Genomic DNA, 72089 nt, shown 5'->3' with positions numbered 1-72089 from the left:
CCGGGCTCGGACCAACCAACCGGAGATCTACACCGCTTCCCATACAAAGCCTCATATGGAGCCATCTGAATAATCAACTGGTAGTTGTTGTTGTAAGCAAACTCTACAAGTGGTAGAAACTTATCCCATGAACCTCCAAAGTCAATAACACAAGCACGCAACATGTCCTCCAATATTTGAATAGTATGCTCGGACTGTCCGTCCGTCTGAGGATGAAACACTGTGCTCAACTCTACCTGAGTACCCAACTCTCTCTGCACGGCTCTCCAGAACAGCGAAGTAACTGAGTACCTCTATCTGAGATGATGGAAATAGGAACACCATGCAACCGAACAATCTCCCGAATATAAATCCCTGCCAACCGCTCTGAAGAATAGGTAGTACACACAGGAATGAAGTGCGCAGACTTGGTCAGCCGATCCACAATCACCCAAATAGCATCGAACTTCTTCAAAGTCCGAGGAAGTCTAACCACAAAGTCCATCGTGATTCTCTCCCACTTCCACTCGGGAATAACCATCTGCTGAAATAAGCCACCCGGTTTCTGATGCTCATACTTCACCTGCTGATAGTTGAGACACCGAGCTACACATCCCACAATATCTTTCTTCATTCTTCTCCACCAATAGTGCTGCCTCAAATCCTAATACATCCTCGCGGCACCCGGATGAATGGAATACCGCGAGTTATGGGCCTCCTCCAGAATCAGATCTTTAAGCCCATCCACATTGGGCACACAGATCCAGCCCTACATCCTCAACACACCATCATCACCAACGGTCACATCTCTGGCATCATCATGCTGAACTCTGTCCCTAAGGACAAGCAAATGCGGATCATCATAATGGCGCTCTCTGATGCGATCATATAAAGAAGCCCGAGAAACCACACAAGCCAACACCCGACTAGGCTCTGAAATATCCAACCTCACGAACCGATTGGCCAAGGCCTGAACATCAACCGCAAGAGGTCTCTCCCCAACTGGAATATATGCCAAACTCCCCATACTCACTGCCTTTCGGCTCAAAGCATCGGCCACCACATTGGCCTTTCCCAGATGGTACAATATAGTGATATCATAATCCTTAAGCAACTCCAACCATCTCCGCTGCCTCAAACTAAGATCCTTTTGCTTGAACAAATGTTGAAAACTGCGATGATTAGTGAACACCTCACAAGATATGCCATACAAGTAATGCCTCCGAATCTTCAATGTGTGAACTATGGCAGCCAAGTCCAAATCATGAATGGGGTATTTCTTCTCATAGGTCTTCAACTGCCGAGAAGCATAAGCAATAACTCTACCCTCCTGCATCAACACATAACCAATCCCAACTCTTGAAGCATCACAATACACAGTATATGAACCTGAAGCTGATGGTAAAACCAGCACTGGAGCTGTGGTCAAGGCTGTCTTGAGCTTCTGAAAGCTCTCCTCACACTCGTCTGACCATACGAATGGAGCACCCTTCTGAGTCAACTTGGTCAAGGGCGATGCAATGGAGGAAAATCCCTGAAGAAACCGGCGATAATAGTCTGCTAACCCAAGAAAGCTACGAATCTCTGTGGCTGAGGACGGTCTGGGCCACCTGTAAACTGACTCTATCTTCTTCGGATCAACCTGTATACCATCGCTAGACACCACGTGCCCCAAGAAAGCCACTGAACTGAGCCAAAACTCACACTTGGAGAATTTTGCATAAAGCTTATCCTCCCTCAGTCTCTGTAACACAACTCTCAAATGCTCTGCGTGCTCCTCCTGACTACGCAAGTACACTAGGATATCATCAATGAATACAATAATGAATGAATCCAGATAAGACCGAAATACACTGTTCATCAAATGCATGAATGTTGTTGGGCATTGGTTAGCCTGAAGGACATAACAAGAAACTCATAATGACCATATCTGGTCCTGAAAGCAGTCTTAAGAATATCTGAATCCCTGATCTTCAACTGGTGATAACTCGAACAGAGATCAATCTTGGAGAACACCCTCGCTCCCTGAAACTGATCAAATAAATCATCAATGCAAGGTAAAGAATACTTGTTCTTAATTGTTACTTTGTTCAATTGTCTATAATCAATGCACATTCTCATCATGCCATCCTTCTTCTTCACAAACAAAACCGGTGCACCCCAAGGGGACACACTAGGCCGAATGAACCCCTTATCTAGGAGTTCCTGCAGTTGTTCTTTCAATTCCTTCAACTCTGTGGGTGCCATACGATATGGCGGAATAGAAATGGGCTGAGTGCCCAACACCAGGTCAATACCAAAATCAATATCCCTGTCCGGTGGTATGCCCGGCAAGTCTATAGGAAAAATATCGGGAAAATCCCTCACAACTGGGACAGAATCAATACTAGGAGACTCAGCTCCAACATCCCTCACAAATGCTGGATATGAAAGACAACCCTTCCCAACCATACGCTGGGCCTTCAAGAATGAGACCACTCTACTAGGGATATAATCAGTCACACCACGCCACTCGATCCGTGGTACACCCGGCATAGCCAAAGTGACTGTCTTAGCATGACAGTCTAGAATAGCACGACACAGAGATAGCCAATCCATGCCCAAAATGACATCAAAATCCACCATGTTCAATAGCAATAGATCCATTCGGGTCTCCAGACCCCCAATAGTCACCACACATGACTGGTACACATGGTCTACCATAATAGTATCGCCCACTGGGGTAGATACATGAACAAGTAAAGCAAGAAACTCACGGGGCGTACCCAAATAACGAGCAAAGTATGATGACACATAAGAAAAGGTGGAATCGGGATCAAATAATACCGAGGCATCTCTGTGGCAGACTTGAACAATATAGCTCTTAACCGTGCAATCAACTTAATTAATAGCAAACTCCCCAACTTGGATCAAAGCCATATAACAAAATACACTCAATAAATCGTAACGCACATACTCTATTGTTGTTGTAATACCATAGTGAGTTTGAACTCACTCCTTCATAAGCTTGTGGAAACACAAATCATCTGGAATTTTTAACTTTTCTGCAATTCTTGTATTCACTCACATAACAGTTAAGCCCACTCTCTAGGCAGCACAATTTAGATTTCAACGCATATTCTTCACTTGTAAATGAGATCTTCTAATAGACAACATAAGGATCACACCATCTTAGAACACTCTGCAAGAGGTAACCCACCTGTTTTGCCTCCAATTAACATTTTGTATACCTTCCACTGCCATACACATTACACAGTCACTTAATCTTCCTAAGTCCAAACTCATACCGTAACATGAAATTTACTTCACTCCAGATAGAAGACATGAAAAGATTATTCACGCGCCCATAACTCGGGGCTATACATCCAATTACAATGGAAATCAAACACTTAATGGTTCATCTATCATCCAGCAGACCTTCCTCGCTACTTCAGAGTCATATAGATACATCTCGCAGTACTGACATACTCATCACGTAGCTATCCAGCTATCATTCAAACCAATAGGGGCAATACCGAACATATAAGTTCAAAACACTTGCTCACCAATCAATACCTCGGTGCTCAAGCCATAGGCAAAGATCCGACCTCAAGTCTCCTAGACCGGCCCAATATCAACTCATAGAGATCACATCTCGCCCCTCGATCGGGGAATCACAAGCCATTGATGCACATCTGATACTGAGCGCTCATACGCGCATACGAACACGTGGAAGGAATTTCAAGAGTTACTTTTCAAGCAGAATCAAGGACGCACGATAAGAATTCAAGAATGTGAAGTTTTTCCTAAAGGTTCTGCAGCCTCTCGAGGATAAATACAGACGTCTCCGTACCGATCCGCGAGACTCTACTAAACCTGCTCATGACTCATGAGACCTAAGTAACCTAGGCTCTGATACCAACTTATCACGACCCAATCCCCGAACTCGGTCGTGATGGAGCCTCTCGTGAAGACAAGGCCAGCCAGACCAAAACGGAACACCTTTTTTGAACAGATAATCATCATAAACACTAGTAACGTATAATATAATATTCATAAATTGCGGAATTTAACGATAATAACAGCAGGAACCATCCCGACACAGCCCAAACCGGGGTGTCACAAGTCATGAGCTACTACAGAATGTACTATAGGTCTACAAAGTACGGAATCCGATACAACAGTTTGAAGAAAACATAAATGTTAGAGGATAAGAGAGTCAAGGGGATGCGAACGTCAACAGCTACCTCGTAACTCCAAATCACTGCCTAGCCTGGAAGGAATCAGCGCTCAGGTGCGGACTCTGCTATACCTGAATCTGCACACATGGTGCAGGGAGTAATGTGAGTACTCCGACTCAGTGAGTAATAATTACAAATAATGGCTGAAAATATGAAAACATGTAAAGGCATAAAGCAATTCCATATCAAGCAGTAAAATCACTTAAAACAGTAAATCAATGAAGAAATCAAATGATGTTTTTTTTTAAAACAAGTAAAACAGGTAATTTAACAAGTAATTAACAAGTAGAAATCCGCCCCTCGGGCACAGTATCAATCGCTTAGCATAGTATCAGCCCCTCGGGCTCACTCTCAGTACAATATCAGCCCCGCGGGCTACCTCACAATCACTCAGCATAATGGTCAGCCATTGTTACCTGACCAACTTTCATCAAACAGTGTCATTGTTACCAATGTTTCAAATCACATGGGTACCCGCGCTCACTGTGGGTATGCAGACTCTGGAAGGGCCCCTTACGGCCCAAGCGCTATATCAAGCTACCTCGTGGCATCATCACTCAACATATTCTCACATCACTCAAGCCACCGCATGGCATAAATAGTATCTCAGGCCCTCGGCCTCATATCACTCAACATATCCTCACATATGGCCCTCGGCCTCACTTAGTTCAGAAATCATCATAAGCCCCTTGGGCATTAGTAAAACAGTAGTTCTCAGCTCAATACATGATGTAGAAATATCATTTAAGTTTCAAATCTGAGTAAAAGTGGTTGAGTTTGTAAAATAGTAGATATCAACAGGACTGAGTTCAAATAATAAGTCAAGCAGTACGGAAACAGTGATAAAAATCCCCGAAGGGTCCCAATAGTTGGCACGAAGCCTAATTATGGCAATCAGCCCAAATCATGATGGTAACAAATGAATTTCAGTCAAATATTCGGTAAAATCATCAATCAGGATGGACCAAGTCACAATCCCTAGTAGTGAAAACCCCACGCTCATCATCTAGCGCGTATCTTGCCTCAATATAGCACTACGACGTGCAATCCGGGGTTTCAAACCCTCAGAACATCATTTACAACCATTACTCACCTCGAACTGGCTAATTCTCTAGCTCACGACGCCTTTGCCCTTGAATTGGCCTCCACGCGCGTCGAATCTATCCAAAATCAGAACGAATACGTCACAATATGCTAAGGGAACAAAGCCCAAGCGAAAACATTCGAAAAATATCAAAAATCTCGAAATTAGCAAAACCCGAGCCCTGGTCCCACGTCTCGGAATCAGGTAAAAATTATATTTTCAGAATCCTCATACCCTCACGAGTCTAACCATACCAAAATTATCCAATTCTGATACCATTTGGTCCTTCAAATCATCATTTTACATTTTTGAAAGGTTCCACAATTTTCTTCCCAAATTCCATCTCAAATCACGAATTAAATGATGAATTCAGTGATAGATTCATGTACTCTAACCAAATCTGAGTTAGAATCACTTGCCCCAACCAATTTCTTGAAAAACCTTCAAACAATTGCCAAAATCCGAGCTCTCTAGGTCAAAATATCAAATAAAACCCAAAACCTCGTATTTATAGAGTACCCTTCGGATTCCGACACCGCTGACCGCACAAAAATGACTGCGGTAAGCGCAAAACAAGCAAGGTCCGTGCAAAAATGACCGCGGTCGTGCAGGTCTTGCTCTGCAGGGACATGCTTTAGTATTTTGGCCATAACCTTTGCTACAGATGTCCAAATTACGATATCTTACCTTTCTGAAAAGTAGACACGAAGGGCTACAACTTTCGTTTTTGAATCACCTCAAATTTCCTTGTGGATCAAAAGATATGAGCTTCCGAAGTAGGACCAGAACTTGCAGTCTTCACGACCACAGCCGTAGCCACTTTGACGCGGCCAGCACTTGGCCAGCGCGGCCAGCGCAAAAAGGAGCGCGGTCCGCGCCAAAACTGCTGCTCCCTCTATTTTTCTAAGTTCCGGGGTGTCCGTACTCGCTCAAAACTCACCCGAAACACACCAGAGGCCCCCGGGACCTCAACCAAAAGCACCAACGCATCCTAAACATTATTCAACCTCGTTCAAATCATCAAAACACCTCGACTAACACCAAAATCATCAAATCACATCGAATTCAAGCCTATGAATCTCAAGAACTTCAAATTCCATTTTTGATCAAAAACCCAACCAAACCATGTCCGCATGACCTCAAATTTTACAGACAAGTCCAAAATGACATAACGAAGCTACAGAAACTCTCAGAATTCCATTTCGACCCTCGTATCAAAATCTCACCTATCAACCGGAATTCGCCAAAATACTAACTTCGCCAATTCAAGCCTAATTCTACATCGTACCTCCAAAACCACTTCTGATCACTCTCCTAAGTCACAAATCACCTCTCGAAGCTAACCAAACCATCGGAACTCACATCTGAACCCTCTAACACATAAGTCAACATCCGGTTGACTTTTCCAACTTAAGCCTTCTTAAAAGAGACTAAGTGTCTCACTTCTTACCAAATCCTCTCTGAACTCGAACTAATCATCTCGATCCCATAAAACATGGATAACGAAGCATAAAGAAGCTGAAATAGGGGAGCGGTAACTCATGAGACGACCGGCCGGGTCATCACAGATGAGAGTCACACTAAGGTAATATTTATCTCTTCCAGGCTTTCAATGCCTATCTTCTAAATTTTTTTGATCATGCTATTATTCATATCTAATTGTACTATTCTAGAGTGCACTATCTGGGTGTCTCACAAGGAGATCTATTAGCACATTTGCAATATCCTTCGGCAATGTCAACTAACGCAAACAATTCATCCACCATTTTGGATCACTCTAACCCTAACCGGATCATGATATTATGTTCTTGTCTTAAACAATATTTGTTAGAACCCATAGAGCATAACTTAGATCGGTGTGGCCAATTATACATACCTCTGTTACTATTGAAGGTAACTCAAAATGCTTATATCTCTCTTCCTGAATGGTAAATAAGGATATTCTTCCCTGGCTGGGTACCTCGTACCCTCTTTCACCTTGCTTCCTTTACTTGTTGAAACTTATTTTTATCTTCTGAATCTTTCATTGTCTTCACCATAAAGGTAGATAGATATTCTTGCCTTAAGGCTCTTTTTCCAGAAGCTCACCGGGTTCTTCTGACTCAACTCTTTCACAACCGCATTCAATCTCTTACCAACCATCTTTCTAAATGTAGGAATCGGCGTATTATGAATAAGGTTGAATTCAGGAAATTGTGTTCTTACAATTGAGCTCTACCACACGATCTAGAGTAAAAAGAAAGATTGACAGTCCTAAATGCTTTGTATCCTCTTGCTTATAAGTGTGGTGCACAACACACCCATAAACAAGAGTCTACTAGACACGGCTTGTAAACTCCCTAGGACAGAACTGTTGTGATACCACTTTTGTCACGATCCAAATTGATGGGCCGCGACGGGCACCCGGTACCTTACTCAATCGAGAACATACATAACGCATCTTTTCATGTCATACTATCATAGATAATTGAGACTGTAGACATGTGATTTTTGACCCTCCCCATGATTTAACATATTTTAACACTTAAATACTTAGTTTAGGCCTAATATAGTTATTTCAACTAATTTTGACTCTTTTACATTATTTTTATCACAAAATTGAAAAATACAAAAAAAAATAGTTCCATATTTCTCTATTTAATTCACGTATTATGTATTTTTAGAAGGATGTGTTACTTTGAACCTATTTTATTTTAATATAATCTTTGAAAATACCAAAAATAGTTTCAACTTTAATTTTAATTTTATTCGAATGTTAATAGTTTATTAAAATCAATTAGTAAGAGTAATTTTATATCTTTTATAAGTATACATATTATTTCTTAAAAAACAAATTGAATTTTCAGCTTTTTTAACTCAATGTTTGTAGGAAACTCGAGCCCAATTTTGAAGCCCAAATCTTGTTAGCCTATACCCTATTTCCCTTAATGAGATAAAAACCTAAAAATCCCTACCAAAAAGGAGGAAGGAGCGGTTATTTTTGGACAATCATCAGACCTTCATCTTCTTCAATAGAGAACACAAACCCTAGAACCCTAGATATATACAAGAAAAGAGAGGGTAGTAGCCATCTTAAAGGGGACAACTTCAAGACACCCATCAGACTTTTTCTTCAAGAACAAAAGCTGAACCCCAATTCCCTCCTCTTGAAGATCAAGCCATCGCTGATACCAAGACCTTAGACCCCTTCTAGCCATAACCCGCCACCCCCTCAACCAAAAACTCGCCGGAAAAAGAATCAACAGCCACCTCTTTCAAAAACTCCATCGTCATTGCCTCTCCCATCGCCTGAGACAGCAGTGAAAGCACACACACACATACAAGAACAGAAAAAACGATCAGAGAGAAAATGAAAAAATAGAGCATTAGCTCTGGAACGCAGCGAATGATACAGTAGAGGAGGAAAACGGACAAGAATTTTCATTCGATTGAATCAGAATCGATTTAATTCTACTTGTATGGAGTTTGCGAGAGGTCCCGAGTTCGCCATTCGAGGTTAGGCCCGTAGTTCCGATCCTGGTTCTGTTTGGATTTTATCAGATTTCGAGATCCTTTCATAGCTACGATGAACTTTATCCGTATAGTTGCTGGAGTTTTCGTTAGTTAAGAGACTATTTCAGGTTCATCTTTCCTCTCCTCTCTGTTATTTGCAATGTTGCTATCATATATTTTGTAGTTGAAAAGGGGAGATAGCTTATGTTCTGATTGTTTTGATTCAAGTTTGTTTGAATACTGTGTTGGTTTGATTTTTCTCTCTTAGCTTTCCTAGTTCAAGACATTAGGGCTTCTTCCATTTAAAATCCTAAGTAGTCAATAATAAGATAATTTTCTTAAGTCTATTTTAAGGATTAATTTTCATAGTTAATCAAATTGAATTCTAAAACCTGTCATGCAAATCTAGCTTTAGAAATTGGTAAATTGTTAACTTGGTACTTAAAAATTACACAGGGATAGATAATTAATTTGTATTGGGTTGCAGTAATTTGGGGCTTATCCGATCAAAATATTGTTAGTATATTAGAGTAAACCTATGCATTATCTTGGTGCATGTTCTTTGTCTTAATGGAATTTGTTTAGTTTACTTTATTTATTTATTTATTAATGAATCGTTAGGAGCATGCTTAGGCCGACAACATTTGGGTAGGCAAGCCTTAGGGTTTTGTTTAGTTTCGAGGCGAGAGGTTGTTCCCTTAGTTAAATTTAACCGGAAAATGCCCCGAGGGATTTGTATATATTTTATCCGGGGTATGCCCCGAAGTATTTTGTATTTGAAGACCAGCGATGGAACGCTTTGAGGAAGCATAGAATAGTATTTTTATTTTAACTTTTGTTTTTATTTTATTAGGAGGGGGACGACCTCGAGCCTCGTGTGTGTTTACTTGCTTTTCCGTGTTTATTTTTACCTCAGTTTGAATATTCTAAGAGCCAACTAGATCAAGTACGCAACCGTACTAGTTACGGGACTTGGGGAGTACCTACCACCTTCTCCCCGAGTCAAATGAACCCCCTTACCTGATTCTCTGGTGCGGACTTGGTTTTAGAGTCTAAAATGTTTCAAAGGGAAAAATCATTTTTTTTTAAAAACGGTGACCTGACACGCCAAAATCAAATGTCAGGTGGCGACTCTGAGTTATTTTCCTTTTGAATACAATTTTTGTCACGTTCTAATTGGAAAACCCTTTTCAAGCTTTACTAAATCTTTTTATATTTTTAAGAGGGTTAGTGAGGTTTGTAAAAAAGGGGTGTGACATCTCCGGCGACTCTGCTGGGGAGTTGCAGGTTCGAGCTGATACTTGATCTTGTTGGATTTTTAGAATATTCGGTTGAGGTTTTTTATGTTTTATTTATTTGCTTTATTTGATTTATTTTTGTTTATGTCGCTTTATTTGCTAGTTGTTTTATGTGTTTACGGTTTTTCCTTTATGTGTTACTGCTTTATAACTGTCATCATATGCATTACCCGGTAAATTCTTTCTACAACAAGTCTCGGAGTACGCATCGCGTACACGAACTCTTTGTTGAGTCACCCTTGTTTTAGGAGGGGGGCCGTCGGACGTATGGAGTGGGTAGAAAGCGTGAGTAGCCACCATCGACCATACGCTCCCCCGAATTGCCTTGTTAGTGAACCCCAAACTTAGGTCAGCCTTTAGGTCATTCTTATTTGTATCATGTCATTTAAACCTAGCAGGGCTCGGTCCCAGGTACCGTGTCCCGTCGTAGTGGGCCTATCCAAATAATGTCAAAAATGGGTCCGTGGCCCAAAATGACATTTAATCATCCTATGTGCTAAATGTTGCATATGTGAGGGTAGGAAGGTCATTTGGCGAATCGATGTTTTCGAAAGAAGGGTGAAAAATGAAGCAAGTAGGGCCCGGGTATATTTTTCTTTCACAACTTTTTCAAGAAAAAACAAAAAAAATGAAAATGAAAAAATTCAAAAAGATTTTGCACTTTTCCATCATTCCCAAAAAATCAAAAAAAAAAAGAGAAAAAGAAAATCCAAAAAGATTTTACATTAGTTTTTTTCAAATTAGTTGCATCTTCCCCAACTACGCATACCTGATTCTCGTCTCCCGGGGTGGGATACGTAGGCAGCCCATATAGGGTCCGGTATTCCTAGTAAGCCTTAGGTTCTTGGATTTGCGGGGTCTTAGCCAAATTTTGCATGTTTAGCCACTTTTGGCCATATCGGTCATTGTTGCAAAATGGGGTCATTTTCGCAAATGTGGTTCAACTACCCATGTCTTAGGATTTTGAGTCCACAACTAGGTGTCATATTACTTTATGGTCTTTCCTTTTTGAGTTTTCATCTTTAGCCACTTCTGGCCATATCGGCCGTTTTTTGCGAAATGAGTCATTTCTGCAAAATAATTTTTGCGCTATGATTATTGGGAGTTGAATCCATATAAGCATTAGTAAGGTATTTTCATATCTGAGTAGTCATCCATGTTGAGTTTGCACTTCTAGCCACTCTTTGCGACGTAGTTTAATTTTCAAAAAATAGCTCAATCAGGTCTTGCATGTGTCCAATAGGAGGTGTTGTGGTCTCACATAGTGTCTCGAGTCACTAATATATTTGGTCTTATTTTTTCTCATTCAGGTATGAATTCATTTACCACAGCTCGAGCATAACGGATATCCCAGAACCACTGCATTCAGGAGCTACTTGAGGAGTCTTTTTATATTTTGAGCATGTTTTGAGTCTTTTAGGTGGTTTAAGAGTTTGTCTAGTCTTTTGTTATCATACTTCTTGTGATGTATTTGAAAACCAAAAAAGTTATAAATGAAAATTCAAAAAGATTTTTATTTTTAGTTTATTCGTTCATTACTTTTTTTCTAGAACTACGCTTGATCTGATTCATGAGGACATGATACATAGGCAACCTACATAGGGTTCGATCGAATCATTAAAAAAAGAGTGAAAAAGAAAAAGAAAAGAAATAGATAAAATTGTGGATGTGAGAAATGAGAGGAAAGAAAAGAGTGACAATTAAAAGAAAAAAAAAGGAAGGAAAATAAGCAAGCCAAGCAGTGTTAGAAGGAAAATGAAGAAGGAAATGGGCCAGGAAGAGAGAAATTGGGATGATGCCATATGACCTTCGTACCCTCGAAGCCATTCTAGAACTATTAATTATTGCTAGGGGCATTGCACGCAATGTGATATTTCTATTTGATAAATGCCCTAATGCTAACATGTTGGCTTTGTTTTGCCCCCTTTTGTTACTTTTATTGTTATCATTCGAGAGGGTGGTTAGTTTGTGGCATTTTGGGGAATCATCTGTGCAACACAAGGTCAAAAGAGCAAGGTACACATGGCTAGCAAAGACTTGGACACAAGAGTTGTTGACCCGTCGAGGGAGATTGAGAAGTCAGAATCTGAATTGAAAGAGGAGGTCCAAAGGTTGAAGCAACAGATTGTAAAAATGTATCAGTCTTGGATTAGGGGGCATCCTCCACTTTCATTCCCCACTAACTACACTGAAAACCTTACAACTATCCCACCACTATCACAAGCCCAAGTTCCTACTACCGTTGACCTTTCTCCTCAACATGCACCGGGATTTACCCCTTACCACAATCACCCTGGCACTTCCTCCCAAATTTTTCATGCTCCACCAGCCAAAACAACCTCATACCCTGCTCCGACATCTGCTCCTATTTTTGTAGCTCCTCTACCAGCTACTCTTCCTTGTTCCTCTAGCGAGACTGTGTTCAAAGTCCCCGATGCCCAAGGAAAGAGACCCATGGAAAGTTTTAGGGAGTTTTGGTTCAGATGGAACGAACAAGTTGCTCGGGTCAGTTCTCCGATTGATAGAAAAGATGTTGTTGAGCCCTGCCAATGACAGAATCCAGTGAGAATTCCTGCTAAATTCTTTCAGCCTCAATACCGACCCCATAAATATCCTCATACTCCAGATAATCCTCCCCAATGCTACTTTCCTCCACAGAATCCCCACATTCATACCTCACCTCCCCAGTACTCTATCTACGATGCACCGCCATATGCTCCACACTCACAAAACCCGCAACGGCTTGCACCGCCTCCACAAATGTCTTACCCACCTCTACAAGCATATCAACCCCCTGCCCGAAAGAGGTTCCAACCAAGGGCCGGAGTACAAAATGAGAAGGCATCAGTAAAGAAAAAATTCTTTCACTCCAATCGGAGAATCCTACACAAGCTTGTTTGAAAAGGTAAAACAGTCTGGCCTGATTGAGCCGCTCATCGATTATACTCCGGACCCATATGCAAAAGGTTTTGATCCTACTGTACGGTGCATGTACCACTCTAATGTCCAAGGGCATAACATTGAAGATTGTCATGCTTTGAAAAGGGAGATAGAAAGAATGATTCAAGAAGGGATAGTTGTGGTCTAGGACAGTGACACCCAGAACATTGCACAGAATCCTTTACCTGCACATGATGATGCACACTTTTTAGGGAAGATACGTGGTGACAAGGAGTATGAGTATCCTGTTGGAAACTTGCTGACTGAAGTTAATGATATTGAAATTGGTGAAGGTCCCAGTAATTTTGATGTGCAACCCAGTGGCTAAGATGTCGAGCTTGGTAATTGGAAAGACACTCCTTTCTTGGCTAGCCAGGGAGGAGTTTCTGTGGGTTATTTTTTTGCTATTTCTGTTATCCAGTTTATTTCAGGGTTGTAATCCAGACATTGTCTTGTTAGCCTAAATCCTTCTGCTTCTTATTTTCCTAGTTCGTTTAGTGGTAGTAACTCGTCTAGTGTTATCTAGGATTGTTCCAGGGTTGCAACCCATGTCTATTTTAATTTGTTTTGTTCAAACCCTTTTCACCATCTGTCTAATGCAATTTCCTATTTTCTATTAGTTCTGGTCAGTTTTTGTTTAGGTTACTTTTCCTTTTATAGTCATTTTTAGCCTGACTCTAGTGACATGACATGCACGCATAATTCTCAGTCTGTTCTTAAAAGTTAGTTAATCATGAAGCAATGACATAGTTTTGAACAGGATAAAAGAGGCATTTGAGGAAACAAGTAGAGATTCACGCATTCTGAGATGACCTGAAGCTTAAATTGAGTGAAACTGAGGCAGTTGGTCTGGAAAATCAAGAGGTTGATGAGAGCATTCAACAAAGGAATGTCTCTTAAGCAGTTTGAGGTAGATCAGACAGTGCTAAAATGCATTCTTCCACATCAAGATAAGGTTGAGTCAATCTGCTTCGAACTGGCAAGGGTCATTCATTGGGACAAGTATTGCCCATTGGCATTTTTTGTTTGTGTTGATGCCATCAATATATACTATGTATGATTTGTTTGCTTATCTTCAATTGTATGTTTGTACTTGGAATTTTTAAGTTTGGTATGACGAAGACATTTTATTTTGCTACCCATTTTGAACCCTAATTTTTGTTTCATACCCCTTTTTTGGAATCAGAAATAGAGCTAGGAACTAGAAAAAGAAAAGAAAAGAGGAAAAGAAGAAAAAAAGGAAAAGAGAAAAAGAAAAAAAAAAGAAGAAAAAAGGAAAAAAAAAGAGAAAAGAAAAAAAAGGAAAGAAAAGGAAAAGAAAAAAAACAACTTTGTATTTGAACTACATTCGACCTGATTCTTATCACCGCAAGATACGTAGGCAGCCTTACGGTTTGGTCACACCAAATAAAATATTTCATAACCCCCCCCCCCCGAAGTCGAGAGTGGGGCAGTTTTTCTTAGAAATCACATCAAAGCAAAAATCCAAAAGAATTCCCAGACTCCGAGAAACTGGGGCAGAAGTTTAAATTTTGCCAAAAGATCTGATTCCAAAAGTTGTAATTTTGAACCCTTTCATCTTAAATTATTTTGAGCCTTCATGTTACCCTTTCTTTCCAACCCTATCCAAAAGCCTACATTACGGTCTAAAGAAAGACCTTCTGACCACTCTTTGAGTATGCCAAATCAAGTGTGTGGTGAAAGTATGATCTTCTTGCATTAGGGGTAATACCTTTGCTTTCAGCACAAAGAGAGAAAATGACAAAATAATAGTCTTATCGGTGAAAACCCTCATGGGCACCGTAAGGTGACAGTGAGTTGAGAAAAGAACAAAATGAGAGTGGTTTGATGGTGAAAACCTTCAGGGCACTACAAGTCGATTAAGGATTGTGGATCAGATGGGACACTTGAAGCGCTGAAGCCTAGTGTCACGGCAAAAAGGTACAACAAAAGTTGAATGTTAGACTTGCTTGAGAGATTAGGCCAATTAATCCAAAGGTGCATGTCATGGTCATTAGAGTTGGTATCCACATCTGATAAGTTTCTACTTTGTAATTTTATTGTTAGGTGTCATCTCTTTCCTTTGTCCCTTATTTTGTTTCTCTTGTTTTGTTTGAGTTCCTTCTTGAGTCTGTTTGGTCAGAACAAGTGAGAAATGACTTTAAAATTTGCTACCAGCTTTCCAATTGCACAAGACGAATTTGGTTAGCACATCAAAGTGGCATAAGTAAGGGACAAGTAGTGTATGCACTGAGTTGGTGATAATAGATGTTCTTTGGGATTGATGTAAAATACAAAGATTGGGTGAATGTTAGAACATGAGTACAATGCATCAGGCATAAGGTATTGGACTTGAACGAATTAAGAATATTTCTTGTGATAAAGGTTGTCCGAAAAAGCAGTCGGTCGATAACAAGCAATGTCTTTCAAGTTGAAGTTCAAGTTGTTGGTGACAAGTACAAGAGGAATCGCCCTCGAGGTTAATGCCACAAACTAACCACCACATTTTCAAACTAATAAATTTTATTGGTCTGAAACAGGGGCAAGAAAATTTGTTAATCCATAGGGACCCTCCCATGAAGAAGGCATGGTTCAGGGGCAGGAAATTCTGTTCAGAATCCTCTAAGACGAGAGCATGGCTCAGGACCCTCCTGGATAATGGGTAAGTTCTCAGGCGCCCACCTGGATAACAAGGGAATACGATTCAAGTTTTTGGTAATCAGGCGCTCACTTGGATAATAAGGGAATACAATTCAAGTTTTTGGCAATCGGGCATCCACCTGGATAACAAGGGAATACAGTTCAAGTTTTGGCAATCAGGCGCCCACCTCGATAACAAGGGAATACAATTCAAGTTTTGGAAATCAGGCGACCACTTGGATAACAAGGGAATAGAATTCAAGTTTTTGACAATCAGGCGCCCACCTGGATAACAAGGGAATATGATTCAAGTGTTTGGTAATCAGGCGCCCACCTGGATAACAAGGGAATACAATTCAAGTTTTTGGTAATCAGGTGCCCACCTGGATAACAAGGGAATACATTCAAGTTTTGGCAATCAGGCGCCCACCTGGATAACAAGGGAATACAATTCAAGTTTTGAAAATCAGGCGCCCACCTGGATAACAAGGGAATACAATTCAAGTTTTGGTAATCAGGCACCCACCTAGATAACGAGGGAATACAATTTAAGTTTTGGTAATCAGGCGCCCACCTGGATAACGAGGGAATACAATTCATGTTTTTGGTAATCAGGCTCCCACCTGGCTAACGAGGGAATACAATTCAAGTTTTGGTAATCAGGCGCCCACCTGGATAATGAGGGAATATTGTTCAAGTTTTTGGCAATCAGGCACCCACCTGGAGAATGATGGAATTCATTTCAAGTTAAGTCATCAGTAGGCGCTCACCTAGAGAACGAGGGAATTCATTTCAGAGTTACTTTCAATTCCCAAATTCAAGAAGCATCAGGAGCCCGCTTGAAGAACAGGGTCCATTTTTCAGTTTCATGTTGAAGATCAAGTAGAGATTCAAGGAATATTCAAGACAAGAAGTAGATAGGATCTTGTATTTTTCTTTTACTTTGCTGTAATTTTTCCTTTTATTTTTGATGTGACGGCAGGAACCGCGGATCGGAACCTCGACGGCACTTCACTCGACTCTTCACTTCGGTACTCCATCGTCCTTCTCACTTATGAACTACACATGGTCTGATTCCTTTATAGCGAAGGATATGTAGGCAGATCATATACCATAGCTCGGCCACATCCCCCTTCCTCATAGTTTTTGGTATCCCTAAATAAGGGTCGAGTCAGAAAACCTGTCTAGTCGTTCTTTGTCTGAAAATACTTCGTATTTCCAGTCAAAGAGGGGCAGCTGTAGACATGTGATTTTTGACCCTCCCCAAGATTTTACATATTTTAGTACTTAAATACTTAGTTTAGGCCTAATATAGTTATTTCAACAAATTTTGACTCTTTTACATTATTTTTATAAAAAAATTGAAAAATACAAAAAACCAGTTCCATATTTCTCTATTTAATTCACGTATTATGTATTTTTAGAAGGATATGTTAATTTGAACCTATTTTATTCTAATATAATCTTTGAAAATACCAAAAATAGTTTCAACTTTAATTTTAATTGTATTCGAATGTTAATAGTTTATTAAAATCAATTGGTAAGAGTAATTTTATATCTTTTATAAGTATTCATATTGTTTCTTAAAAAACAAATTGAATTTTCAGCTTTCTTAGCCCAATGTTTGTAGGAAACTAGAGCCCAATTTTGAAGCCCAAATCTTGTTAGCCTATACCCCATTTCCCTTAATGAGATAAAAAACCTAAAAATCCCTACCAAAAAGGAGGAAAGAGCGGTTATTTTTGGACAATCATCAGACCTTCATCTTCTTCAATAGAGAACACAAACCCTAGAACCCTAGATATATACAAGAAAAGAGAGGGCAACAGCCATCTTCAAGGGGACAACTTCAAGACACCCATCGGATTTCTTCTTCAAGAACAAAAGTTGAACCCCAATTCCCTCCTCTTGAAGATCAAGCCATCGCTGCTACCAAGACCTTAAACCCCTTCCAGCCATAACCCGCCACCCCCCAACCAAAAACTCGTCGAAAAAAGAACCAACGACCACCCCTTTCAAAAACTCCATCGTCTCCGCCTCTCCCGTCGCCTGAGACAGCAGTGAAAGCACGCACACACATACAAGAACAGAAAAAACAATCAAAAAGAAAACGAAAAAACAGAGCATTAGCTCTGGAACGCAGCAAATGATACAGTAGAGGAGGAAAACTGACAAGAATTTTCATTCGATTGAATCAGAATCAATTTAATTCTGCTTGTATGGAGTTTGCGAGAGGTCCCGAGTTCGCCATTCGAGGTTAGGCCCGTAGTTCCGATCCTGGTTCTATTTGGATTTTATCGCGATTTTGAGATCCTGTCATAGCTACGATGAACTTTATCCGTGTAGTTGCTGGAGTTTTCGTTAGTTAAAAGACTATTTCAGGTTCATCTTTCCTCTCCTCTCTGTTATTTGCAATGTTGCTATCATATATTTCGTAGTTGAAAAATAGAGATAGCTTATGTTCTGATTGTTTTGATTCAAGTTCGTTTGAATATTGTGTTGGTTTGATTTTCTCTCTTAGCTTTCCTAGTTCAAGACATTAAGGCTTCTTCCATTTAAAATCCTAAGTGGTCAATAATAAAATAATTTTCTTAAGTCTATTTTAAGGATTAATTTTCATAGTTAATCAATTGAATTCTAAAACCTGTCATGCAAATCTAGCTTTAGAAGTTGGTAAATTGTTAACTTGGTACTTAAAAATTACAGAGGGATAGATAATTAATTTGTATTGGGTTGCAGTAATTTTGGGCTTATCCGATCAAAATACTGTTAGTATATTAGAGTAAACCTATGCATTATCTTGGTGCATGTTCTTTGTCTTAATGGAATTTGTTTAGTTTACTTTATTTATTTATTAAATAAATTGTTAGGAGCATGCTTAGGCCGACAACATTTGGGTAGGAAAGCCTTAGGGTTTTGTTTAGTTTCGAGGCGAGAGGCCGTTCCCTTAGTTAAATTTAACCGGGGAATGCCCCGAAGGGTTTGTATATATTTTATCCGGGGTATGCCTCGAAGTATTTTGTATTTGAAGACCAGCGACGGAACGCTTTGAGGAAGCATAGAATAGTATTTTTATTTTTACTTTTGTTTTTATTTTATTAGGAGGGGACGACCTCGAGCCTCGTGTGTGTTTACTTGCTTTTCCGTATTTATTTTTACCTCAATTTTAATATTCTAAGAGCCAACTAGATCAAGTACGCAACCGTACTAGTTACGGGACTTGGGGAGTGCCTAACACCTTCTCCCCGAGTCAAATGAACCCCTTACCCGATTCTCTAGTGCGGACTTGGTTTTAGAGTCTAAAATGTTTCAAAGGGAAAAATCATTTTAAAAAAAATGGTGACCTGACAAACCAAAATCAAATGTCAGGTGGCGACTCTGAGTTATTTTCCTTTTGAATACAATTTTTATCACGTTCTAATTGAAAAAACCCTTTTCAAGCTTTACTAAATTTTTTTATATTTTTAAGAGGGTTAGTGAGATTTGTAAAAAAGGGGTGTGACAGAGACAGAAGGCTGCTGTGATATAAGTAGAATACAACATGTGATACTAACTTATACATAAGACATACGAGCCTATAAGGCTAAAATAACCACTCGTCCACTGAACATAGGCCGACAAGGTCATACAATCTTTTATGTACATGACATCTGTCTACAAGCCTCTAAGAATATATAATTTTCATAAAGGTTGGGACAGAGGCCCTCCATACCAAACAATACTCATCTAAATCATACTAACCAACAAGCAACTCCGAAAAACTGAAGCGCGCCAATATTTTCTACTGAGCTGATAGCCTACTTGGAAGGCTCTCAACCTGTCTATCGAAACCTGCGGGCATGAAATACAGCGTCCCCAGGCAAAAGGGACGTCAGTACAAATAATGTATCGAGTATGTAAGGAATAAAAATCAGTAAATAATAGACATGAGAGAACACATGGAGTAAAAGACTCGACATGTACTTTTGCATAGCTCTGTGAATCGTTTCATTTTTATAATGTCATGCATATGCGCATAAATGTCATACCATGCATGGGTATATGTGTTCATAACATCATCAAGCCTCTGATGGCATCCCATCATATCATTTCAGCCACTGTGGGCAAATCATTAGCGTATACCAGCTGATCAGGTGGTGGTGCGTATATAACGTCGTAACCTTTTTCCATATCCCATATACATATAATATACATATATACACGTATATAATGTCATCTGGTCATGGGTCAATGTACATGAATGCAATGCATGATAAGTACGTCAATAAAATCTTTCGGAGTGTCATAAAACCATTTTGCCTTTGAATAATACCTTAAAGTAAACTTTATCAATTTACGTATTTTCTGAGACCCATGAACAGATGATAGAATAATATGACACATGGGAAATCAAGAACATAAGTATCTCTAATATTTCTATGAATAGAGTCATTTATGAAAGGTGTGTATTTACTCGTTTCGTTTGTATCGTATGGATCATGCCATAAAGAAAGAAGGGATAGCCTTAACATACCTGCAGTAGGGAAAAATCCGTATGATATTCTTGGAAAAGATTGTACCGTATTTCGTTAGAATCGCAAAATCTCACGTTGCTACGGTGCTAAGAAATCTTGTTGAAATTGTTTTGTTTCAAGATTAATATCCATTCTTGTTGGAGTGAGATTTCCTTCCATTCTTGAAAATGCTTGAATTTAGCAAGGAAACTTATAAGGTTACTTTGATTTACTTAAGTCTAATGAAGACCAAAATCCAAACATTTATGCCTTGGTACATTTTTACGCTAAGTGTTATACTTATGGCACTTTAGATGTCACCTTTCATGTTATAACATGAGTCATTTCTATTTGCAGGGGGGCTTCCACCTCATGCTATATAATTGATGAGTAATATCCCATTATTAAGAATTTCATTATTCAATAATTAATTTATTAATTAATTGGATAATATCTCATTATCCAATAATTAACACATAATTAAGAATTACCTCAAATTACTTAAAATACTATTCACTTTTCACATACCTTATACACCTTACTATCATGGTCATGTGGCACCTTGTATGACACTAGCCCATAAATATCGAGTATTTTAGCTCGAGCCGTATTTTATCCCAACATGCCAAACTTGGACGAAAATTCATTTTCTTTGACTTGCTTCCCCTCTCACCTTCACGAATTTACTCATTACTTGTTTGAAATAGCATAATCCTTATAATCTTCAAATAATCTTTTCCTTGGACTGACGTCAATTACCTTACGACAAATTCAACATATAATACTACAAGGAGCAACATCGTCGTAAATAATTACTGCGAAGCGTAACATCATCATAATGTAATACTGCAAGGTGTAATATCGACGTAATATTGCAGGGTGTAACAGTTGTTCTCTCAAGATCCTTACCATTTCCGACGTGCTCGTCTTTGGCATCAGTAGGAGCCGCATCACGTTCGTGTCGTGGATATCGCCCGCTATGAACCGGCTTGGCAACGTCCTCCTCATTGCGGGTGTCACTGATCGAATACTTGTGTTGAGGCAGATTTTTTTAGGCCTCAACGTTGTGTGCGATGTTGTCATCGTTAGCTGCCATCTTTTACGATTTTTGCTAAGAAACAAAGAATCAAACAGATTAGTAATAGATGCAAGGATCAACTCAATTACGCAACTGTCTAAGCCCCACGATGGGCGCCAAACTGCTTACCCGTAAAACGGTATACTTTAATTTATAATGTGATATATAGACAAGCAAATCGATTTGATCCAAAATTAATACATAAAATAAATAAAATGCAAGACTTAGCATTGAAATCGAGATAAAATAACAAACAACTTGGTTCCGAGAGCAAGGATTCCGAAGGCAGCAATGAGAATATCGTTAGACAGAAAATAAAGTATTATTTAGCTTGGAATAATGTATAGCATCAGTTTGCCATTTCGTGTCCTACAATGGTTGTTAAAGTCACTATATATAACTATACCTAGGGAACAAGGTCCTTGGATCAAGCCTCTCTTAAATGACAATAATGGTGGTCATTAATAAATATGTAACGGTAGATCGATAATGAATGCCAAATTTCTCTGTAATGAACGTGTATTCAGTACTGAGGAATATTCTTCATTGAATATCTTCTGGTGACAAATATTCGTTTGCCCTCGTTAACAATGTTCCCTTCGGGGTCTACCCAATAACAACCACAAATGTTGTCCTCGTCTTGGTTTGCACTCGCTTTGTCCTCCGTCCGTCCCAGGTTCCACATGTCACTCTATCATTCGAGTTTTTAATGTGAACCAATTTTATCCTATACCCTAATATTATTGTTTGATCGAATCAAAACACTTTTAGGGGTTATTTGGTACAACAATGAGATATCCCATGGGGTAAGATATTCATGAAATTAGTAATCTCACCTTTTATATCATATATGGGATAACTAATATTACCATTACAGTGTAAACGTTATCTCGGAATTAGTTAATACCTCAAACTAAACATGAGATAAAGTTAATTTTAAACTTTATTCCGAGATTATTATTCTTATCTCATATACCAAACGATCTCTTAATCTACATCCACCACCGCATGCAAATAGTATTTTGTCCCACTAACCAACACAAGATTATTTTTATACGAGATTACTGCTATAGTGCAATATTTCAAAAGGTACTAACCCTGACGAACAATTTCTTGGGTTTCATTAATTATCCTTTTCGTTCTTTGAACAAAGGCACCGTACTTTTGTTGTTCTTGGAGTTGGGTCCATTGTATTGGTCTTGGTATCTGCTAATCAGTAATCTCGGGTCTAATGCCTATTCAATTATCATTACTCATTAATTCTTCTGTTAGACTAAAATTAATTACTCCATCCGTTCATTTTTAATTGACCATAATGAATTTTATACGCTCCTTAAAAAATAATAAATGAAGTGTATATTTTACCATAGCACCCTGCCATAATAATGATTGTTTTGAGAAGTCTTGAGAAATAATTTGTAAAATAAAGAATTAATGATAAGAGGTAAAACAGGAAAATATATGGTCTTCTCTTGATTTATTAAAATTGACAAGTAAAAATATAAATATATTTTTAGTATAGTGGACAAGTAAAAGTAAACAGAGAGATTATGACTTAAATAAATAAATATATATATGAAAATAAACTATTTGAAAAATAGGACTGGCCACTCTACACAAAAACCGAACTCATAGAAAAGAGATGCAGTAGGTTCTTTCTTCTAAACCTGAGTATACCCAGAAGCTTCAACCGAGCTTTAATGGCGTCTCGGCTTGTCCCTCTAATTTTGATCCTCAAACACAAATGTTTATCGCATTTTCAAGTCTAAATTTCAATACCCAGCTGAGTTTTAGTACTATGTAAGCAACAACTTGAGGTTTCAAATCAATAAATTCGTTCTTCGCAAGACCAACAATGGAATTTCGAAAATTCTCAAAAAACAAGCCTTTGAGTCTCCTCCCCAAAATTCGATTAAAGATCCAAATAGCGAAACACAACAACAATAATCAAAATGATCCATTCGTCAACCTAAAGAGTCATCGAAAACAGAACACTCTTTACCTACAAAGCTTCTTCACAACCAACACTCCACCGTTGTACCACCAATCAACCACCAGAAAAAGAACCTGTCATAGAAAATGACTACCCAAAAGACCAACATCACCCAAAACAATCTGAAATTTTGCTATATGAAAACGAATCGAAAATGGGTTTCACAGGCAATCTTCTTTCACTATTTCTTTTTCTTTTCTTTGCAAAGGCTTTCTTCCAAAGTAAGGGAATGGGGATGTGAGAAAAAAATTCCCCAAAAATTGTTGCTAATCTAGTAGAGGTTTTGAATCTGTGGTGGATGCAGATGTGAAGGGAAGGGCTGTGTTATTAGGGGTGTTGGGTTAAAATGGGAGAAGAGAGGTAACGTGGAGAAGGGAGGGGGGAGGGGGGGTTGGTGGGCTGCAGAACTAAGAGAAGCTGAGACGGCATTAAAGAGCTTAGGTACCTTCATTCTTTCTTTTTCTAATTTGATTTTTTGTATTTTTCTTTTCTTTTTATTTTTTTCCTTATTTTAATCATTAAATTTTTATGTCCACGCTCCTTATACATGTATGTTGTCCACTTCAGTAATTAAATTACCCCGTAGACTTGGTCACTAGTCTGAGGGGTTTAAAATATCGACTTTAACAACTATAAGTGTCTGGACGAAACTTTATCAAGTACAGGGATCGGGACGACAAACACGAACAAGTACAAGTATCTACCAGGTCATTCTGCCTACACGTAAAAATGACTTAATAGTGTAAAATTTCTTTACACGGTTAGTATATATAAGTTAAACTATTTTTTTGCCTGACGATATAAATATGTTTTTACCCTATGAATGAATATTAACTTTTAATAACAAGTTAGTCAGTATAATTTTTACCAGATTATTAATTGATACGGAGTATTTATTACTACAAGATTCCACTTGTAATTAACTAAAAATGAGCTAATTTTGAAAATATTTTTTCTTTTCACTAATCTATTTTCTTTCTATAAATGTGCAGTGCCTATATAGGAGGAAAACAGCTGACTGCATTTGGCGTTAACTCCAACCATTTCTAAGAAAAATAATTGAAGTACGAACTCAGGGAAATGGAGAACAAGTTGGCTAAATGGGGTTTCAACAATGGAGATTTAAAGGAAAAATCATTGCTTTCAATTCGATCAGTTCTTGAAACAATAATGGAAAATCTTAAAGAAGAGAATGAGAGGAAGTCAGTCATTCATTTGGGCCGTGGAGACCCTTCTGCAATTCCATGCTTTCGAACTTCACCAGTAGCAGAAGACGCTCTTTTTAGTGCTGTTCGATCTGCTAAATTCAATGGTTATGCTCCTGCTGTTGGTATTTATTCAGCTAGGAGGTAAGCTAGCTTTTAGGATTATTTGTTATTACTTATATTTTAATGGGTGGTGCAGAAAATTAATTTTTTTCTTGCATGGATGTAAAAGCTTGTTCCTTTTTTATTGTTTCTGAAGGGAGGCTTGTCGTAACTGGTAAAGTTGCCTCCATGTGATCAGGAGGTCACGAATTCGAGCCGTGAAAATAAGCTCTTGCAGAAATGCAGGGTATAAGGTTTTCGACCCTTAGTTCGGCCCTTCCCGGACCCCGCGCATAACGGGAGCTTAGTGCACCGGCAGAAATTTTTCTTGCATGGATGTAAAAGCTTATACTTTTTTCTTTTTCTTTTTGGGTGAATTAACACATTGCAATTTAGAATTTGAAAAATATTTTAATTTTCCTTCCCATATGCTCTTCTGATAGCCTCTTTGTTTTTAGTAGACTTGAACACTTGACAACCTGCTAGATTATGGTTTTCTCGAGCCGAGGGTCTATCGGAAACAACTTCTCTCCCTTCACATGGTAGGGGAAAGATTTGCATACACACTATCCTCCCCAGACCCCACTTGTGGGATTTCACTGGGTATGTTGTTGTTGTTGTTGTTATTGTTGAACACTAGAAAACAGAAACTAAGCCTCTAAGTGAAATATCAGCTGCGAAGCTAAAAATTTTAACAAAGGGATTCAAGAAAACGTAAAATGTCACCTCTAGTATATTTTCAGCCCACTTTTGACACTACACTAAAAAAAAAAATTTTTTTAGTTCAAGGATATTCAAAAATTTACATACATATGAAAAAAATTATTTTTACCTTGTTGAATAGTCGAGTAAAGTGGACTCAACTAAATCCCTTTCCTCGCATGTGACTCCATCAATGGCTGATATAGAGAAAGAACTAAGAGGAACATTTGCTTGTCGCGTGTTGTAGGCTTGATGTCATTTATTTTAGTGGCTAATGATCATGAATGATATGATTATGTTTCATCAAGTTTTCTACCACGCTTGAAGAAACAAGCGATTTGCTGATGGCAAAGATATACTCGGATCTGTACATATTTTTTTCATCTGTTTAATAGGTCGATAGCGGAATACATCTCTCATGATATTCCTCACCAACTATCACCAGATGATGTTTTCCTTACACCTGGTGCTAATCATGCAATTGAAGTTGTAATGGCGGTCCTTGCTCGCCCTGGTGCCAACATATTGCTTCCTAAACCAGGGTATCCGTTTTATGAAGCTCGTGCTGCAGTTAGTAATGTTGAGGTTCGCCATTTCGACCTTCTCCCAGAAAAGGGTTGGGAGGTCGATCTTGAAAGCCTAGAATCCCTTGCTGATGATAACACTATTGCCATAGTTATCATTAATCCTGGAAATCCTTGTGGTAATGTTTTTACGTCTGAACACTTGCAAGAGGTATGATTGATCTCTATATTGATCGCTTATCACTCTGTTAAATTTCGCAGTATATATTGAATAACTCATTTTCCAAGTTCGTTGCTTCTTTGTTTTCATCATGGAGATTGCGGAGACAGCGAAAAAGCTAGGTATCCTAGTGATTGCAGATGAAGTCTATAGCCACTTATGTTTTGGTAGCAAGCCATTTGTGCCGATGGGAGTGTTTGGATCAATAACTCCAATTTTAACTCTGGGGTCATTGTCAAAAAGATGGATCATTCCTGGTTGGCGACTTGGTTGGATAGCAATGGTTGATCCTAGTGGCATTCTTAAGAAGTCCGGGGTTCGTATCATTTTCTTCCTTGTCTTTACTTTCTTTTTCTTGTCTTAATACTCTTATTTCAACTTTCTTAACCAAATAACAAATGGACCCTATGTTGCTTGGACTCTCCGAAATACTGTCGCACCCGTGTCAGAAGAATCCGAGCAACATAGAATGGACCAAGAAAAAGGTCCATATATGACTTGTGGCAAAATATCCGAAGGATACACTTTATTGAAGAATTATGAGGAGGAAAATGTATATTGGGAAAATATCCGAAGGATGCTTTTTATGATGTTTTCCCAAGCAGGAAATATATCATGTACCTTCAGGGAGCCTTGGAGCAACTGTAAAGTTATCTTCACGCGATTCAGCCACCTATGCTGCATAAGGGTAGGCTGCCTACATTACACCCCTTGGGATGCGGCCCTTACTCGGACGCTGCGTGAACGGGGATGCTTCGTGCACCACACTGTCATTTTAGTCATGCATACTAACCCACTGATGACATTTAGTATCTCTCATATAGATCTCTGGAAAAGTAGAAACTGATAGACTTGCATTTCAATGCTTTTTAAGGCTGTTTTACAATGTTACTGACTCTTATGTTGCTTTTTGCTTTTCAGTTTGCTGAATCCCTTCAAAGTTATCTTGATTACGGTGCTAATCCTGCAACTATTATTCAGGTATCGCTTATATGTGATTTCCTATGATCAAATCAATCATACACGTATCCAAGCTCATAATAGGCGATGACAAGAAGCTATATGAGTTTGCTTAAGTTTGTTCATTGACAACGATTAACGAGAATTATCTCATCCCATTATGTGTTTCTTTTTCCATATATCAGGGGAGTTCTTATTGCCTGTGATTTAAAATGTTCAGGGAGCAGTGCCTCACATCCTCGAGAAGACGACCAAGGATTTCTTTTCAAACATCAATAATATATTAAGGGAAGCTGTTGAAGTATTTATTACCAAAATTCAGGAGATACCTTGCTTTACCTGCCCATACAAACCAGATGGAGCAATGTCAGTGATGGTAAGGACTTATCGTAACACTTCGATTTAGGTCCTCTAAAATTCTAAATCTAGGAACTGCAGATATTCAGTTTTGACTTTCTTGTGTTGCAGTTTAAGTTGAACCTGTCATTTTTGGAAGGCATAAATGATGATATGGATTTCTGCACTAAGCTAGTCCATGAAGAATCAGTAATCATTCTGCCAGGTAAAATAGCCAGCTCTCTCCTAATATGGTTTGTCAATAAGGAATTTAGTACACACTAACGGTGGCAAACGGGCGGTTCGGGTCGGATATGAGCAGGTCAAAACGGGTCATTAAAAAAAAAAAAAAACGGCCCAGTGTAATCCTACTAGTGGGGTCTGGGGAGGGTAGTATGTACGCAGACCTTACCTCTACCCTGAGGGGTAGAGAGGCTGTTTCCAGGAGACCCTCAGCTCATGAAGACGACAAGAGACGATATATTAGTATTATCAATAGAATCATAATAAAATAACAACATATATAAAAAAACACAAAATAGATGGAAAATACACAATAACTAGTAGGTAAAGACCGGCATCAATAGAAACCACTAACATTCTAAATCTAAAACCTAACTAGCAAGTCTAACTCTGATGCTTCGAAAAAATATTCACAACTACCTCCTAACCTACAAATTTAATGCTCGACCTCCACAATTCCCTGTCAAGGGTCATGTCCTCAGTAATCCTAAGTCGTGTCATGTCCTGCCTGATCACTTCTCCCCAATACTTCTTGGGCCGTCCTATACCTCTCCTCGTGCCCACCACAGCTAGTAGCTCACATCTCCTCACCGGAGCATCAGTGCTCCTCCTCTAAATGTGCCCGAACCATCTGAGTCTTGCTTCTCTCATCTTGTCCTCCACGGGGGCTACACCCACCTTCTCCCGAATAGCTTCATTTCTAATCTTATCCATCTTAGTATGCCCGCACATCTACCTCAACATCCTCATCTCTGCTACTTTCATCTTTTGGATATGTGAGTTCTTAACCGGCCAACACTCGGTCCCGTACAACATGGCAGGCCTAACCACTGCTTTATAAAACTTACCTTTTAGTATTGGTGACATTTTTTTGTCACACAGGACTCCCGACGCTAACCTCCACTTCATCCACCCCACCCCTATACGGTGTATGACATCCTCGTCGATCTCCCCAATCCCCTGAATAACCGACCCAAGGTACTTGAAACTACTCCTCTTGGGAATGACTTGGGAGTCGAGCCTCACGTCCACCCCCGGGTCATTAAAAAAAACGGATAAGTTATCTGACCCGACCCGTATTTGAGACGGATAAAAACGGGTTTATCCGGCGCTTCTTAAATATTATCACTTATGAGAGAATTCCTAGTCTTCCATACTTGAGGAACTCCAATTTGAGGCTTTACAAATGTAAAAGTTAAACACATTAGTTATCTATTGGTTATCCATTTTCTAAGTGGATAATATGGTTCTTTATCCATATTCGACCCCTTTTTAAATAGTTCATTATCCAACCCATTTTTGATGTATAATATGGGTGGATAACCATTTTCTTTTAACCATTTTGGCACCTCTAGTACGCACTATTGAGTTTAGGTGTTTGGACAATATTTGGTCGAAGTTGAAAAAATAAAGTATTAGAAGTTGAAGTTGTGTGTTTGAATATGAATTTCACTTGGAAGAAAATAGTGAAAGTTTTGTGAGTTGGAAACCATTTTTGCATTCGAAATACTCACGAAACAAGTTTTTCGATATTTCACTAATACTTCAAATACGGAAATTTAGTATTTGCAAATAATTATGACCACACCAGTATTGTAGCAAATACAACAACAACAACAACAAAAAACCCAGCGTAATCTCACAAGTGGAGTCTAGGGAAGGTAGTGAGTAGGCAGCCTATGCATACACCAGTATTGTAGCAAGTACAACAACAACAAAAATCATGTGTAATATCACAAGTGCAGTCTAGGGAGGGTAGTGAGCATGCAACCTTACGCGTACTTTGTGCAGGTAGAGAGGTTATTTACGGTAGATCCTCGGCTCCAAACATACATAGTCACAACAGAATTATAGCAAGTGGTGAACTATTATTTATGGCCGATTAAGTGATGAAAAAATTATAAATTGCAGGAATGGTGGTGGGGCTGAAGGATTGGCTGCGATTAACTTTTGCTATTGAGCCATCCATTCTTGAAGAAGGACTTGAGAGGATAAAAGCTTTCTGCTTGAGGCGTTCAAGCAGCTAAAAGAAAAATTGGTCTCAATTTGCTAATCTATTGTGAATCAAGTCTTTTATTATTAGTGTTGAAATAGACTAATGTAGAATTTCTCCTTAATTGACAATTACTTTTCGTTGTTAAAAGCTACAATCTTTGGACGTTGCACGACAATTTGAATTGTTTTACGTAAGGCGGAGCCAGAATTTGAAGTAGGGTTCGAAATTCTAGTCCATTTAAATTACTGGGTTCTAATTTAATATTTTATACATATCCATTGAATTTCTTAAGACAAATACATAAGTTTAGATTAAAGTTACTAAGTTCGACCGAACATGTATTTCACATTCTAGCTGCCCTGTCTGACCCATTAGTAGAGTAAGCAAAAGGTTTAAAAATACACAAAGGACCCTTGAGGAAAACATGTCTTGCAGTCAAAGAGATAATGGTTCTTGTACTTGGCAATTCAACTAAACTGAATGCTCCTAATACCACAAGTTAGTTGTAAGGGTTAAACCTAAATATAGAAAAAGAGAAGGAAAAATGACATTTTATTGTCGCTGTCAAAATAATAGCCGAAAAAATGTATAAAATTTGTATATATATATATATATATATTCTGTATGTTATATACAAATTTCATATACTTTTTCGGTTATCAAATGTAAATAATTTCTGGCACGGACTAAAAGTGATAATACCCCAAAATAAAACTGGATGAGAGGGGATGTAGTGTGACAACAACGAATGTGACTAAACTTGTAGTGTGATACAAAGTGAAAAAACAAATTTATTGACTAAGTGAAAAAAACGATGTGATTTACTATTAAGTGCAAAGTCACAAAAATCTCTCACATTGTAATTTAGAAATTGTTCCATTGACATATCAAAGAAAGTGGTTTAATTTTCTCAATTAGGAGCAGTGGCAGAGACACCCTTTAGTAAAAGTTATTATTTGACTATATTTCGCAATTTTTTTGTAATAATTACAGTCACAATTTTATAATTCTTCGTCACATTACTAATGAGGTCAATCTTTTCCATTTCCACTATTTTTATTTTGTACAAATATATTTTTAAAACATCTTTTCTAAGTTAAAGAATAGAATGGATGTACTAGAGTGAGTCTCTTTATTTATTAATTATAAAAAGGAAAACTAACACAGATGCCAAAAAGTACAACAGCAACGACGATCCAGTGAAATCCCAATAGTGAGGGTATGGGAAGGGTAGTGTGTACGCAGACCTTACCCCTACCCCGAAGGAGTAGACAAGTTGTTTTCGACAGACCCTCGGCTCAAGAAGATGAATATAGGTAAAAAGAGAAAAAGAGGCAATATATCAGAACCATCGACATAAACCATAGGGAAGAAAATGACAGCAATACAAGCACTAGTAAATAAATGAAAAGTAAAACAATAACCAGTAACCAGTAAATAAGGTCCGACACTATGAAAAACAGGAGAGTAGTATGAACGCAACATTAACCACTAGCAGTCTAAGACAAGAACCTATCATACTAGCATGACTCTGGTGCGAAGTAGAAATATGTTCAACTACGTCCTAACCTACAACCTTAATGCTTCCATTTTTTCTTATACGTCCAAAAAGTATCACGCAAAATACTTATTTTGAAAATGTTATACTACGTATATGTACATGTCATATAGCTTAATAGTACAAAAGTATGATTCAGCTATTCCTAGGATATATACAAATTATGCTAATAATTTTATGCAATTATGTTGTACCTTCATATATTGTGTGCTCAAAACATTAAACAAGTACAAAATTATACTATATAATTTTTAAGGAGCGAATTTTATAAATAAATAAATAAATATTCAGTCCGCTCGAGTAATAATCATATTAAGGGCATCCTTTACTAAAGTCAAAAGTTTTACTAAAGGGGAATATCTACGTACCAAACATTTCTCAGACTTTCTTTTATTATTATTGTTATTGTTATTAATATTATTATTATTATTATTTGACATTTCTATCAATTTCTATTTATTAAAATTATTCTACATTTCTGTTGTTTTTCTTTAATTTTTAATTCATTTTCTGTTATGTAGAAATAGAGGACCCCTTCAAAACCCTAATTTGTTTGTTTTATTCATCACTCTCCCCCTTACTCTTTTCTTTCTCATTTCCAATTTTTCTGAAAAGGTGAGGGTTTAAGATATTTGCGATGGCTACGACGGCGGCAGCGGCAACCAGCACGGCGGCGACAACTGAGAAGAAGAAGCCGGTGTTTGTGAAAGTGGACAGCCTAAAACCTGGGACACATGGTCATAACTTGACGGTTAAGGTTGTTGATGCGAAAACGGTGAAAGCTACCGGCGGCGGCAGCCGTGGCGGCAGAGCATCGGGGTCGCTAAACCCTAGGGCTCCACCGCGAATCTCTGAGTGCCTCGTTGGTGATGATACTGGATCCATCCTCTTCACCGCACGTAATGAGCAGGGTATATATATCTGCATTTCTGAATTTTGTTTAGCTTTATAATTCTCTTTTCTATTTCGAGATATTAATTTGGATTTTATTGAGAAAATGAAAGGGGAAATGAAGGAAAATGATTGATTTTTTAGTTTTCCTTTTTGTGTTTTAATTTCAATAGTTTTCCCTTTGATAATCCAGTTTAGAGATAGATTATTCAGTATTGGATTGAGACGAGCCAAAATTGAGTGGGATAGATTTAGAAGATTCGTAGAGACAATTCTAATGAGATTGGAATGGAGGCATAATTGATATTACCATTGTAGTGATCAATGGTGGACCAAGGAATTCTAAGTGATGGGTGCTCAGCTGCCTTTATGCCAATTTTTTAACCAGCGTACCCATTGTCGTACGACCTATAGGCTACGGGTTCGAACCGTGGAAGCAGCCACTAATGCTTCCTCGGAACCTATGTGAATGCTGGATGCCTTGTGCAGCGGGCTGCCTTTTTTACCCCATTGCCGTATCCTGAGGTTGGAAGTTTAGTCTCTCTATTTTTTTTTACTAAGTTTGCAATGTAAATATATTTGTTTGGGTCAACAATATGGATGCTTGAGCACCCAGTAGCTTAGATGTAGGTCCATCATTGGTTGTGATGGAAGTAGTAGGCACTCAAAGGAATAGTTAAGGTGTGCACAAGTTGGCTCAGAAACTATCGCTATAACAAAAATAACATTACCTTATAGAGCTCATAATGAGAGAGATGGAGTTGCATTTGTTAAAATAACCTGGAAATCTATTTTAACCAAAAAAAAAAGGAAAGGAAACCCGGAAATTGGAACTTCGTGTTAATGTAGGTTGAAGAATTGAAGAATTTAGAGATGTATGAATTTGCAATTTCTAGTTTCATGTTTGATAGTGGTGTTATGAGACATGCTTGAGTGTTACGATTCTCTTTTAGCAAGTTCCACTTTACATTTTTATTTTCTGCTGAAGAAATATTATATTTGTTTTGCTATTACTTTTTATGTGAATTCTAACATTTTGCATAATAATGTGAATTCCGGGTTTTATAGTTCTGTGTTTAAGTATTAGTAGCTCATGCTACCCTTCTCAAAGGTTTAATCAGTGTTTTTTAGAGCGCGAAGCGCAAAAAAGCGACAGGGGCTCGCCTCGCTTTTCTAAACACTGGGTTTAATCACTTTGCACTTCCCCTTATCTTGTTAGGAAATTACAAGGTTGAAAACTTATCAAAATAAAAGGTTATACCAACTACCAATTATGATCTGGATAATGATTTTACGTTAATTATTTTGATACCTCTTTGCCCTCATATTCCATTCAATCTAGTGTAATACTTTCACTTTGTGGAGAAATGGTGATTTGGTGGCTCTATGTATTCAGGTTGCTGGCAAATGTGGTTTGTTTTTGGCTGGCAAATTCTTTAGAACAGTTGTATTGTGATTTTGTGCAGAAAAGTCAATAAAACGATTCTTAATATGCAATCAGAGAAAAAGGGATGCTATTGGTGTTGTGATTGGATAGATCTGTTCTTTTATACAGTTGTATTGTGATTTTGTGCCCAAAGACAAAACGACTCTTGATTAGCAATCTGAGAAAGGGGATGCTATTGAATGTTTTCTGTTGTGATATTTACACCTTTACTCTTTTATGCAGTTGATTTATTGAAGGCAGGGGCTACTGTGATTCTGCGGAATGCAAAGATTGACATGTTCAAGGGTTCCATGCGACTTGCAGTAGACAAATGGGGTCGTGTTGAGGTTACTGAACCAGCTGATTTTGCCGTTAACGAGCAAAACAACCTTTCTTTGGTTGAGTATGAATTGGTGAATGTGGAAGAGTAGAGGAACTAATTAGAAGCGGTAGTTTTTAAGTTATCTCAGTCCAATTCTTGTTTTAATTGGTTAATTATTGAATTCCTTGAATTGTATGGAATTTTATGTGCAAGAATGCCAGCATATCGGCTCTTATAGTTTGTTTCCACCAATCCATACCATGGTAAATCGGTTTCTTTGTTTGGATTGTTTGACTTCCATAGATGTGGATTGTTATTCTTATTTTTCTCAGTTGGTGCTTGTGTACAACGTAATCTTGTCATAAAATCTATTTCAGCGCCGCATCTGACTTTCCTCTGTTATATGTATGCATTTTAACCTTTTTTGGGTGTATATACATGTACATACATTGTTCAAAAAATACCAATTGGTTCAATTTTACCTGCAAACTTTCCCTGATTTTGTTCTTTTTAGTACTAGAGTGATGCAAAGTGATTAATTTCCCAAGCTTTATCGCATGTTTCTCGCTTTATGGTGCACGACTGGTGTCAGCTTAAGAAGTTCAATTAATTCCATGTGGATCAGGAGAACTGCTAATTTCTTGAATTTCAATGTATTAAAGCCTATTTAGCTCTATTCTCATTTTCCACGTCTGGTGACAAGTTTGGTAGTAATACAAGTGTGAAGTATGTTTTTACTGACAATTAGGTTATAAATTCAAGAAAATCGGCACCATTTGTGACACGGTAGTTATTGGTAGGAAAAGCTCAGGTATCCTAGTGTACAAAAACATGATATAGAAAGTTATATGATTCCAAAATCTACAAAGTATAATCACTACCAACTCGTCGCTACATCAAGTAAGCTCCAAGAAGATTATATTTTTCCCCAAGTGTTCCAAAAGGTTAAGATCCAGTTCCTCAATGTTTATGTTTGGAAATGCAGAATACCCAGAAGCTCCTCCTTGGCTACTCACTCATATAACTTCTTTACATGGCAGTTGGCACCACGTCGTTAGGAAGAACAAACTGGTAATGTTTGCTCCAGCTCCCCCAAAAGAATCATCACACATCGTCATTTTGAGCTGATTGAATAAAAGATAAATGTGTAAGCAGCAAGATAAATGTGGCCGGATACGTGTCGGATCCTCCAAAAATAGTGCATTTTTGAAGGATCCGACATGGGTGTAGCTACATTTTGGAGAGTCCGCGCAACATAGGCGAAAATTTGCTCTAGAGAAATTTATGAGATATGTAGTACAATGCTCCATGGAAAATAATATATAGTAGCAGGTATTTACGTTTCCAAATCTACTTGAACATGAATGGAGGCTTGGGTTGAAGAACAAGACCAGCAATTGGACCAGACCAGATAAGAGCTTCAAATTAGCTACCTAATGCGAATGATTCTACCATCAAATAGCCCTCTCCTGCAACTATAGTTCAAAACTACTAATCCTAACCTTGAACATCAACAACTAAAGATCATTACTAGAGAGACACATCAGATAATGTTATATGATGCTTCCCTGGTCAACATTCTTCCGTACCCAGCAATCACCAACTTAAGATCAAAATAATAGAAAGGAAAAAACAAAAATTCTTATAATTTTCATCATTTCAAAACCACTTTACATAGACGGTTGACCATTGTTACCTATATAAAAGTGTCCTTCTCCGCTCCCCACCCCAAAAAGTAGGGCAACCCACCAAAAAAAAGTTATGCGCCCGCTTGCGCGGCAGCGGAGGGGGGGGGGGTGGAGGATTATTTCCTACACATAACACTGAATATTTCTATGTCCATCATGTAGCTGTACTCCACCAAAACATGGATCCGCCAAACATTTCCACCAGAATTAAATTACAACTTACACAGCACAAATTGCAACACTTTAAACAAGAAGAAATCATGAATTGGATAGTCAGCTTTATTTAGGCCAATTAAATCAATAAGGTTAAGGTCACAATAGTCACATAATTATTGATAACAGAATCCAGCACACCGTAAACAAATGTATTAGGAAATAGTCAATAGAGTGAAGATACCTTCTGATAGCCAACCGTAACTGCGCATGGAGACAGTCAGCATGGAAGTCATCAAGGCTGAAGCAGTGGCTGTGTGGTAAGGTTGCAGTGACTCCACACAAGCGCTCATCTCAGCCGGACACCTTCATATACATAATATTTCTCAGTCACATTGACACATCTACGTGCATATAACACTAGCTACCCAGAGGTGGATCCAGCATATAAGCAATAGATCAATGTGCCACCACCATCTAGAACTCAAACTATGATTTAACTTACACACATTGACAATGTAAATAATTCTCATGTTTAACAGCTCATGTTTTAGACATAAATCTGTTTTTTTAATTCTCTGCCGATTGTAAATGAGTTTTAGTTTGGATAGCAAGCTGAGATAGCTCAGCTATGGCTTTGTAATTACTTCATTGGTTATTAATACAAGACTGTTAGTTACAAAAGAAAATTGTAAATAATTACCATCAGTAATTTAGCAAGTTAGTAATATTTTACAAGTTATCAATCCATATTATATGCAGTTACCTCGACCTGATTGTGTAGATAATTGTTATAAAATTACCATATACTTCCTTTGTAACAATTGATATGACACTCTTTCTAAATTGAGAGGTAAAAATATAATACGCAGATCAAAATAAATATTTTAAACTTTACGTCTAGTCAATCATCATCATCATACAAATTGAAACAAAAGGAATAAAAGTTAAAACTCAATAGAAAATTCAAAGAGAGCTTTTAGAACAATATACGCAAATTAAGTGGTGCAATCATTGCGTTTAAATCCTAGATTCACCTACGTGGCTATCAATATATATTTATTTTTATAGATGCGCAGATGTTACCTGAAGATACGATTGGAGAGAGCACTTCTAGAAGCTGCGCGAAAAGATGAAGGAACAGTTTTCGATTCGGATGCAATTTTGGAAGCGGCATTGCGGACAGATGATGACCGGAAAACGGACCTGGCGGCGGCCGATGCGGCGGCGGTGGCCATCCGATTACGTAGAACTGCTGGGAAATGTATGGAGGAAATGGAGAAGCTGTGATGAAATCAGAGGGTTTTAGGCATGGAAAACCCCTTTGACTCTCTACTAGTTCAAATTGAGCAATTATGAATTTTGTTAAATGACAATATCTAATTTTATCCCGCGTTAGAAAAAAGTTTTATGGTTGCCCTTATCTTTTTTGGGAGCTTTAATCTAAAGATAATTTTAAATTATAGTAAAAAATTGAAGAAATCCTTGATCTTTTATTTTCGAAAAATTTAAACAAATGTAGTCTATCTATTTTATGCAAGAGTTTCGTTAATGATAAAGGGCGACAAAATTGAAGCAATTTGAGAAAATTATTATTTTCGATTTCATTATGCAGTCAAACCTCTTTATAATAACCTCATTTATTCCGATATTTTTTGGTTGCTATAGTAAAATTCTTTTACAAAGCACATATATTATAACATAACATAAAATCGATTCTGAGAAAACTTTTACTTTTATACGCTGCTATAAAGAGGTGAGATCTGCCTGTATATCCTCTAAGCATTTTTTTTTTCGGTCGAATCCTCTAAGCTTTTTAGTGCTTCGTGGTTTCATATTTCTTGTGTCAAATTAAATGATTCTTTCGTTCCAAAGAGAATGTCTTGTAGTGCTTATTAAAACTTAATTGAACTCTTCAATGGTGTTAGTATTTTTTTAACTTAGAATATTTTAATAACTCCAACCTTAAACCAAAAAGTAAAGACTTTCTTGATAAAATTATCTCCCATGATCAATTATAAATTACAATTTGAATAGGAAAAAATGACATTAACCTTCATGTTTCCAATATCCTGTAAAACGGACATATAACTAAAATGATATTTGTAATTAGGGGTGTTCATAAAAATCCGAAAAACCGAATCAAACCGAAAACCAAATCAAATCAAACCGATCAAAAAAACCGATACTTTTTTATTTGGTTTTGGTTTTAATTAAAAAAAAATCGAACCAAACCGAATATAGGAGTAGCTATTTTAAATTTATTATTACACCTATATATATATATATATACTTTTATACAAAGTTTAAAAAATTTATAGTAAATATTAATCGTTTGCACTTTTAGTACAGTTCTTCCCTTTACATTCTAGTTTAATTGGTAGTTTTCTTTTGTTAAGTGTAAGAATCTATTTCATGTTAAAAATAATATATTTAAATTGAGTTCTTAAATTATTCATCGCTATTTGATTCAATTATCATCAATATATCTTGGTAAATAATAGATTTTTCAAAGGGCAATTGATTTAATAGTGTTACGTTGAAAATATGGTCGCCGAAATGTGTGTTTGGTAGTGTATGTCTTATATTTAAAAAAACCCGACAAATAACCGAAAAAACCGAAAAACTGACATAAACCAAATCGAGAAAAAACCGACTTAATTGGTTTGGTTTGGTTCTAATATTTGAAAAATCGACTTAATTGGTTTGGTTTCTTTTAGAGAAAAATCGATCCAAACCGAATCATGAACACCCCTATTTGTAATGCACCATAAACCCAATGCTCCAAATAACCCCACCCCGACCCCCTCTTTTCCAGTTGCTCCAAACAAAAACAAAAAAAGGGCCAGCCCAATGCATTAAGCTCCGGAAAAGAGCCGGACCACAAAGGTCTATTGTACACAGTCTTACCTTGTATTTCTGCAAGAGGCTATTTCCACAGCTCGAACCCGTGACCTCTTGGTCACCATAACAGCAAGTTCATAAGTTACGCCAAAGCTCCCTTCCAGGTACTCCAAACAATTCAGTATAATATAAATTTCGCAATCAACATTGCCAGAGTAATAATTAACCCCATAATTTCCGAAAACTGATAAGAAAGTCCAGCTAAAAAAGATGAGTAACTCCTTGGGATTTTTTTTTTTTTTTTTGATAAGGTGAGTAACTCCTTGGTTTAAGAATAGAAACTTCAACTCCATAAATCAAAAGCCGTAAGAATACTACGCAAGACGCAAGGCTAAGCTCCAGTGAAATAAGAGGAGGTATGTGCCAAAGAAAATTATATCGAAAGCAAAGTATAGGATCTGCACTTCAATTTCGGTGACCAGCGGCTGTTAAAAACAATGGGACAAGAGGGCAGGATATAACAGGTACAAATATGCTACTAGTAAAAAACATTTTCTTGCGCTAGCTAAGCTCCTTCATATAGTAAGATTTGGCCAATGTTATACCTCTAAAAGCCCGTGATTATCCGAGAGGAGTCATTTTGCTTTCCTTTTAGACTAAAAAGGGAGTACAAATTAGAATCTTGCAACAATCCAGTACTCAATTCTCTTCTTTCGAACATTTCTATGTAAAGGTAGATCTGGTAACCTCGTTAGCCACGATGAACTCAGCACATGGACTAATCTTGAAGCAGGCAACCTGAGCTAAATAAATGGGTCTTTGTCTTCGTCATCGTCCCCAGACATTCATCTCACGGACAAGTATACTGGCCCAATTAAATCTTCTAGTGAACTCATTTCGTACCATGACTAGTGGTCATCCCTATACTCGGGATTCTCCTTCAAGATGACAAAGCCTTCAAGAATGGGCGAGATTGGAATGTACCTGCATTAACAAGAAATGTGAGTAGATGGGACTAGTTATAATGACGGGAAAAGTGTGTGGTCCCTCAGTTATTGAGGTTCCAATTTTGGGACTCATGATATTCGTTTGAGCATTAGCATATGTTTTGCTAAGTGGAGCTTGTATTAGTACTTTTAAAGTAAGCAATACAGGTTTAGAAATTGCCACCGAATATATAAGGAAAAATACTATAATAAGCCACTAAAAATAGCATATCACAGTTACATTACATGTTCATCCGATAAAAATTGATCAGATTGAGCATGACTCTAGTGGTGTCTAGTTTGGTAAGATGAAATGTTCATAGCCAGAAATTATGGTAAAAAAGAAAATTGTCAAATAATTGAGACAAAGGTGCACTTTTCCCTTGTAGAAATTACCCTAAAAATAGTGACGAAATGGATCAACAACCGTGCAATAATATAAATAGCAAGTTCAAGGGGGAAGGACAATACTTTTCTGTAGCAAGCTCAGCTCGATCCCCAGCAGCAAGGAGAACTGGGGTTGAGTGTGTCTGGAAACCCGTAATCGTCTTCGGTCGTCCAGCCTGACCAATAACATCAACAGCTTGACCAACTCGGACAGGCACTGACAAGGGTTTCAAATTCTCATCCACAGTCATCAGCATCCTTGGCTGCAAAGAAGCAGCAAACGTATGACTGATTAAAAAGAAAACAAAAGGCCGGCCGGGGGGGGGGGGGGGGCTAAAACACAGAAGAGAAACCAACCAACAGCCACCAAAAAGGACAAAAGTAGAGGGAGGGAAAGGCTAGTTCAAGAGATAGCAAACCTGCATCGCCAGTGTCAGAAAATAAAGCACATAGTGGTATTTCCCCAAAATAATGGCCTTCATATCAAGACATACATGCAGCAGTGTTACGAGTCCAGCCAGTGCAGTCCTGGAACAGTTCAAAATTTAAGAGGCAACAACAGATTGAGGGTTTGAAGGATCAGAAAGGCTAGCTCGTGAAGCACCGGTTCAATTATACATGTCAATTTTGATAGGAGGTTTAAGATAACAAATATGCCAAACACTTCAAAAGAAACAAGGATATAACAGATCCTTTAACGGCAGTCCTCTGTTTATCTGCAATTATTCACTTGATCCTCTTTCCGAAAACCCTTACTAGATAGGTAAAAGACATATATTTCAACTAAAAAATATCAGTTAGTAAAATGAGCCTCCAAGGGACTTGCATAAGAAAATGCTTCTCGTGAGACAAAATAGTTTATAGAAGAGAAAACTTACGGAGATAACAAAAATCGTTCAGAGTGATATGGTGAAAGAGTTATCAAGCCCTTTCCCAAATGGACAAGACCTTGGGCGATCCGCACCTGCAGAAGTAGCAAATGCCAATGATTAGAGTAAGCGGGTTAGTAAACACAAGATATGGACTAGTCACCAGAGAATAACTGATAATTATTTATTTCTTACACAGAAAAGAAGGTTGGCTTCTTTGTAATAGTAACTGGACAGGTTACGAAGCATGCCAGCTATTCGAGCATTGTTTGTTCCGGCACCTATCAATCCCAATGAAATGACAGCAGCCTGTAGAATTTAGAGAAGTTTTCAGATTTAACAATCTAATAGCCGCACAAATAACTACACTCGTCCAAAATTACCATTGCTACTTCAGTGTCTGAATCATGACTAAGCCTGCTCAGTGTGTCCATGACATTGACCTGTCCAAGACAGCATAATATGTTACCAAGAGATACAAGCAGAAGAAAAGGAAAAACAGGCCTGCCACGACTAGTCAATAAAAGAGGTAAAAAAAAAATATTAACACAACCAAAGGAAGTAAAAGAAAAAGTATGGAAATAGAAATCAATGATATGGATACTTTTGAGAAAACATACCTTTGGATTTGATATGCAGAGGAGGGCAAGAGCCAATGGAACTGCTCTTCTAATATTTTGTTCTCCATACTGCAAAAGATGTTCTAGGGAGCGTATTGTCATTTCAAGCCCCAATTCTTCAGACATTGCTACCATTGCAATACCAAGGACAGCTGGTCCCTGATAGGTTTCACCCTTTTCAAGATGTTGGGCACATTGACCAAGAAAGTGTTGGACCTAGAATAGAATAGCAGTCAGCAATTGCAATTATCCTAACCAGAATCGCTTAATAGTGAAAGGAGAAGAAACTTGCATTACCTTGAGTACGTTGCCTGTCCCAGCATAGGCACAAGAAAGCAGGGTCATATCACAATGCTTTCTGATCTTCTCATGGAAAGTTTTCGAAACTTCAGCTGTAGCTTCGACGCTTTCCTATAAGACATGACAGAGGAATACCAAATCAAAATAAGTTGTTCTACAATCCAAAAGTGTTGAATGAATATAGATGAATATGAATATCTAGGCTATAGTGATACAAAACGCTAATCTGCACTGGTGTCAAGGGACAAGAATTGCAGGTAATTCAGATTTTCTTCAACCTTTACGGAAAGTCGGAAACTAAGGCCCGTAACTTTTTCAGTTACCTGCTTCCCAAGGTATAAAAGACCAAGACCCAGAGGCAAGAGACGGGCAAGGGGCTCTCCCAATTCGGACTCACTTCGCTCCATCAATGCAAATATGATTGCCTGAGCAATCTCTTCATTACATGAACCCACGTACACCAAGCCCAATGATATTGCAGCAAATGCAATGACATCAAGGGACGCCTTATTATCTCCAAGTATGGGAGTCAATATACTTCTGATCTGAAAAACAGCAAGGACTCAATGTAACATTCATATATATATATATATATATATATATATCCAGACGGATCTTCTGGAGTTCCAAAGACAAGGTAGAATTTTGTAAACTAATGGATGGACTAAAGGACAGAGCTCAAAGTTTATTCTTGTCTAGCCAAATCCAAAAATAAAAACATAGGAACTTTACCTGCTCATTCTGAGCACCTGCATAAGCAAGACCCAGGCCCATTATAGCACCTATTCTAATTGAAGGATCATCTTTGTCTACATATTCAGCAAGAAGTGCCAATGCCTGCACAGAGAATCGAGTGAAATCTCAGGATATGAAAATTTGCAACACAAATTAGTACAAACATCAGAGAAAGCTTACTGGATCACAATCATTCTTGATGCCACAGTTTACAATTCCAACTCCTAATAGTGCACCAGCAATGACATGGGTATCAGTACTATGGAAATACTTATCAAGTTGTGCAAGCCCAGAATCAACATCCCAAAGCAGGATCATTCCCTAAATATGGGAAAGATCAATCAATAGCTGCAGATAGGTAATCAACAAGGAGAATCGAATGAATTAGTAAAATTACATACCAGACTTGCTGCAGCACTAGCCTTGCCATGTTCTTTATTTTTGAAAAGCCAGCTGGTAGAGGAACCACCACTTGTGGCCTCTGATGGTACCGTCATCAACTTATCCTGCAGCAAAACAAAATTAGAGTTATTTACAGCATACAGATACATAACAAGCTACACAAATACAAACATATATCTATATGTGTGTCACTGTGAATGAAAAATACAACCTGACTCATTTTACCTGACCAAAGCCAGCATTAACAAATGCATTGACAAATGTAGCAGCCAAATTTTGTCTAGCCGAATCGACACTTGCTCCCGCACTAGCTCGGCCATCAAGCAAATGTGGCTAATAAATCGAAACAAGATGTGATTTAGTGAAAATTTACACAAAAGCTTTTTCTTTGTGATAATAACAAATAAACATAAAGATAAATTTCTCCGGATGAAACGACCAAGCATCCAAAACAGATTTTTTGGTTGAATGGTTTTTTATATTTCTTTGAATGGTGAAGAAAGGGGCAAAAGAAAACTGGGGTAAACTACTCCCCAAATTACTTAAGAAGATAAGATAAGGATGGGAAAAAGGGATAAAATAAAGTAAAAAGAAGATAATTTTAAAGAAATGAGCATATTGATCGATAAATAATAACTAAACTGAAACTGCATGCTGGCAAAACAATGCAAGAATGACATGAGATACTATTCTTGCAGGACAAAAAAGCAGGAGACGGGGCCAGTAACATATACCTGCAGCACAATGTCAACAGTATATGCAAATCAAGCATGGTAAGAAGGTCTTATTTAGAAGTGTTAACCTTGTATATGTCATCAGGGGTTTTGGGTTCCATGACCTCAATATCACGAGCAAGTGCAAGATAGCCTTCACTTAATTTCGTATTGTTAATAATTTCCTGCAATCCTTCTCTCTCTTCATCACCCGCACACATCTCTTTATCAAGGTCAAACGTTTGACCCTGCGATTCAAAATCGCCAAATTAGCATCTTGGATCTATTACTAACATTAAACAATGTTGACAAGCCATAAAGCCGCCTGTAAATAACTCAACAGTTTTTTGTTTGTCTGCTCTATATACCTGAGAAGCCATATACCTGGCAAGGAATATAATGCACAAGAGAGATTACAGGGAAATAAAAGAAATAAGGGAGTGATAGTTCATGTATCATTCTCTGATAAGTAGTTCATTGATCATTTCACCAATAATATCTCATGAACAGTAGCGGAAAAGCACTGCTATAAAACCTCAGAGATCAAGAATCTGAATTAGAGGTATTCTTCACCCCCTAACCAAAAAGGAGAAACAGGAATTCTACATGCTGGTATTTTCTGATAAAACAAAATAGCACACACAACGGAGAACTTACATGGCGAGCAAGGATGTAACAGAACTGCTTCTTCCGTAGAAGATCATCACATGACGTAAAAACTTGCTTTATAGACTGCAAGAAAAGATGCAAATCAGAACAATTACAAGTACTCAGATTTAAAATTTTACAATCTAAAAGATCAACTGGTGTCTGACAGAAATACTTCACAATATATTGAAAAATGCAAAAGAATTAGCTAGTAATAGTAAGCAGCGCAGACCTGCATGTTGTCTAGGGCTAATGCAGTCACAAGTGCTAGAGGATACTCCTCAAATTTCATGTATATAGTGTATGCAATATCAAGAACCAACATGTCATCAGGTCCAGGAAGGTATCTGTAGACAACAAAAGACATGAGTGTTGAATCAGAGGTCGTAGACAGTGAAAATCAGATGGAAGAAAGATTGAGATAGAAAGACAAAGACAAAGAAAGTACCACTCCAGTAATTGAAGGCACAAGCACTTTAGCTTGCCTTCTACTACATGGTACAAAGCAACAAATTGAGCTTAGATGGGGAAAAGGAGACTGGAACTCTCAGTAGCTCCAGCAAGACTTGGAAACAGCATACACCATTAATCAGACAACAAAAGTATTATTTCAAACTTTCACATCCACACCGCTATCTATTACTATAAGAAGATTGGCTGTTAAGGGATACTAGGAGGGCTATCTCATGTCTATTCAGAGGATATGCCTTTAAAACAATTTTCAAACTCAGCCAACCAATTACTAGCTATCATGACTAACCCCGGAATGAACTCACTTCCAATTGCAAGGTTTTGGAAACTCAGTAGACACTTTGACATGGATCAGCCATTTTCTAGAAAACAGCTAGTCCACTATGGCACACAAGCAAGAAAACAACCTTACATAGAAAAACAAGAAAGCTCTTGCATGGGAATTCCTTATTTTTCAAGTTCAAATCTAACGAATCTGCTCCCCTCAACAATGTAACAACAGATAAGATAATGTATATGCATATTCAAGATGCTCACAAGGAGTATATAAACCTCTCTGGGTTTACATTAGCTTAGTGATAAATGAAAAATGCTTGAGAAGCAAAATATCAGAATTTTTTATTTAACCTGTTAGTCATAACTCATGAGCTGAAGTCAACATCAAATATTCTGGTTTGGAAACAAAACACCGATAAGGTAGAGGAAAAAAGAAGAGAAAAACATATAGAGTGGCATACAAAAGCTCCTTCAGAACAAATCCTAAACCAAAATTATCCAAGGGATTCAGATAATTCAAAAGGGAACAACCACAACCATGCCCAGAGCCGACTTACTTTGCAAAACTGGTGAGGTAGGCACATGTCCTTTTACAGTTGCTGCTATCCACATGCTCCACCAAGAGATCAAGGTCTTCAACCTAGAATTATGCAAAGATATTTCTCACTGATACGCATACTATAAAATGATGCATAGTATACAAGGAAAGAAAACGGTACCTCGATTAATAGATCCACAGCATCAGGTTCGGCATTATGCTGCATTGAAAATAAAATTTCAATTGGATCATTCAGACAGAAAAAAAGGGTAGATAAATAAAGAGAGATCTATGTATCTGCTCAGGAGCACGGGGTATAGTAGCAACCTCCTACATTCTATCCTGCAACTTGTCACAATTGACAATATAAAATCATAGATGAATCGTGATACCTTCATGTTGAAAGAAACTATTTGTTGCACAAGCTCCATAAGATCGTCAATTGGGGCCTCTTCACTCTGAAAAAACACATATAGAGAGCATAAATATAAGGAGGATAATGAAAACTGATTTACGTCAGACTCATAGACATGATTTAAAAGTAAAAATGCATGCCTCGCGGCAGGCCGCAGGAGCTCTTTTTTTTCTTACCCAAATTCCCAAAAAAAAAAAAAAGGATTAGCCCAAGCCACAATGTTAAAGAAATACCTACCTCAGAGGAAATCTATATATTAACTTTTGCAGGTAAAGAAAACCAGGATTTGAGAAAACACTAGATGCAATAGTAAATACTCCTTGTATACAGACGCGTTCTTTCCCTTCTTTTAATGAAAATTCTTACTTTATCCAAAAAATAGTAAACATAACTCCATCTGTTTCATTCTATAAAATCATGTTTGATTGTTCAAGGACTTAAGATGCTAATTTGACTCATACTTCATCCAAAAAAAGATACTAATTCGGCTCATATAAAATAGTAGTGATGGTCGAGAGAATATTACAATAGTGATCACAGAGAGAGAAAACTCACATCAAGTTAAAGTGTGAATAGTTTAATGAATCTAAATTCATGAAAGTTGTGAATTGAAATGATGTCAAACATTTGGAACATCCCAAACGGAAAGAGTGCCAAATAAATTGGATCAGATGGATTGGCAAGTAATGCTGATCCAAAAAAAATATAAGAAAATTGAGTACAACAAATTCCCCAATAAACAGCACTACTGCATGAAATGCAGAGACAGCTACATTCTGCTCACACTTTACAAGAACCTCGAGATGAAGAAATACTAACCTGCCGTTTTGCATACTCTTGTCCAATTTCTCCCGCCAAGTTCCTGTCACGAACAGTCAGCATTAACCAGCAACATCCATATACAAATACAGGAGGAAATTGATTTTTTTGCCAGATTACAGGTGAAAATGAATATGGCAGAAATCAGGTATGATAACATGTAGTCTCATATGCATCAAGTAATATGTAAAACAACTAATATCTTATCATTGCAATAAAATACCATAAAAAACATTTTCATGCAACATCAGATACTAAATACATCTGTATTACAGTCTGCAGCAGCATTGATACAGTTTACAACATATTTCAGGTCAGTTGAAGTACAAGGAAACATATGCTTACCTAACATATTCATGTCCCCAGGAACCAATGTCACCTTCAGATCCCAACAGTCTATACTTCAAGCTCTCCTGTAAGAACCAAAGGAAATTAACAACACACATCATAGCTCATTAAGTCCTGGAAACAGCCTCTCTGCCCCTCGGGTAGGGGTAAAGGTCTGCGTACATACTATCCTCCCCAGACCTCACCTGTGGGATTATACTGGGATGTTGTTGTTGTTGTTGTTGTTGTATCATAGCTCATTAAGATGCTTAAGCTCGTAAACAGAATAAATAGAATATCAAAGAATAATAGAACATACCCTTTCTCCTTCAGCAGACATAGTCAAAGCCAGAACAGACAGTATATCTGCCAGAAGTTTCTGCATGCAGGGAAGTTAAAACATGTGAATTGGTATATTCTAATTTCATCAGAGAATTGCAGGGCAGAAGTCACTACCTTCATATCAGAATCCGGCATTTTCTCATAAAATTCCTTTAGTGTTCCATAATGAGGACGCAAGAACTTTAGTGGTTTTGGGACCGATGTCATGGAGCTTGTAGCAGTACGAATTTCCTGCCTGCAATAAAGCAAAGATGAGTAAGCAAAAAAAAAAAAATCCTAGTTTTCTCGGTAATTGTAAACATCATCAACAACTTCTCGACTATGTTGAACAGACTCTCCAAAATGTTGTCACTCGTGTCGGATCCTCCAAAAGTAAAGGATCTGAGACGCACTAGGCGACATTTCCGGAGAGTCCGAGCAACACAACTTTTGGATATTGAAAAACTTAAATTGTCATGTCATTCCTCTTATAGCATTTTACACATCTTAACTACTGGACCTTCTATTGTTGAAATACCATAATGCCTAAGCATTATGACTTTCGAATTATAATGATATACTACAACGACTATAGCAGAACTTTTCTCTCTCTTCTCTCTCCTACACGCCTTTCTCTCTCTCTTCGATTAGTCTAACGGTAACCTCTCTACCGGCAAATCTCCGGCGCCGGCACTCGTCCAGGTAAACCAGGTAAGCACTCGCCCCTCTCTTTCTCTCTCCCCGTGTTTCTCTCTTCTTCCCCTTTCTTTTAACCCTAGCAATAGCTAGGTCGGCGACCGTCGCCCCACCGGCGCCATCTCGTCTTTCTTCTTCTTTTCCGGCTCCAATCAAAACACCCTTCTCTGTGCTTCCCTTTCTTCAAACCTTTCCTCGTCGCACCACTGTTTCTCGGATCGGCACTGTTTTCCGGCGAATCCGTACCGGTGACAGTCCCGCACTCCTCTCTTTTTCTTGGTCCCGTGGTTTGTTGTGTGTGTTTCAGGGAGCACTTTTGGTGGCTGTTTGGTGACGGGGTGGGAGGTGCACGGGCAAGCGTAGCAGAGCAGGCTATTTGGCAGTCACAAGGGCTAGACGTCGGGTTCCAAATCACCCAGGTTCTATTCGCGGGAATTGTTGCGGCTGCCCAGGCAAGCGCGAGGCATGCGGGCAAGTAGAGCGAAGCATCACCGGCTAGTGTGTGCAAAGGTTGGCGGGAGTTGGAAGGACGCACGACAGATTTCCGTGACCTCGGGTGCATCAAGTCATATTTCCAGGTTCTTTCCATCGGGAGTTGGTACCTCCCGCTTTCTTGTCTCTTTCTTTATGTTAGTTAAATTGTGGCTATTTAGTTAGCATCACTTTAAGCATAGTATTAGAATACTTGTAGTTGCAACCGGTTATTTTCTAGTTTGGGTTTGTGTTAGTGTTTTCCGGAGTTTGTCGTAGGTATAGTGGTTGTGGTCTGGGATGATAGAGTAAGGTCATGTCCTCGAGGGGTGCCGGGGGTGAGAAGGGGGTGGGGAGGGGGTCAGTGGTTGGGAAGAGAGGAAAGGAGGGTATGAGGAAAGAGGGAGCTTGTAGATTGAGGATCGGGTCGTGGAACATAGGCACGCTGACGGGTAAGTCTATTGAGTTGGCAAAGATTCTCCAGAAGAGAAAGTTTAATATAGCTTGTGTCCAGGAGACTAGTTGGGCAAGGTCGAAGGCGAGGAATGCGGACGGGTATAAGTTGTGGTACTCTGGAGTCGTGAGGGGTAAGAATGGAGTGGGTATCTTGGTAGATAGGGATCTTAAAGAGTCTGTGGTTGAGGTTAGGCGAGTGAATGATAGGCTAATGTTTATTAAGTTGGTGATTGGTGAGTGCACCCTCAATGTAGTTAGCGCTTACGCGCCGCAAGCGGGCTTGGATGAGGAGGTTAAGATGCGCTTTTGGGAGGGCTTGGACGAGATTGTGCGTAGTATTCCACCTACTGAAAGGTTATTTATTGGAGGGGATTTTAATGGCTATATTGGGTCGGTTGCCGGTAGTTATGGCGAGGTGCATGGTGGCTTTGGTCTTGGGGATAGGAACGGAGGAGGTACTTCGCTATTAGACTTCGCTAAGGCTTTCGAGCTGGTGATTACGAACTTGACTTTTCCGAGACTCAGATCGATTACCTTCTCCTCAGAAGGTGTGATAGAGGGTTGTGCAAGGATTGCAAGGTTATCCCGGGAGAGACCCTCGCGACTCAGCATAGGCTCTTAGTGGTGGACATCGGCATTATGATGAAGAGGAAGAAGAGGTATGCCCATGGCCGACCGAGGATTAGATAGGGAGCTTTAACCAAGGATAAAGCCCAGGAGTCGGAGGGGAGGTTATCCGCTATGGGAGCTTGGAGGAGTAGTGAAGACGCGAGCACTATGTGGTCAACGACGGCGAACTATGTGAGGGAGGTGGCGAGAGAGGTGCTAGGTATATCAAAGGGTTTTTCTGGCAAGCACCAAGGCGACTGGTGGTGGAATGACATAGTCCAAGGTAAAGTGGAGGCGAAGAAGGTAGCGTACGCGAAGTTGGCAGGGAGCACAAGCGAGGAGGAGAGGAGAGCGAATAAAGAGAGGTACAAAGTGGCTAGGAAGGAGGCAAAGCTGGTGGTCACGGAGGCTAAGAATGCAGCGTTTAGTCGTTTATACGAGGAATTGGGGGAGAAAGGCGGGGACAGGAACCTCGGCATTTGGACCAAGTAAGGTGCATCAAAGACGAAGATGGTAGAGTATTGATGGGAGAGCCCCAGATTAAGCAAAGATGGAACACGTACTTCTATGGTCTTCTAAATGAGGAGGGGGACCGGGATATAGCGCTAGGGGACTTGGGGCATTCGGAGAGTCTCCGAGATTTTAGGTACTGCAGGCGCATTAAGGTGGAGGAGGTCGTGGGGGCTTTGCGTAAGATGAGTAGGGGTAGAGCGACCAGGCCAGATGAAATTCCGGTTGAGTTTTGGAAGTGTGTGGGTAGAGCAGGATTGGAGTGGCTGACTAGGTTGTTCAATGTAATTTTTAGGACGAAAAGGATGCCGGAGGAATGGAGGTCGAGTACAGTGGTACCGTTGTACAAGAACAAAGGTGATATCCAGCGTTGTAACAATTATAGGGGTATCAAGTTACTTAGCCATACCATGAAAGTCTGGGAGAGGGTGGTGGAGATGAGGATGAGGAAGACGACGTCTATATCCAACAATCAGTTTGGGTTCATGTCGGGTCGTTCCACTACGGAAGCTATCCACCTTATTAGGAGGTTGGTGGAACAGTACAGGGATAAGAAAAAGGATCTGAACATGGTGTTTATTGACTTGGAGAAAGCGTATGACAAGGTTCCTAGGGAGGTGCTCTGGAGATGTCTTGAGGCAAAGGGCGTGTCGGTAGCCTATATAAGAGCGATCAAGGACATGTATGATGGAGCTAAAACTAAGGTTAGGACTGTGGGAAGCGACTCGAAGCATTTCCCGGTTGTTATGGGATTACACCAAGGCTCTGCGCTTAGCCCGTTCTTATTTGCCTTGGTGATGGAGACACCATATTCAAGGGGATGTGTCATGGTGTATGTTATTTGCTGATGACATAGTTCTAATTGATGAGACGAGGGTCGGTGTTAACGAGAGATTGGAGGTCTGGAGACAGACTCTCGAGTCTAAGGGTTTCAAATTGAGCAGGTCTAAGACAGAGTACCTGGAATGCAAGTTTAGCGCTGAGTCGAGGAAAGTAGGCAGGGACGTGAGGCTTGGATCACAAGTCATCCCCAAGAGAGATAGCTTCAAGTACCTTAGGTCAATGATTCAGGGGGACGAAGAGATCGACGAGGACGTCACTCACCGTATAGGGGCGGGCTGGATGAAATGGAGGCTTGTATCTGGAGTCTTGTGTGACAAGAAAGTGCCACGACCGATACTCAAAGGTAAGTTCTATAGAGTTGTGGTTAGACCAGCCATGTTATATGGGGCAGAGTGTTGGCCGGTTAAGAACTCCCATATCCAGAGGATGAAGGTAGCAGAGATGCGGATGGTGAGGTGGATGTGCGGACACACTAGGATCGACAAGATTAGGAATGAAGATATTCGGAAGAAGGTGGGTGTGGCCCTTGTGGATGACAAGATGTGGGAAGTGAGGCTCAGATGGTTCGGGCACGTGTAGAGGAGAAGCCTTGATGCCCTGGTGAGGAGGTGTGAGTGGTTGGCCGTGGTGGGTACGAGAAGAGGTAGAGGGAGGCCTAAGAATTATTGGGGAGAGGTGATCAGGCAGGACATAGTACGACTGCAGATTTCCGAGGACATGACCCTTGATAGGAAGGTCTGGAGGTCAAGCATTAGGGTTGTAGGTTAGGGGGTAGTAGAGCTTTCCTTACTTCATACCGGGGGTGAGGCGGGGTTGGATTAGGGTTGATCTTAGATGGCTTGCAGTTTATGTTGAATCCACAATATCTTTGTTGTTTATCTTAGCCCCGGACTTTAGATTATGGTTACTGTTATTGCATGTCATTCATCTTTTGGTTGTTATGCTTCTGTTACTATTACGGTTTCTAATGGAGTTACTAATGAATTGTCTTTTCTTGTTTTTTATTTCCGTCTTTCTAAGCCGAGGGTCTATCGAAAACAGCCTCTCTGCCCTATCGGGGTAGGGGTAAGGTCTGCGTACACAATACCCTCCCAGACCCCACTTTGTGGGATTTTACTGGGTAGTTGTTGTTGTTGTACTATACCGACTATACATTAATTTTTTCTTTAATAGATAGATTGACTATACATTATTTTGTGAATATATTGACTATATATATCATAAAAGTCCATCTTCTTAGTCTCCATCTCAATTTCAACTGTGTGATAGAAGGAAAGAAGCAGTATTTTCCAAAATGCAACACCCAAATACACACAAAGTGATAAGTATGCCTCGTAGGCTGAATTTAAGACCGGCAATCGTTCAGATACACACTTGACCATTGACTGCAAGTTATAATCCATCAATGTTTTTAGTGCTAGCAAAATGGATAAATATTCAAATATCCACCCGACCCGCCCAGTATAAAATGGGTTGGATAATTGATTTAAATCGGGTGAAATATGGATCATATACATATTATCCGCTGGAAAAATGGATATTTGATGGGTCAAAATGGGTTTCAGAATCCCCCAACCAGTCAAACTCGTCAAAGATTAGAAAGTTCTTCACTGCCTCTGCTGCCATTTTATAGCGCAAAAAAAGGCTTTGTAACATTGTTGCTGATAAAATATTGAAGTTTCTGACATCCTTTGCTACACTTCGGTAATTTTTTTTTATTTTTTTCTTTTTCAAGGAGGTAGTTTATTACTTTCTGCACATGCACTTGAAGGCGTGAGAAGACATGACAATTCCCCCTGAAAAGATAATTTAACCCAATGTGTGTGCGAAATTTGTGCTTTTAAAGGATTTTGAGGATATTTCTCATTTAAAAAAAATTCAGTCATAAAATATGCATGATTTTCTTACAGAAGTACAAATATCAAATAAGGTTTTTGCTGCTTACGTGATTGAGCTCCTTGAAGAAATTTGATGGTACTTCCTTCTAACTTATCTTAAAAAGAATTGCCTAGTGTATATTGTATCTCTTGAATAGATTAGCACCTTTTCTATATGTTGGAACTGGACTATGTTTGCTGAAAATGGTGTTGGATAATATGGATACCCGTATTAGCAGTCACTCAACTTATTTTTTATCCGTGTGAAATATGAGTGGATGGAATAATTTACCCATTTTTGTCTAACCCATTTTTAACCCGCCCATTTGCTAGCTCTAAATGTTTTATAGAGACTTTCAAAGAAAAGTTGCAGCTCTTGTATTTATGATAACGTAGTAATGACACACTTGTTCTAATCATAGGTGTACTTGGAGCATATCCTAGAGATTCGTACGAAAAAATTTAAGGAACGATCTTCATCTCAAAAAAGAAAAAGAACCAAGGGACCATCTCCCACCTACTACTGCTCTTGCAAATAAAGCTCTCAATTATTATGATTGTGTATTGATGACATGTGTGTTCTAATTGTAGGTATACTTGGCACATTTCATTGGAGATTCCTAAACAACCAGACTGAAGGACCCTCTCACCGGCTATTACTGTTCTTGCAAAGAAAGCACAATAAAGAACTAAATGAAAGTATTAACAGTCAGTTCCCTCATTCACGCAAGTGATTGCTGTCCCAAGAGTTCCTTCAAATACAGTTAAGATCTTCAGAACTTCTAACATAACTGAAATCCACAATAATCCTGAGATTCTATGCTACAAAATAGCTTCATAAACGCACTGCTTAAGCCAATAAACACTTAACTATATTATGTCAGTCCATTAGAAGTGAACCAAAAATTCGGATCACTATCACCTAAGCATTAAAGTGTATTAAATGAAACTTTAGTATTAAACAAAGGGAAGAAAAACCTCATGCTCTCCAGGGCAACCTTCTGAAGTCCGGGATCTGCATCCTGAACTCTCTCCACATATAGTTCCAATTGCTGCTTCAAAGCCAAATCTTCCTCCGACTAAACCAAATATCGTAAAACAATAAATAAGGAAAAAAATAAAAGACGCAAAGATACATAACTAAAAGTGATGACAAAGAGTCATCTATGTAAGATATTGAACTTCGTTTAGACCAATTTTGATTGTCCCTATTTCTATTAAACTAACATGCCTATCTAAAAGTAAGAAAATACTACTTCCTCCGTCCCCAAAAGCATCTCGGATTTAGAGTCAATTTTTTCTCAAACATTGTTCCTTATAGGTGATACCAACTAGAAGACTAATGCGTAATAGAAGATTCTTAGTATATTAGAGATATAACCAGTACAGTATATTAAACATCTGCAGAATACTCTCTGAAGAAAGGAGTACTGAAATATTATAAACCCAAACAGAACATTTATGATATTAAAAATTCATATAGCCAACCCCAACTAGCTTGGGATTGACACGTTGTAATCAGTGCCTCGTTGGTTTATGTTTTGAGCAACGGCTTCAATGGAGCCCACAAAATTTTTCAACAAATATTAGATTCTCAACCAATAATTTAAAAGGTACTATCTGTTTTATGCTAAGAACTTTTTTTATTTCTGATGGTGGTGTTTGTCCAGCTTGTGCGCACCTCAACTATCCTATTAGGTACCTGCTAACTCTCACCGGCACAAGTACCACGTAACCCTGCCACCAAGGCTCAGGCAGAAGGGAAGTTAAAGGTTGAGCCCATAAAATTCAAATGTTGAATCCGCCTCATGTTGTTGTTGCTGTTTTAGTACAGTTCCTTAAACTTTTTTCAAAAATTTATATAGCTAAAACTACGTACAAGACTCTAAAATCACCATTTTTATAATTAAACTGTTTAGACAATGTTGGGAAAAAAATATCGTAACTGCTTGACTCATCAAATAGTGTGCAAAATAAGACATGAAAAATAATGCATTAATTAAAAGCACCTTGAAAAACTTTCATCCTTTTTTTTCCTATTTCCTTTTTCTCTTCTTGCATAACTCAATGAGTAATGACTTTTCAATATTGTATAAGAACAATATCGGATTTATCTTAATTGATACTTACTAGATCTTCGTCTTTCTTGTCATCCTTCTTCTTTGGATCCTTTGAGGGAACCTTCACCGTCGCCTCTTCTCCGGTGTGTTTTCCGGCGCCGGCGCTAGTACCGGTACTGTTCGGATCCGGAGTTTTTGACATTCTGCTAAAACCCTAGGAAGTAAATTGATCGAGAAGAACAGTGAAGAGATGAGTAGCTAGCTATTCAAGTAAAATGAGCATAAACAGGAAAAATCTTACGTTTAAGCCCTAAATATGAAAAAACCAAAGCTTCTTTTTTTATTTAAGTGCTAAGGCTTTTCTTTTTCACCAAGCAAAGGATTTTTTAATTTAATTCTCTGTGTTTTAACAAATGAACTTTAAAAAAAAAAAATCAATAAACTAAAATAAGTTAGCTTTTCTTCGTCGATAATACATAAAGACCCTCAACTTATCCCGAATTATTAAACTGCACACTAAACTTTACAAGGACTCTTACCTTCACTTGATCTTAGCCAAAAGGCCGAAAAAGGTATCGTTTTCTCTCAGTGCATGTTAGCTTTGTGCGCCATCCATGGGGAAGAGAATTCGAAATCCTTCGATGAACGCATTAATGGCACATGAATCAAATGAGTATGGTCTTCCACAACAAAAGAAGAAGGGATACCAAGCCAAATTAGTTGTAGAACCAAGTCGCGAATTGGGGGAAACAACATCCATTGAAATTGATGAAATAATAGAAACGGATATTGATGAAATGGTAGAAACTCCACCACAATTAGACTTGAAGGAGATGATACAGGCATCGAGTAGTAAAGGCAGGATGCCGGGGCTGATGAAGTGGAAGCAGAAGCTGAGAAGGAAACGATGACATCAATTTGGGACAATTGGCATCTCGAAGGTATCTAATGCAGGTTTCAAATTGGAATTTGTTTCACCTACTGTAATTGCTGAATCACCTGTTTGTGAAATTTTCATAGAGGACATTAGTTATGAAATAAAGTATTAGAAGAATGCTATTGTTTGTCATGTGCTGGGGGCTCATCCTCCCTTCTCAATTTTGAATGGGTACATACAGAGATTATAGGGAAAGCTTGGAATTAATAAGGTGTCAATGATGAAGAATGGAATCGTTTTAGGGCGATTTGATTATGTGAATGGGAAGAATGAAGCAATACAAGGGGGATTTATCATTTTGACAATAAGTCTTTCATTGTGAAGGCTTGGAATTCGGATATGAAATTCATAAGGGGGAACTCTACATTGTTCCAATATGGGTACAGCTTCCATGGTTGGACTTCAAGTATTGCAGTCCAAAAGGACTTAGTAAGATTGGTAGTTTAATTGAAAAACCATTAATGGTGGACCAAAATACTGAAGAAGGTAGGTCTGAATTTTGCAAGGTTATTAATTGAAGTAGAGGTGGATACTAAATTGTCTGACAATGTATTTTTTAGGAATGAAAAGGAATATTGATTGAGTAGAAAATTAGTTATGATTGAAAGCCAATACTATGCAAATGTTGCCACAAGTATGGACACACTGAGGAAGATTGTAGAAATAAGAAAGGGACACAAGCTCCTGTACAACATAAAGAGCAAGAAACAAGCAAAATGGTGGAGACACACAGAGAAATGTGGAAGAAGGCTAAGGTTCAAGTATTGAAGGGACCTAATGGGCAAGGGGAACATAGTAAGAGCAAGAAAGGATGGGTAACACCGCAGAATACAAGCAAACAAACTAGGAGGCAGCAGCAACAAGGACGTTGCAGCAAAACTCATTTCAAGCTTTAGATAAGGCATAACAAAGCATACAAATACATAACAGCCCAATTAAAAATGGGGGAGGTAAGAATATACCTCTCTCTGAAAATGGATAATATGATGAGTTGGAATATTAGGGGATTGAATACCCTTAACAAGCAAAAGGAGGTAAGGCTCCTATGCAGTAGAGAAAATGTAGGATTAGCAGGTTTACTTGAAACAAAAATAAAGATGAAAAATATTAAAATAGTGGCAAATAATAATTTTGAGGATGGCAATACATAACTAATCCTGGCTACTATTATAATGGTAGAGTATGGATAACTTGGAGACCATACTACTTCCAAGTAAATAGAGTAAGTGGTACAGCTCAAGCACTTACTTGTCGAGTCCATAGTATCACTCTCCAGAAGGAATTCTTACTAACCATGGTGTATACTCACAACACCAGGGAGAAAAGGAGAATTTTGTGGAGTTATATGGAGAATGTAGGCAGGGGGAACCAAAGACCTTGGGTGATAATAGGAGACTTCAATGCAGTATTGAATATTGATGACAGAGTATGAGGGAATCCAGTTAGCTTAGCAGAGGTGGTGGATTTTCAAGAACGTGTGGAAGTATGTGGATAGATAGAATTGCATCATCAGGGAAGCAGATATAGATGGAATGATAAGCAATGAGATAATAGGGTGTTTTCCAAAATTGATTAGGTATTTGTTAACAATGAATGGTTGAATAAGATGCTAGATTTCAATGCCACTTTCTTAGCAAAGGAATTAGTAACCATAGTCCAGTGAAGCTAGTACAACTCAGCACACCCGGGAGAGCAAGAAGGCCTTTACTCACAACCCACATTAACCAACAATTCATCCTGGGTAACCCAATAACCTCCAAAACTCCTCTATTGGTACATGCATGCCATATCTTCTACTCCCGACCCATCTACGCTCAGAGCAAACTTGCATGGATGATGTAGGACAAGAACTTACTCGGATGGGTGATGGCCTAGTGAGTAATTCCCTTGAATCTTCAAGATTAAGGCAAGGATTGATGAACAAAGTACTTGGAGATTCCTCATCTCTCTCCGGAGCACTTCATTCTCTTTAAAACATCAGCTGGAACCTTCTAAAATAATGCCCAAAGTCATTTTATAAAATGGGGTCGGATAAAATTTTCCCAAACTTAAGCCTATAAAACCGGGTCTGCGATCACAGACCGGACCGCAAAATGAATATGTGATCCGCAAAGGGGACCGCAAAAACGGTCGCAAAAATATGCAGGTCTGGATAGGTATGCGATCGTTATGCAGCCCGCAGAACAGTTATGCGGTCGCATAACGTGCCGCGAAATCTCCCTCTGAAAATCTTCATGCTGAATCTGCAATGAAGTATGCAGCCCGTGAAATGATTATGAGGTCGCATAACTGACCGCAAAATATAATTTTGGCTTGGGTTCTATTGCATTCTATGGACGATCTGTGGTCCACGAAGAGGTTCTGCGGTCGCATAGTTGACCACAGAAACACCGTGTTCTGCAAAAATTATTCTTTCTACAATCCTCAAACACATAGCCTACCACGGCACTACGAAACCCCGGGTTCTAGGTAAAATTTTACGGGGACTTACATCTTCACCCGCTTAGGATCATTCGTCCCCGAATGAGGGTCAAAATCCACCATCAGCATCCAATGTGACTCAGCTCTTACTTCATACACCAGCAGTCCCAAATTTTGACTAACTCCCTAAATTTTAAAAAAATTTACGAGAGTCTCCCCTGTAATTGGGCCTATCCACTTGTCAGAGAATCCCAGAAACCAGTTCTAACAGCATAATCATAACACAACGATGTAATACAACATGGAAACAACACCGACCACAATATCATAAACATTATATTACCAAAAAGGGGCATCCTTAACATAAATTGTACAAGGGAAACATAATTTATAGAAAGTAGGTTCTTAATATTTTCATAGAACATAACTACATGATTATTCAAACAAATGAGGATATTTCTTCTTCATCTCTTCCTAGGCCTCCCAGGTGGCCTCTTCAACCTGTTGGTTTCTCCATAACACTTTCACGGAGGCAATCTCCTTATTTCTCAACTTTTGAACCTGCCTATCAAGAATGGCAATCAGAATCTCCTCGTAAGTCAATTCTTAATTGACCTCGATAGTCTCAACCGAAACAATGAGCGTCGGGTCTCTGGCTAACTTCTTTAACATAGAAACATGAAACACTGGGTGCATTACGGACATCTTCGGTGGCAGCTCAAGCTTGTAAGCCAGCTGACCAATCCGCTGAATGATTCTTTACAGCCCGATATACCTGGGTTTAGTTTCCCTTTCCTCCCAAACAGCATTATGCCTTCATGGGGGAAACCTTCAAGAATACCCAATCATCCTTTTTGAACTCCAAATCCATGCGACACACATCCGAATAGGATTTCTAATGACTCTAAGCAGTTTTCAACCTTTCCTTAATGATCTTAACCCTCTCCATAGCCTGATGCATGAGGTCTGGCCCTATCAACTCTGATTTCCCAATCTCGAACCACCCAATGGGAGATCTACATCTCCTACCATATAGATCCTCTAATAGTGCCATCTGCATGTTAGCATGGTAACTCTTGTTGTAGGCAAATTTCATGGGCGACAGATGATCTTCCCAGCTACCCTTGAAGTCAAGAACACAAGTGCGCAACATATCCTCGAGCGTCTGAATAGTCCGCTCTGCCTGCCCGTCAGTCTGTGGATGAGAGGTTGTACTAAGATTCTCATGAGTACCCAAACCTTGCTGAAATTTCTTCCAAATTAGGCGTGAGCTATGCCCCTTGATCTGAGATAATGGAAACTGGAGTGCCATGCAACCTAACTATTTCCTTGATATACAATTGAGCATACTATTTCGATGTGTTGGTAGCCTTAGTAGGTAAAAAATGTGATGATTTCATGAGTCAATCCACAATTACCCAAATCGAGTCAAAAGTCCATATTGATCGTCTCCCACTTCCACATTGGAATTTCTATGTTCTGTGCCAACCCACCAGGCGTTTGATGTTCGACCTTTATTTGTTGACAATTTGGACATCTTGCCACAAAGTCTACTACATTCCTCTTCATATCATTCCACCATTAGAATTCCTTAAGATCATGGTACATCTTTGTAGACCCTGGGTGCACAAAATACCTGGAATTGTGAGCCTTGGTCATGATTCTCTCCCGGAAACCATCTACATTTGGAATACATAATCGCCCTTGGTACCTTAGTGTACCATCATCCATGCCAAGAGAAAAGTCCATGATCTTATGTTTATGAATCCCCTCCTTCGACTGTACCAACAATGGATCATCATATTACTTCTCCTTGATTTCCACAACAAGCAATGATTAAGCCCTATTTTACAAAATTACCCCTCCTTTTTCACTAGAGTTCGCAAGACGAACTCCAAAATTAGCTAAATGATAAACTTCCTCGGTCAACAACCTTTGATATGCCTCCAAGTAGGGGTGTTCATAAAAATCCAAAAAACCGAAAACCAAATCAAACAGACCAAAGATATCGATACTTTTTGATTTGGTTTGGTTTTGGTTTTGAAATTTAAAAACCGATTAAATTTGGTTTGGTTTTGATTTTAATTTTAAAAAACCGAACCAAACCGAATATAGGAGTAGCTATTTTAAATTTAGAATTACACCTATATATATGTATACTTTTATATAAAGTTTCAAAATTTTTATTAGTAAATGTTAATCGTCTGCACTTTTAGTGCAGTTCTTTACCTTTACATTCTAGTTTGATTGATAGTTTTCTTTTGTTAAGTGTAAGAATCTATTTTATGTTAAAATAATATATTTTTAATTGAGTCCTTAAATTATTCATCACTATTTGATTTAATTATCATCAATATATCTTGGTAAATAATAGATTTCTCAAAGGGCAATTGATTTGATAATGTTACGTTAAAAATGTGATCGCCGAAATATGTGTTTGGTAGTGTATTTTCTTACATTTAAGGAAAAAACCGACAAATAATCGAAAAAACCCGAAAACCCTACATAAATCGAATCGTGAAAAACCCGACTTAATTGGTTTGGTTTGGTTCTAATATTTGAAAAATTGACTTATTTGGTTTGTTTTCTTTTTAGGGAAAAACCGATTCAAACCAAACCATGAATACCCTTACCTCCAAGTGATCCAAACTATCCATAGATTTTAACCTTCCTCGAATGATATAAAATATTAATGTCATCGTCTTTGAGTAACTCAAGCCACCTTCTTTGCCTCAGATTTAATTCCTTCTGCTTCAAAATATATTGAAGGCTCTTATTGTCCGTGAATATACCCACATGGACCCCATACAAATAATGACGCCAAATCTTAACTGCAAACACCACCATCGCGAGTTCTAAGTCATGTATTGGATAATTCTTCTCATGATTCTTGAGTTGCCTCGAAGTATAAGCGATCACCTTTCCATTTGCATCAATAAACATCCAAGTCCGGTCATTGAATCATCACAATACACCACGACCCATCTGTACCCTCTGGTAAGGTCAACAACGACACCATAGTCAATCTTGATTTCAACTCTTAGAAGCTCCTTTCATATTTGACAATTGGAATTTATCCGCCTTCTGTGTCAATTTAGTCAATGTAGAGGCAAGATTAGAGAACCCCCACCATAAATTTCTTGCAATACCCAGCTAAGTCTAAGAAACTGCGAATCTCTATTGGAGTTGTAGGTCTAGGACGATTCTTCACAGCTGCGATCTTTTGAGGATCAATCTTGGTTCCTTAACTGGAGACGACATGACCCAAGAATGTGATAGATTCAAGCCAAAATTGACACTTCAAAAACTTCGCATACAACATGTGTTGATGTAAAGTCTGCAGAATTGCTCTGAGATGATCGACATGGTTCTCTCGACTTCGTGAATATATAAGAATGTCATCAATGAACACTATCACTAGGGAGTCGAGAAAAGGCTTGAAGAGTCGATTCATAAGATCCATGAAAGCTGCCGGGGCATTTGTTAGCCCAAAAGACAACACTAGAAACTCAAGATGCCCATACCGGGTCCTGAAAGTTGTTTTCAAAATATTCTGCTCCTTGATCTTCAATTGGTGATACCCCGACCTTAAATCAATTTTGGAGAAATACTTAGCACCCCGCAATTGGTCAAACAAGTCATCTATCATTGGAAGTGGGAACTTATTCTTGATCATGACATTGTTGAGCTACCGATAGTCAATACACATTCTCAGTGACCCATCTTTCTTTCTTACAAAGAGAACCAATACGCCTCAAGGCGACACACTCGGCCGGATAAAACCCTTCTATAACAAATCCTTCAATTGTTCTTTTAGTTCCTTCAATTTTGCGGGTGCCATTCTGTAGGGTGGAATGGATATAGGTTGCGTGCCTGGCATCACATCAATCCTAAAATCAATCTCCCTGTCTGGTAGAATTCCGGGGAGCTCATCAGGAAAGACCTCTGGAAATTCATTCATAGCTGGCACGGACTCAAGTGTGGGTGCCTCAACATTAGTGTTTATAACCCGGACCAAATGGTAGATACACCCTTTGTTGCTCATCTTTGCAGCCTTAAGGTAAGTAATAAACCTACCCTTTGGCACGACATCATCCCCCTTCCATTCAATAACTGGCTCATTTGGAAATTCAAACCCAATGGTCCTGATTCGGAATTCAAGCTTGGTAAAACATGAATAAAGCCAGTTCATCCCCATTATTACATCAAAATCAACCATCCTTAATTTAATAAGATAGGCCATGGTGTCCTGTCCACGCATTGTGACACCACAATCCCTATAAACCCGTGCGGCCATAATAGACTCAACAACCAGAGTAGATATGGAAAACGGCTCATGAAGTTGTTTCGGTTCTATCCCAAATTCCATAGCAACATAAGGAGTAATATAGGACAAAATGGAACCAGGATATATGAGAGCATAAACATTATGAGATCAGACAATCAATATACCTGTGATAACATCTGGAGAAGCCTCTACACTCTGGTGACCCCTCATAGCATAGAACCGGCTGGGTCCACCCGAACTTTATACACCACCCTTAGCTGCACCATGCCCTGTAGGTGTTGGAGTGCCTCAGGTTGGAGGAGGTATTGTGGATGAAGTGGCTGCAGAACTAGCTAGTTGTATCGTACCCTTGCCCACACTCTAGTGGGACGAATGGCAATCCCTCTGAATGTGACCGCTGATATCGTATCCGTAGCATATGGGTTGGTCCATGAAGCAGTACCTAAAATGCATCTTCCCATACCTAGGTCATGGGGGCCTCCGCTGCTGTTGGAATCTCCCTCCAGGCCAATTGTATTGGTGGGATCCCATGTTGCTATGATTTGACCTGAAACTACTCCACTGCTGTTGACTGGGCCCTGATGGTTGTGCATTAATTGAAGACTGAGCAAAGGATTGGGATGGCCCTGATGACCCTCCCCTGAATGCTGATATGCCACCACCACCAGAAGAATAAGAACTACCAAAGTTGCCCACGAACCGGGCCTTATTGCTACCCTCTCACTCTATTTTATTCTTCAGTTTACAGGCCTCTGTGGCTTGAGCAAATGCCACTATCTTCCCATAGTTCATATTAGAATTCAAGGCAGTTGTAGCGGCCTCATTAATAACCAAGGGGCTGAGGCCCTGCACAAACCGGCGCACTCTAAACTCCATGGTAGGTAGCATGTAAATGGAATACTTGGACAGACGCGTGAATCTCATATGGTACTCCAATACATGCATGCTACCTTGTTTCAGGCTCTCAAACTCAGTGACACGGGTTGCCTTAGTCTCGACAGGCAAGAAATGATCAATGAAAGCGTACGCAAACTCACTCCATCTCGCCGGTGCGCTCCCCTCCTCACGGGACTCCTGCCACATCTCAAACCAAGAATATGCCACCTCTTTCAAGCAGTAGAAGGCCAACTCCACTGCCTCCATCTCAGTAACACGTATAACTTGGAGAGTCTTGTGCACCTCGTCAATAAAGTCCTGGGGTCCTCCTCAGGATTAGTACCCGAGAACACTAGAGGATCTAACTGAAGAAACATGCTCACCCTGGAACTAGCAGAATCCCCTTACTGGCTAGAAGAAGTATGTGCAATATTCGACCTCTGGGCTTGGGAATCCACTATCTGCCAATATCTATATGGCTCCCCTAAGGTCCCTATTAGAAACACCAGAACCGAAAGCTGAGGTTGGAGGTAGAGCTGAAATATCAATAGGATGAGGAATCATTGCACCCTCATTAAATATAGCAATTGGTGTAGTCTGAGTAGGAGTAGTAGAATTAGGCAGTGTAGTAGTTGGGGGAATAGCCTCACCCCTCGGGTGATCACCTACATCATCAGGTAATAATCAACTGCCACTCCTGGGGTGGAATTGGCTCATTGGCCAGTCCTTGCCTTCTTCCTAGGCCCCATATACTGAAAATTTGAGCAATGCACGAGTTAAAGGAGGAACAGTCTTACAATCAGCACTATCGCACGATCTAGAACATTAAATAAGGGTGACATTCCTAAATGCCCAAGTAGCCTCCTAATTATAGATGTGGTCGACAACACACCAATAAGAAGGACTCTACTAGACACGACTCTGAGACATCTTGAGACACTTTAAAACCTTAGCCTCTAATACCAGCTTGTCATGCTCTAACCTCGGGGAGCGTGACCGACGCTCAACCAAGATAATCCAGTTAAGCAAGCCTGCTATATGCTTTCTACCCGACCTTACCTATGAATAGAGTGAAGATATATTTCATTAATTAGACAATGAGGAAGTTATATGAACAACACAAATTTCATTACCGTCAGAACTTCATTCAAGATTTCCTAAAATATTACATTACACATTCATAGTTTAGAAGTGGAAACATGTGATACAAATACAACATCTGTAGTTTGACTTTTCAAAATAAAGATACAACCCACACTATGTCTACGGAGCCTCCAATGGATATGAAAGAGTAGTATGATGGTGCAGGCAACAAGGCTCCGGCTATACCTCAAAACACTATACATAAGGAACAAAAAATACAAGACCCCGATATAAATTGGGGCTCACCAAGTCAACTGAGAAGAGGATGTACTGCTATCACCGATCGATGTCGCATGTTGTGGAACCACCTGCGTCTATTAAAGATGTAGCGCCCCCAAAAAAGGGGGCATTAGTACATATGGAATAGTACTAGTAAGACTAAACACCCTCTCAATAGAATGAGTAACAGTGCAATGAGAAAGAAACATGGAATCAACGAGAGCCTCGAACAATATTAAAGTGTCCAGTTAAGAGAAAGATAAATTTCAAGTAAATCTCAATGTTTTTAAGTTGGGATATCTTTAGTGCCGATATACCACCGTATTATTAGCACGGAGTCCGATCACGGTCTGATCAGCTAAGTCGTCTTACCCAAAGACATCCAATCACAATACCACCATGTACACGGTATAACATCCGATCTCAGTCCGATCGGCTAGGTCGTCTCACCACATTGTTGTATGGGTCGACATTATATCACATTCTACTAGAAATCATCTCATCTCAATTAAGGGAAATAATCTTAACGCATCAATCTCATCCCATTTAAGGGGAACAATCTCAACACATCAATATGAAGGTTTACCCCTCAATCTCTCCTACACCGACATGTATAGTTTCGGGGTTAGGTTATTTTAACCTACCCTTCCTCGGTGACTCAACGATACTCCCAAAAAATCTATTATAAAAAGGAGTTACAATTCATTTCATAATCATTCACATGTCTTTTCATTTCATTGGCACTAGTGGCCGCAAGTGTAATTTCGTTCTTGGCACGTTGGACATATTTCATATTTCATGCTCACTCCATTCATTTTCAAGAATCATTATGGATTATCAACAATAAGGGCATTTCTAATTGATACGTTAAGTATGTATAAGAGCAATGAGGGTCTTATGCACGTTGAGTTTTTCATCCACAATTAGGCATAATAACATTCAATTGAAACATGATTTTAAATAATGACACATTTGGTACACTGGTCACACTCGGTTACATTTCCGAAGGAGATCATGATATGATCAAAACATTTGGAACACATTTTGACTACATATATCTTTTAACACAACACTTATTTAGAACAACCAAATTTATTAGGAAGGACTTGGAACATGAGAAATCAGAACTTGAGCCAATCATAATTGCAACTTACGAGGACATCATGGAATTCGATTCTACATGAGGAGTTTAGCCAACATACCTCCCTTGAGATTTCCTTAAACTACTGCAACATTCTGCAAGTCCTATCGATTTTAATCTATTAGAGAGATGACAAATTGAACAATAGTTAGGAAGAGATTTTATGGGGTTCAACCCATTTAGGCATTTTATCAAGCACTAGGTGTGCAATATGATTTCAAGGTTCTTTTATGGTGGATTTCCTTTACCCACAACCCACATTAGCCAACAATTCATCTAGGTAACCCAACAATCTCCAAGACCCCTCTATCGATACATACATGCCCTATCTTCTACTTCCCGACCCATCTACGCCCCGAACAAACTTGCATGGATGATGTAGGACAAGAACTTACTCGGATAGGTGATGGCCTAGTGAGTGATCCCCTTGAATCATCAAGATTAGGGCAAGGATTGATGAACAAAATGCTTGGGGATTCCTCCTCTCTCTCCGTAGCTCTCCCCTCTCTCTAAAACATCACTTGGAACCTTTCAAAATAACCCCCAAGATCTTTTTATAAAAATGGGTTCGAGTAAAAATTTCCAAACTTAATCCTACAAAACCGGGTCTGCAATCGCAGATCGGATCGCAAAATGAATATACGGTCCGCAAAAGGGACCGCAAAAATGGTCCTAAAACCGGGCAGGTCTGGACAGGTCTACGACTATTATGCGGTCATATAATGCGCTGCGAAATCGCCCTCCAAAAATCTTGATGTTGAATCTGCTACAAATTATGCGGCCCACAAAATAATTATGTAGTCGCATAGCTGACCGCAAAATGTCCTTCAAAATTTGGCTTGGTTTCTGTTGTATTCCGCGACCGATCTGTGGTCCACGAAGAGATTCTGCTATCGCATAGTTGACAGCAAAAACGCCATGTTCTGCAAAAGTTATTCTTTGAACTTCCCGACGCATTGAACAACCCAAAAAGTCTATACTGCAACCACTTCTACAATCCTCGAACACATTAGCCTACCACGAAACCCCGGGTTCTAGGTAAAATTTTACGGGGCCTTACAAAGAGGAAGTTAGCTATGGTGTCCTAGGAGATGGTCAGTAATCCGAAAAAGTATGGTGGCCTTAACATAAAGAGTTGCAGGGAGTGAAACATTGTATCAGTAGGAAAATTGCTATGGCAGTTAGCTGATAAGCAGGACAGAGGCGGACCTACATTGGGTATAAAGGGGTCACGAGAACCCGTGTCATATATATATATATATATACATATTTGTATATATACTGAGGATCCCTTAGATATATTAGTTGGCCCCCTCAAACACAAAACTTTGGATAGGAGCATTGGTCGAGAAGCCACCTCAAGCGCCTTCCCTTGTTTCTAATGTCGTGGGTTCGAAACCAGATTCGGCAGCTTTATTTTTTTTTTGAATTCAAAAATAGATTTTACTCTTGTAAAAACTAAGTATGAAAAACGATACTTGCTTGATTCAAAAATAGATTTTACTCTTGTAAAAATTGAGTATGACAAACTGTACTTGCTTGATTCCTAAGTCATTTCTTCTTCTTTTTTAAAAAAAATTATTTTACACTTTTTCCCTTACCTTATTTCTTAGGGTTCTTACCGATAGTGTCCCCAACTGCCATTTTTCATTCTTCTTTTGCCCCTTTTCCTTTAATTCTTTTCTTCCTCTATTAATTTCTAATCTATTTACATCATTTTTTAATGCACACATATACTCTCTCTATCTATCTCTCTCTTTCGGATTGTATTTTATTGGAATGGATGTGATTCCCTATAATTTATGAAATGCTAGTAAAACGTATAATTTTCATATGAAAATAGGGAATTTTATTAAATCGAAGCCAAATCTATTTAATTAGTTAGATGATCTATTTGTTATATAAGTTGAATAACATATAATCAGTTGAGAACTGCGCTAAATTAATGTAGAACCGATGAACCAGTCAAATGCACAATGGCGAGAACTAACTGTATGGATTAAGATAGGGTGCACCCACAGTCTATAAATCCTGAGTGCATGGAGTTTATATAAAAGACATAGGCAATATATGGGAGCACATGCCACCTACAGATTGTAGCTGGTATTGGAAGAAGTTGAATGCTTTGAAAATACAAATGCTAAACTAGTATCATAAAGAAGTGTACCAATTGATTGACAATGGAGTGTACTTAGTGTCCAAAATTTATAATGCATTAAAGGGGAGCCTAGTAAGAGTTAAAAAAACTGACCTTATTTGGAGCTCACTAATGTTGTCAGGACAAAGATTTATTATATGGATTGCAAGCCAGGAAAAGCTATTTACAAAGGAAAGATTACACAGGCTCAATATACAAGTAGAAAGTGACAGCTGATGCTTATGTGAGGAAGGAATCAGGGGAACTCAACACCATCTGTATGTTGAATATAGATAGATGACTGAAGTGAATGCATTGACAACCTGGGCAAGAATACCAATACAGAAGAAAGGAGTGATACAATGGATAAAAATAAGACATTGGAGGCAATTCAAGAAAGAGGTTCTAGTATCAATATGGGGTGCGATGATTTACCATACATGGCAAGCGCAAAACTGGAAGATTTTTAGAAATACAAATGTAAATACAAGTTTTGTAATAGCACAAATTTAGAAGGAGATAAGAGAAAGGATAGGATTAGTGCAACATTCAAAGAAATCTAGTAGATGTTATAGCTTGATTCAAAAGCTATGTAATTACTTTGAGGTTTTCTTGATAGTTTGAGGTCTAGATGCTCATATAACCCTTCCTAGAAGGTGGTTATGACACTAGATGCTCCTGAGTTGTATAAAGTTTGGTGTTAATGGTAATTTTACAGGTTATTACAAAAAACAAAAGGACTATTACCTTGCACACTACACTTTATTAGTGTATTGATAAGTGTGGATTTTGACCACTTATTAGTACCTTTTTACTTTTATTTTAGTCTGAAAGTGTTGATTTATGTTCCCAAAACTAATAAAAGTATGCAAATTGCAGGAATGTTGGAGATTTGTGCTCTTATGAAGAAATCTGACTCAAAAAGGAGTGTTCCGACTCACAAGGAGAGAAGGGGCGCAACATACTAGAAATGCGGTACACAGAAGTATTTTTGTGGCCATAGAAGCAAGTGCGGACCGCAGAATTCTCTCTGAGGCCGCAAATATGATGTAGAAGCCCAGAAGTAATTGAAGTAGAAGTGCATACCGCACACAATATGTGCGGTCGTAGAACGTGGTTGCACTAACAAGAATTCAAAAAGTTTAGAGAATGTGCAAAATGACCAAGACTGAAGCCTTGCCTGGCGCACCACACATGAATTATGCGGCCGCAAAAGCTGAATTGCAGCCGCAGATCAAGTTGTGCGGCTGCAGAATCCATCCCATGTAGACTCAAGCAATGTGCGGACCGTACATGAAATTGTGCGGCCACAGAACCTCCCAAATGACATTTTTGTTAGCGAATTTTGGGCCACTATAAATAAACGAAAATCATATTTTTAGGTCAAGTTTGAAGTTTTCTTAGTTGTAGCCGTTGTAGTTTACCGTTTTAGGAAATTTGTGATTATTTTGGGACAAAAACATCATAGTATATCATTTTAACTTTATATTATGTGTTTAATTAGTAATTCTTCTTTGTTTTCTTGATTTTCTACTATGAGTAGCTAGATACTTATTAGGGTTGTAACCCAACCCTAGTATGTAAATCTTATGGGTATTTAATTTAATGCTTGTTTATGATTGGGTGTTTGTTATTTACCCTTGTTCATGCTTTAATTTGATAATTAACTATTGCAAACATTGATTCATGCCTTTTTTACTTGGTCTTTTCTTGAGAAAGAGGGAACTAGTCTAGAAAAACTTGGCTAACAAGAAATTGGGCTAGTTAAGGATTTGACTAGCCTAATAAAAGGGTCTGAACTAGAGATAGGGAAAACCTGACTTGAGCTCATATCAACTATCTAGCTTGATACCCATTTGGGCTTGAGAAAGCCAAATTAAGCAAAATCACTATATGACCGAGAGGTATTGAGTGAGTAACATAGAGTTGAGATCTATAATACACCTCAATCAATAAAACAAGTGTTAACATAATTAACCCATTAGGCGAACACCTAGACAATGGTTACATCCCTAGGTTTTTTACCTATTTGAAAACAACCAAAAATAATTAGTCAATTTCTAGTTTCATTACTCTAATTGAGCATTGATAGTGTAGTTTATAGAAGTAATTTTAAAAAACAAACGTGATTGGAAGTGTATTTAAGTTGGTTCGTCTTCACACATCAAGTATACACTCTAACACCCATTGTTAGCTCCCTGAGAAATCGATCCCGACTCATAGTTTGGTTTTATTCTTCCAACAACCTCTTCCACTCATTGTTGAGTGTGGATTGGTGGATCATTTTTTGGCACGGTTTCTAAGGAGTTAAAACAATATTAGCTATATATTTTGAGTTTATTTTTGGAATATCTTCTTTCCCTTTCGTGTTACTAATCTGTCTAAAAAATTATAGGTACAAACATGACGAACAATGAGCTCAGAAATTTGACTTTGGGGGAATTGGATGGCAAGGAGTGATCGAGGCCAACCCTGCACTACTATTGAGTAGCTAGAGAGGTCGAAGCAGCTTTTACCCGATTAAGGTCGGGATCGATTTCAACAGAGAGCTAGATATTGGAGTCGGGTGCCTATCTAGATGAGAGATGCGTAATTGCTCCAAATTTCAGTTCTACACATTTTTTGTTTTGATTCTGATTCTAATTTAATCAATCTACAATGCTCAGTTAAACTAAAATAAGCTAATGTTAAACTATTGCGAGTTGTTCAAATGGATAAAAGGCACTAGGGTAGTGACTTTCGCCTAGGTGGTCAATTGATGGATACTTGAGTCTAAGGCATGATTGTCATATTTGGGGAGTATGATATAACCATTACACGATTCTACTCACTCTACACCTCTCGGTAGTTTGAGTGATTTTGCCCGAATTGACTTTCTCAAGACCAATTGGGTATGCAAATTTGCACAAGCAATCAAGGTTCAAGTCGGGTATTACTATCTCTAGGTTTAACCCTTTAATTGGGGCTATCAATCTCTTGAGTACGCCCCAATTCCTTGTTGGACCAATTTTAGAGACTTAGGCTCTCTTTCTCAAGAAGAGCCAAAGTCAACTAAACACAAACTAGTGTTTGCAACCACTAATTCAGCAATTAAACATGAAATTAGTCCAAATATCAAACACCCATAGTCAATCAAGCATTAAAACATAAGACTCATCAATTACCCACGCTAGGATTGAGCCACAACCTTAGCTTATAGGTTTAGCTACTCATAATTAGATAAGAAAACAAAGAAATAGATGAAGAAAAACTCATATTAATTAATTGCTAAATTAAACTTGAAGTTTCAATGTTGAAATGAAGCTAAAATTACTCAAAACAGATAAAATAAGCGAAGTCACGAGCGCAACTCAGTACAAAAACTATCCGATGACCTAAAAATGGAAAAAGAATCTATTTATACTAGGCTAAAAATCATGGACAAAAATATCCCTGCGGGTTTAGTGCGGACCACACAAAATCAAATGTGGCCGCACTAAGGCTCTTGACTTGAATATCCAGCTCTCTGAACTTGGGCAATGCTGACCGCACAAAATCGAATGCTGTCGCGATGGCTTCTAGTGCGGTCCGCATGAAATGGAGCGCGGACCACATTGGGCTTCAATCTTCAAACTGGCAACTCTCTGAACCTTGGTTTTGCGAACCGCACTAAATTGAGTGCGCCACAGTAAATCCAATGTGGACCGCAGAAAATCCTTTGCGGCCGCATTGCCTTTTGGCTTGAGATGCACACTCTCTGAATTTCACTTGTGCAGACCGCACAGAATGATGTGCGGCCGCACTGGCCCTGTTTGACTGATCTTTGCGTTGTTTTGGTACTTGTGCAAGTTTCACTCCCTTTTGAGCTGGTTTTTTGACACTTTGTCACCTTGTTGATCAAACCTGCAATCAAGCACAACTTGTGAGCCTTTGGGACTATTTTATACACATTTCTTATCAAAATTTGAGCATGAAGGAGTGTAAAATGCATTATAATCCTAGTTATCAAGGAGGAACAAGTAGATAAGGTACCTTGAATTCCACATCAAAGAGGTCGGGGACCACTAGACAATGTGCATGTTCCACCCCCACCCTCACCACATCCACCACAAGCAGCTACACACCAAATATTGCCCAACGAAGGTGATGCTAGTGCAATATTCCCTCCCTGTATTAGGGCGTGCAACTTTCAAATCACCAATGTGATGCTCA

General features: G+C 38.7%; 4 protein-coding genes across 4 annotated transcripts; 2 read left to right on the top strand and 2 right to left on the bottom strand.

Annotated features, from left to right (window-relative positions):
• Window positions 1–22817: 22817 nt before the first annotated feature.
• On the top strand, window positions 22818–29731 carry LOC104213958 (nicotianamine aminotransferase 1-like). Its single transcript, XM_009763534.2, has 8 exons — window positions 22818–23658; window positions 24210–24566; window positions 25622–25961; window positions 26068–26286; window positions 26892–26951; window positions 27151–27306; window positions 27399–27492; window positions 29421–29731. The coding sequence occupies exons 2-8, from the start codon at window positions 24298–24300 to the stop codon at window positions 29534–29536; spliced, it is 1254 nt and encodes a 417-aa protein (XP_009761836.1). The 5' UTR covers window positions 22818–23658; window positions 24210–24297; the 3' UTR covers window positions 29537–29731.
• A 1815-nt stretch (window positions 29732–31546) lies between these two features.
• On the top strand, window positions 31547–33954 carry LOC104213959 (uncharacterized protein At4g28440-like). The gene is made up of 2 exons (XM_009763535.2): window positions 31547–31974; window positions 33624–33954. Exons 1-2 carry the CDS (start codon window positions 31701–31703, stop codon window positions 33809–33811), a joined length of 462 nt encoding a protein of 153 aa, XP_009761837.1. The 5' UTR covers window positions 31547–31700; the 3' UTR covers window positions 33812–33954.
• A 538-nt stretch (window positions 33955–34492) lies between these two features.
• LOC104213960 (protein NUCLEAR FUSION DEFECTIVE 6, mitochondrial) lies at window positions 34493–36945 on the bottom strand. The gene is made up of 3 exons (XM_009763536.2): window positions 36630–36945; window positions 35788–35909; window positions 34493–34826 (listed from the first exon to the last, which is right to left on the bottom strand). The coding sequence occupies exons 1-3, from the start codon at window positions 36779–36781 to the stop codon at window positions 34807–34809; spliced, it is 294 nt and encodes a 97-aa protein (XP_009761838.1). The 5' UTR covers window positions 36782–36945; the 3' UTR covers window positions 34493–34806.
• Window positions 36946–38806: 1861 nt separating this feature from the next.
• LOC104213961 (26S proteasome non-ATPase regulatory subunit 2 homolog A-like) lies at window positions 38807–55151 on the bottom strand. The gene is made up of 25 exons (XM_009763538.2): window positions 54807–55151; window positions 53655–53755; window positions 47350–47470; window positions 47213–47272; window positions 46912–46979; window positions 46567–46609; window positions 45725–45790; window positions 45514–45552; window positions 45352–45434; window positions 44280–44394; window positions 44057–44131; window positions 43489–43647; window positions 42912–43019; window positions 42686–42790; window positions 42465–42605; window positions 42282–42386; window positions 41873–42094; window positions 41547–41660; window positions 41250–41465; window positions 41013–41072; window positions 40825–40938; window positions 40639–40724; window positions 40180–40288; window positions 39845–40023; window positions 38807–39371 (listed from the first exon to the last, which is right to left on the bottom strand). The coding sequence occupies exons 1-25, from the start codon at window positions 54936–54938 to the stop codon at window positions 39296–39298; spliced, it is 2697 nt and encodes an 898-aa protein (XP_009761840.1). The 5' UTR covers window positions 54939–55151; the 3' UTR covers window positions 38807–39295.
• Window positions 55152–72089: the final 16938 nt, after the last annotated feature.

The sequence above is a fragment of the Nicotiana sylvestris genome, chromosome 8, assembly GCF_000393655.2.
Source record: "Nicotiana sylvestris chromosome 8, ASM39365v2, whole genome shotgun sequence".
NCBI classification, from domain to species: Eukaryota; Viridiplantae; Streptophyta; class Magnoliopsida; order Solanales; family Solanaceae; genus Nicotiana; species Nicotiana sylvestris.
This window is presented reverse-complemented; position numbering and strand designations above follow the sequence as displayed.

Excerpts from the sequence above, each read along its gene's own strand:
- LOC104213958 (XM_009763534.2), top strand. The coding sequence starts at position 24,298 with ATGGAGAACAAGTTGGCTAAATGGGGTTTCAACAATGGAGATTTAAAG. Across the intron at positions 26,952-27,150 it reads ATCCTGCAACTATTATTCAG|GGAGCAGTGCCTCACATCCT; the intron begins GTATCGCTTATA and ends TAAAATGTTCAG. Across the intron at positions 27,307-27,398 it reads ATGGAGCAATGTCAGTGATG|TTTAAGTTGAACCTGTCATT; the intron begins GTAAGGACTTAT and ends CTTGTGTTGCAG.
- LOC104213959 (XM_009763535.2), top strand. The coding sequence starts at position 31,701 with ATGGCTACGACGGCGGCAGCGGCAACCAGCACGGCGGCGACAACTGAG. Across the intron at positions 31,975-33,623 it reads CACCGCACGTAATGAGCAGG|TTGATTTATTGAAGGCAGGG; the intron begins GTATATATATCT and ends TCTTTTATGCAG.
- LOC104213960 (XM_009763536.2), bottom strand. The coding sequence starts at position 36,781 with ATGGCCACCGCCGCCGCATCGGCCGCCGCCAGGTCCGTTTTCCGGTCA. Across the intron at positions 35,910-36,629 it reads CTCTCCAATCGTATCTTCAG|GTGTCCGGCTGAGATGAGCG; the intron begins GTAACATCTGCG and ends ATGTATATGAAG. Across the intron at positions 34,827-35,787 it reads TTACGGTTGGCTATCAGAAG|CTCAAAATGACGATGTGTGA; the intron begins GTATCTTCACTC and ends TTATTCAATCAG.
- LOC104213961 (XM_009763538.2), bottom strand. The coding sequence starts at position 54,938 with ATGTCAAAAACTCCGGATCCGAACAGTACCGGTACTAGCGCCGGCGCC. Across the intron at positions 46,980-47,212 it reads TGTCTGCTGAAGGAGAAAGG|GAGAGCTTGAAGTATAGACT; the intron begins GTATGTTCTATT and ends TGGTTCTTACAG. Across the intron at positions 40,024-40,179 it reads TTCTGACACTGGCGATGCAG|CCAAGGATGCTGATGACTGT; the intron begins GTTTGCTATCTC and ends GCTTCTTTGCAG.